Source organism: Lissotriton vulgaris, unplaced genomic scaffold, assembly GCF_964263255.1.
Source record: "Lissotriton vulgaris unplaced genomic scaffold, aLisVul1.2 SCAFFOLD_992, whole genome shotgun sequence".
Lineage (NCBI taxonomy): Eukaryota > Metazoa > Chordata > Amphibia > Caudata > Salamandridae > Lissotriton > Lissotriton vulgaris.
This window is the reverse complement of record NW_028244637.1, coordinates 124,564-196,652: the sequence shown is the minus strand read 5'-3', so window position 1 is coordinate 196,652 and position 72,089 is coordinate 124,564. Positions and strand designations below refer to the sequence as shown.

At 45.0% G+C, this 72,089-nt stretch overlaps 1 pseudogene; it reads left to right on the top strand.

Moving 5' to 3' along the window:
* The first annotated feature begins 61,610 nt into the window (after positions 1-61,610).
* On the top strand, positions 61,611-64,774 carry LOC147667176 (forkhead box protein K2 pseudogene; annotated as a pseudogene).
* The last annotated feature ends 7,315 nt before the right edge of the window (positions 64,775-72,089 follow it).

Here is a 72,089-nt window from a genome sequence, read left to right as displayed (position 1 = left end):
TTTCACATCCAAAAACATTACCCTTCCCATTCAACTCTGGATCGATGATATGAAAGCTCTTAATTGCTCCCTCTCTACCTCTAATTCTGTTAAAACCCTAGGCATCAGCATCGACCAGAATCTTTATCTCATCCCCCACATTAAAACTGCAGCCAAAAGTTCCCTTTTCACCCTTCTACACCTCAAGAAACTCAAACCTTTCATTCCAGCTGATGATTTCAAAAAGGTTGTACAATCGTTTGTCCTCTCCAGGATTGACTATAGCAACGCTACACTTGCTGGCACCCCTAAAACCCATCTTGCACCGATTAAATCTGTTCTCAATCTAGCTGCTCGACTTATTGATTGTTGTAAAAGATTTTACTACATACCCCCCATCCTCAAAAATCTTTATTGGCACCCAATTAAAAGGAAGATCCACTTACAAGATTGCCTGTATCACCCACTAAGCTCTTCACCTAAACACCCCCTCTTACCTTGCAATGAAACTAAAAAAAACAGGTTGCTCCCGGTCCCTGAGAAGCAACAACTCCCTTCTCCTTATCCCACCCAGACTACAATATCAAAAGACCCAATCCAGTGCATTCTCTGGTAATGCTCCTACTATTTTGAACTCTCTCCCCAAAGACCTTCGCTCCAATCCCTCTTACTCTCTTTTCAAAAAAGAACTCAAAGTACTTCTTCTCAACAAGTATTGGGGTATCTAATTTTTTACTAACTCTAAACATGCCCACTCCTTTCTCTTCTTTGGTCCCACCCTGGCCCTTCTGAATTGCTACACTACATCCCCTGAGAATTTTTCGCCTATTGTTAATTTTATCTAATTTTGTTCCCTCCTTGTAAAGTATTCTGAAGGCAATATTTTATCCCCCTGTGAATTTTATACATGTTGTTTATTCTATCGTATTATGTGTATCTTCTTTGTAACGTGCTCTGATACTCTTGGGTCCAGCAGCGCTATATAAAACCTTTGAAATAAATAAATAAATAAATAAATGTTCCTTACACATCTACATTGAGTGAAGCCAATTAAACAACCCTACATATTGAGTTTTGGTTAAAGAAGAGAAAGAGGGAGAAATGCAGTAAACAATGAAAGACTCCCTATGTGGTGACCAGATCTGTTCCTGTGTTTAAAAGCAAAGAAGCCAAATGTGATGACACATCAGCAGAACCAATGGAAATATTGTCAGTTTGAGGTCCTTTACCCGAAGGAGATAAACAAAGATGGCGATTAAAAGGATTGTGTATTTACTGTGATGAGAAGCGTCATTTAATTAAGGAATGTCCAGTCTGCCCCTCCAGTTTGTCGGGAAACGCCAGTGTCCAACTCTAGAGATGAAGGAGAGATTGGATAAGAATATACTTCCTAAATTGCAGTGTCAAGATTTCTCCCTGAAAAGGGTAGTCCGTTGTTTTTCCTTCCTGTTACTCCTCTGGGTCTGGAAAAGAAAGTGTTGATGATGGCTTTGTTAGACTCTGAATCCATTGGAAAATATCTGGACTCTAAATGGGCTCAGGAACATCAAGAGAAGGCTGTGGATGGTACTCATTAGTATCTGGTCTAGTGGTAGAGTGCTCTTCCAATGTATTAATGAATGTCTTTAATTATAAGGAAAGATTGACTTTTGATTTGATTATGTGGCCTAATCATCCTGTCATCCTTGGTCTTCCTTGGTTGTGCCTTAATAACTTATATCCCAACTGGTCTACCCAAACAATATTGCCAAGTTAATTTTTTTTTGTAATCATAACTACTTAGGTACTTTGGAGGAACCAGTGAAACATATGCCTGGTGAAAAGAAAGGGAATTGATCATGTGTGGCAGTGATGACTCCAGTTCTGGAGCCCTGTCATGTTTGTTTGTATATTTTGTGTTCCTCCACATCTAAACAGTTGCCTCCACATTGTCCATGTAATTGTGATATCACATTAAAACCAGAGGCTAAGATTTCATAGAGTCAGATTTATTCACTATCAGAATCTGAAAAGAGTTTTAAATCATTATTTGGATAAAAACCTGGAGAATGGCTCATAGTTCCTTCTACCTGGCCTTTTGGGGCACCTCTATTCTTCATGCCGTAGAAGGATAATGAGCTTAGGCTCTGTATCAATTTTAGACAAGTTTGTGAGATTACAATTAAAGGATCGTTATCACCTTCCTGTAATTAGGGATATTCTGTTTGAGGAACTCAAACCTTTACTAAATTGGATCTCAAAGGGGCATGACACTCCAGATAAAGGAAAGGGATGAATTGAAGATGACCTTTTATACTCCCTTTAGACATTTCGAATAAGGGGTCATGCCATTTAGGCTCAGTAATAATCATTCCATTTTCTGAGATTTATGGACAGTTTTTTTTTCTGACATCCTTAATATTTTTGTTATAGCTTATTTGGATAATGTCGATTTTTTCAGAAAACCCTGTCTGATAATTGAGGCCAAGTGATGTCGGTCTTACAAAGACTATGGAAGACCTGTAAACCTGAAAAGTGTATTTTTGAGACCTAGGAAGTGGAATATTTCAGCTTTATATTAAACTCTGAAGGTATCACTATTGATCCTAAGAAAATCTCGGCGGTATTGGATTGGCCTATTACAGTTAGGGATACTCAATGTTTTCTGGGGTTTGCTAATGTTCACCCCCATATTTGTCAACAACTTTTCATTTTCTTTGAGTGAAGTCTTATTGAAAAAAAAAAAAACTGCTTGGGGATTTCACTGGGGCGGATTTGCTGGAAATACCATCCAAAGCTTAAAGAAAGCCTTTACTCATGTCCTTGTGGTACGTTACCCAGAGCAAAGTAAGCAATTTATTGTAGAGACAGATGTATTTGAAAGTACCTTTGGTGAGGTTCTTCTGCAAATACAGAAAGTTGGCTCTCTAGAAAATCTAGTGCTGCTTTATTCCTGTTCTTTGTCTTCAGCTGAATGCAATTATTTTGTTTTGGTGCAAGAACTATTTGCAATGAAAGAAGCATGCAGAGTGGAGGCATTTTCTAACAGGAACTAGATATACTCATGATCAGGACTGATCACCAGAATCTTTAGACTCTCAAGACTATTCATTGGAGAAATAATTGGGAGGCCCGATTTTTAGGTAACCTATATTCCCGGGTCATCTTACAATGTGGTGGATGCTTTTTCCTATCAATGTTTAGATGAGGTTGAATCCCTACCTCAAACTATTCTTCCTTCTGATAAATTGAGTTATGACTTCTTTTCTAAATGAAGTACACTCAGCCGAAAGAATTCTCATTCAAGAAGATATCAAGCATTATTCTTTGATAGAAAAAGAAGGGTTATTTTTACATGGAACAACTCTTTTTGACTGATAAGAGCCTACATGACATGGTTCTGTATCTCTGTCATGATTCTAGGTCTGCTGGCCACAGGCAATTAAGAAAACCCTGGAATTGTTATCTTTACATTTTTGGTGGGCAACTATGAGTGAAGATTTGAAAGGCTATGCACAGAGTTTCCCCAGATGCACCCACGCTAAGGTCTCCCATCAAAGACCTGCGGGGCTTTTGCAAGCCTGGATTTCTTGGACTGAGTCTTTGATGAGGTTATTATGTCCAACCCTACATCAAACTCGGCACCTTCAAGGTATAAAAATGCCCACATTTGCCCAGACAAACACACGGTGGTTTGGAGCAGTTCGACTATCCACCTGCCCGACGCGCCCTGCAGCAGCAAGTGCCGAAGGAAGCCGACCCTCCAGCTGACGCACTGAGAGACGCTGTCTTTTCTCCTGCCGAGAAATCCAGCTCCAGTGTTTCCAGGCTACCCTTGCGGGTTGCTGGAAAATCGAGTCCTGAGAGAGAGATACAAGACCTCCTTCATTCTAAACCAAGGTACGGAGCTGATAAGACCCTTAGAGAATTCTTGGAATAGATTCTTGGCAAAAAGAATACTAAACTTAAGCTACACCTCACTTACTTCTCTCGTACTAGACCTAGGTTAGGTACACCAGGGTAGGCGTATTTTAAAAGCATCAGTTGAGTACTTTTAGTAATTATTTATTAATGTATGTATTATATATTATTTTATATGGCTTATAAACCATATCATGCTTTTACAGTAATATTTCATAATACTCTTCGTACTATATGGATTGTACTTAATAACCCGTATTACGATTGTAGCAGTACATTTCTTATGCTTGAGAAAGAAGACTGTTCAATAAATACTTTTTATTGAAAACAACTGTATATTTTCTTAGCACCTCTGATGAAACGAAGCATGCACGATTGACTGAGTAAAATAGCTATCTATTGTTTCCGCGACTCTAGAGATTGATTTCTTATTCTTGGGAAGCAAAGTTGTCATGTTAATGCGGTTGTCAGAAACGAATCCCTTCTTGTGAATTCGAGAAAGTTTCTAGTGACCTCTGAGCTAGCTGGCTCTAAACTATAGTATATGTTATTTCAATGCACAGAGCCTATTGGGAATATAGGAACTACACTACACAATGATGACACCACAAATGTACTCCACACAAGTTTTATAAAAACAAGTATAAACTGTATATAGAAAGATATACGATAAGACCACACAATATAAATCCAATATATGAGTATGTGTACTATCTCTCCTAGCCGGTTGTTAGGCCAGCCAGCCCTTGTAAGTTCTGGCGGTAATAACAAGCACTTCTAAACATTTTCCTGTAATCCTAATATCATGTTATACAGTTCGTAATACTAGAATCAGACATGTTTGCAATGTAAACATAATGTAAGGCATAATGCAGCAATCAGACACTCTGCAATGTAAAAAGAATGCAATGCGTAACACAAAAATCAGGCACTTTGCAAGGTAAAAATAATGCAATGCGTAATACAACCACCAGGTACATCATTATGCAGAAATAAGGCAATGCGTAACACACTAATCAGGTAATTTGTTATGCCGGAATAATGCAATGTGTAATAGGCTAATCAGGTAGTTCGTTATGCAGAAACAATGTAATGCGTCATAAAACAATCAGATATTTCCTTTTGCAGAAATAATGCCATGCGTCATACTCAAATCAGGTACTCCATTACGCAGAAATGATACAAAGTGTAATACGACAGACAGGTACTCCGTTATGCAGAAATGGAATAATGCGTAATACACTCAGCCATGATTACTGAGCCGTAGGCGGTCTCTCCATCACTCCTTCTGACTTGCAGTCACCCTCTCAACAATTGCCAACACGGGTACGGTTTAACCAAAAAGTGCAGCTCCGCACTCTGGCCCCTGTACTGCCACTCCCTTGGCAATACGGACCGCAATACGAGCCGAAGCAGAGGCTTGCGCTGCTAGAATGAGAGAGAGGCTAAGAGCGTTTTCCTCCAAGCCCGCACCCCACCCCAGGAGTCAACACACGTTACCAGGGGGGCACAAACTCACTCTCCTCTCCTCGTCCAGCGGCTAGCCCTCTGATGCAATCCTTGTGAATTGGCAATTGCGGGCTCGGGATGGCGGCTCAGCTCCTCCGGAGCTGCCGATCCGGGTCGCTATGATTACAAAGATCTCAGGCTGCCACAGGGCACATGCACACAGCATTGCTGAGACTTCCTTGAGCTTCGGATCACCGGGCACTCCACACGAAGGTCTCAGGCTGCACTAAGATCACGCGCACAGCATCCCTGAGACTCACTTAAACTCAGGGTGCACGTTAACAAGGCAAATCCTCACGAAGGTCTCACGGTGCACCAAGAACACGCACACAGCGTTGATGAGACTCCCTTGGATTCCGTTGCACACGATAACAAGGCAGATCCTCACGAAGGTCTCACAGTGCACAAAGCATACGCACACAGTGTTGATGAGACTCACTTGGATTCGAGTGCAAACGATAACAAGGCAAATCCTCACAAAGGTCTCACTGTGCACAAAGCACATGCACTCAGCGTTGATGAGACTCACTTGGATTCCTGTGCACATGATAACTGGACAATCCTCACAAAGAGGTTCAGGCTTCAAAAAGCACACGCACACCATGTTGCTGATCCTAGCTTGGACTCCAGGTGCCCACGAACACAGGGCACACCTTATGAGGGTCCCAGGCTGCCACAAGCACGCACACACAGCACCTCCTGGAAACTTTTGTGTACCTGGTTTTCTGCAACAGGGAGCCAGCTCACCTCAGGCCTTTGGTGGATAAGTTACTTCAGGACACAGCACAGCAAAGTCCTTTCAAGCAAAGGGACGCAGCACACAGCAAAGTCCCTTTAGCCTTTCGTTAGTTAAAACAGCAAACTGCAGGCCAGCCCCGGAACACACAGCAAGGGTTGGTCCTTTCCTTAAGTCTATTCAGTTGTTTCTTCCTTGGCGAAGGTTCCTCATGACCACGAAGTAGCTCCAGTCTTGTTCACACTTGATCTAGCCATTCTCCAAAGTTCAAGGGCTTCAATTCTCATAGTTATACCCCTCAATGGCCTTGAAGTCGTTGTGTTTCAGGGGACACTGACCCTTGTTAAATCCAGTTCTGGGTGCCTCCCTGCCATTGACACATTCTTCCTTTGATTAGTGGGGGTCTGGATTCTTAATCACTCAGCAGGAGATGGGAACATTGTTTTATAGCAGCAACCCAGGCCCCTTCACCTCTAGGGGCTACTCCTCCCCCTACACTCCAGATGCAGGTCTGCATCTTGCTGTCTCACCTTTTCCACTGGGTCAAGACATTCCCCAGATCCTATTGCTTTCAAATCCAGACAGTCAATCCACAACCAGGCAGAGACACATAGAAATGTTAGAGCACAAATCCCATCCACTTCTAGAAGAGTGGCTTATAAACACACACTTCAGAAACCACCTTCATAGAAAGATGTGCATTGTGAGTTCAGGCAAAATAAACTTCACCTTTACATCTTAAGCCTTTGGGAAGATAGGCTGGAAAACATATTACACAGCCTTACCATTCTATCCTATGGGCAAGATGGCCTTTTAACAGTGAAAAACGAAATGGAGATTATTTCAGGACATGGTACACACCTTAGTACATACCCTACCTTTCACATGCACTGCACCCTGCCCGGGGGGTACCCTGGACCTACCACAAGGGTGTCTGATGTGCATAGAAAGGAAAGGGTAAGGTCTGGCAAGTGGGCAGACTTGTCAGAACAACATGGCAGCTTAAAAAACTTTGTGCATGCACCGCAATGGCAGGCCTCAGTTGCCTTTTTAAGGATACTTGTGTGGGTGGCACAATTAGTGCTGCAGGCCCACCTGTGGCATTCGCATTACCAGCCCTGGCACACAGAGTGCACATTACTAGGGACTTTATTAGTAAGGCAAACATACCAATCATGGACAGCCAATTGCCATTATACTTTATCCAGGGAGCACTTGCACTTTTCATACTGCTTAGCAGTGACAAAATGTCCAAAGTCTCTAAGTTGGCAACACCATGTCAGAAAAAAGGTCTAGGGGGAAAGCAAAAAGTTTAGGGACTTTAGCCAAAAAGGGCCAAGTCCTACAGGCACCCTTTGGGGTCAGGTTGCAAGGCTCTCCTGAGATGGTTGTGGGCTGGTGGCAACAGTGAAAGAGAGGTAAAGCACATGTCTTGCCTTCTCCTATAGGTATCCTTGCCATTCTGAGGTAGCAGGTGAAATCTTGGGAACCTCAAATATTTCCATATCCCAGACGTGGTCTGCCAATGTTGTCTCACCTTGTATTCCCAATCCATCAAGGCATCCTGGGTCACTTTCTTTCCTTCCAGTTCTTGTATGGGTATTTAAGGGTGATAAATTGGAGGTATGGTGGTCCCAATTGTTTCTTGGATTCAGGAATGCTGCTAGTTATGTTTCAGTTTGCGAACTAATCCCTTTTCCTGGTTTGGCTTTTGGAGTGTTTTTGATACTTTCTGCTAAGTTCTGCGCATTCTTTGGAGGTTTGTGGTGCCAATTTGCCTTTCCTCTAGTGTCAGTGGTTTCTTTCCTTTGGTATCTACTGACAGGAGGGCTTTCCATCGGCATGGTGGCTTCAGGAACAGATCGCTTATACTTCGGAGTCAAGGTCTAGTGCATCCAGGCCCACATTTCATGACCAGTGATTGACACATTAGGACCTGGAGACCCCATCTCCCAGAGCCTTATATATTTTAAAGGGGAGTAGGATCATGTGCCCCCCTCCCTCAGCCACATTAGGCCCTTTATTCCTCAGTTTTATAGGCCATACATTTATGTTTAATGGGGAGGGTGTTGAAACACAAATATTGGAGAGCACTGCCACGTCTGTCATCCCCTCCACGATGAAAAACTAATACTGAGTGAAAAGCATTGAGGTGTACGCTGCATTGCATGAATGGTGGTTGGCAGGATCCGAAAACGGAAGTGACTTCGCAGTGTCTAATGTAAACCACAATTCCCAGGCAACCAAGCGAGTAGCCATCTCAGCATTTGGTGATGTTGTATCTTTGACCCAGAATCTATTTCAGTTGGGGAAATCTGCGGGAATGCTGCAGATTATTCCGTACGTTTGGCACCCCTTGGAGGAACGCTTGCAAGCTACAGGCTGCAATTATCAAGTGCGGTAAGGGTGTCAGTAACACCACATTGATCTCCGCTCCTTTGATTGTGTGTTTAGAAGTTTCTGGACAATACCTTGTTCATATTTCTTTTTTTGCTCAAGGGATTGTATGGAGAAATACAACCCGAGAATAATCTATACAGATCGAGTTTTGCATGAAGTCAAAATCAGAATGGGTTATCTTTGTCCTTCTTCTTTGTGGTATTAAAAAAGTGTCAGGATGTTTAAAGACCATAAAAGAATTGGTGTACAGATTTGTCATCCTGGTGTTGCTTTCGCAATGTATATCACTGTACTAACCATCCAAGTATTTAAGTACAAGAAAGAAAAAAGAACATAATGAACTTACTATGAAAGAATTAGAAACTAATATCAGGTGCTACGAAAAGAAAGAACATAAGAATCACAGAAGACTTGCTTATCATTTGTTTTGTTTTCGCACTCATATTTTAACAGGGGTACCTAGAGAGGTTGCGTCCATTCACCCCCTGTGAAGATAAGCCTTATTGCATAATAATAAACAGGTTTAAACGATGACTCAATGAATGCCAATCGATATTCTTAAAACCCGTCAGGACAAGTTGTTGTTTTATTTACTGGTAGAAGAGAAAGTAGTTTTCTGTATTTTGCCTTGATAGAAAGGTGTCTAACTTCGAACGTAGATTGTTGTGTGACATCTCTTTTCTACTTACCAGGTCTCTTTCCCTGCTGTTCCCTTCCTTCTCTTCCCTCACTTGATCACCTTAATCTTCCGTGCTGTAGTAGCTTTCGGAATTGAGGGTGTCGAGAGGTGGACCCGCTCTGATCAACGAACCGACACTGAGAGGCGGCTGAAAACTAGAAAGCTCAAAGGTACAGGAAGGGGAATCTTTGGGTAGCATGAACATCCCTTCCATCAATAAAAATGCAAATTATTCAACAGAACATTTCATTCTGTCTGGACATGGGGTGGCAAAAAGTAAACATCATGATAGATTCAGGGGCCACAGGGTTGTTTTTGGATAATACATTGGCAAATAGTTTGCAGATTACCCTGAGAGAAAAAGAAAGCCCAGAAGAGGTATTAACAGTAGATGGAACTGAACTTACTACAGGTCCAATATTCTTTCATACAGACAATCTGGAGATGATTTATGCTGGGAATCATATGGAGCTTCTGAGATTTAACATAATCCAAGCTCCCCAATATGGCATAATTCTGGGTATTCCTTGGTAACTCTGCATAACAACAACAACAAACCGGCTAGACGGAGGGTCCCAGGGAATATTTAATGACCACACGGTTACAGCCCCCTGACCAAAAGTACAAATAACAAACAAAATAACTGTGGGTCAAAGAAAAGTGTCTTTAATGAAGTGTGTCTGGATGACTAAGTGCGTGCTAGTAGGGTTGTTAGAACAGCACACAAAAAGATATCGCACTATGTGGGAATTCAATTTTATTTAAATATGATTCGGAACTCCTTAGAAATCCACATATAACAAAGCATCAGACAAGTAATATAAGAATAGCATCACGTGTGAATCTGGCTTATTCTGACAAAGTATACAGATTATCATACAACACATTTAATACAGTTCTAAAAAGCATTTAAAAAAGTAAAAAATTCTATTACAGAAAATTTCATTTGGGGGGCAAAAGATAGCGTCAATAAGAGATCTTGCCGATAGAATGCCAAATTGTATACATACAGGTTTCACCCACAAACGGCGGTGGACCATTAGAGCTGGACAAACTAACAGAACATGTATGGAGTCTTGGACTGAATTATTACAAAAATTGCATATATTGGATGTACCGTACCATTTGGCCAACAGCTTATTCAATGGAAGAAGATCCTGCCTAAGAAGCAGCCAAAAGCGGCGCAGACCATGAGGTATATTCCAGGAGGCGTAAGGCTGCATTTGTCTAAGCAAAAGAGAATTAATAGCTTGAGTAACCCCCTTCTTCTGTACAATAAAGTTGCGATCCCTTTCGTAGCTTATCTTCCATGTAGCTTGTTTTAGTGTAAATTTCAGCTGCTGCATAGAGAGGTCTAAAAGAGTAGCTTCCTCCAAATCCAAGAGAGTGATGGTTTTCCTATAGTTCTTTATGAGTAACGAGTGCTCTTTTAGGGGGCCCATCAACTCTTTTGTAATGAGGGATCTTAATGTGGCTGGCTTACCTTTGATCAAGCAGGTAACCCAGCGAATGACTCCTGCCAAACCCTGTGCCCAGCTACTTCTAAGGCCGAATTCTAATCGAAGGGCTGCTGCACTGCAACTGTTGTTAACCGAAGTTAGGTTTCTCAAGAGGGAACCCTCAATAGTGTCCAAAAAACCCCATTCATCTAAATCGATGAGTTCTATGCCGTAAAGCAAAGTTGGAGGGATTTTTGCCCGGAATACCTCCAGCAGATACCCGAAGTGTCTTTTACCGGTTGATTTATATAAAGCTCTCAACCCATTTCCCTGCGACTTTGCCTTACGAGAACTATTATCTATATGGGATTTGTTGCTCAAGTTACTATTAACAACCTTACCCAGAAATACATATGATTTTACTTTTTCTAATTTTTGACCTCCCAACTCCCAACTGATGTGTTCCAACTTTAGTTTTTTCCGCCCCTCCATGCACATTACCTTGCTTTTAGAGATATTTATTTTCAGGAAATGATCTTCGGAAAATACATATAATGATTGCAGACGGTTATTAAGACCTTTCGGGGTAAGGTCTAAGATTAGTATGTCGTCTGCATACATTAAACAAGAAATATATGTACCTCCCAAGCGTGGGGCAATTCCTTCACATGTGGATATAATGTGGGGGAGATCACTAACATAGAGGGAAAACAAGAGGGGAGCTAATAGACAGCCCTGTTTGAGGCCATTCGCAGATGGAATAAGCTGAGATAAGCCCCTTTCTCCCCCCAATAGCACTCTACACCACGTGTTGTCATGCAAGTCTTGTACCAAAAGTAAAAGTCTTATGTGGCATTCCAAGGTCAGATAGTTTTTTCCACAGTAATTGTCGATCGACCTTATCAAAGGCCGTGGAAAAATCTATGAATGCCACATAGACTCTCCCCTTTATGGCTCCAATGTATTTATCTGTTATTACCTGGAGGGCTGTTAAATTATCCATGAAACCGGTCTGCTCGAGAGGAATAATGTTCGAGTAATCTACCCAGTCTTTATTCGTTTCAGCAAACATTTTGTAAAAACCTTGCCGATTGCATCCAATAATGCAATCTGGCGATAGTTCTGAGGGGATAAGCGATCTCCTTTTTTAAACAATGGCACCAGGATACTTCCCTTCCAGGAGGGTAAAACCTTACCTCTCAATAGACAGATATTAAATACAGGACAAAGTAATGTACTCCATTTAGCCCTGTTTTGTTTTAGTACGGTGATGGGCAGTTCATCTGGGCCCATTGCCCCGGAGTGCCGCATTTCACCAATAGCTAAGTCTATGTCTTTTTCTGAAAATGGCTCTAGGGGCAAACTCATCTCCGTTGGCCATACTTGTGGGGCCACAGGATTGTTACTAGCATAAAGGTTAGAAACAAAGTCCCTCCATATTTGTTCCTCAATAGGGATGGGTAAAGGTCTTGTTCTCAGTCCACACCCCTCACCTATAAGGGACCAAAACTGCCTCATTTCACCGTTAATAGAGGCTTCTCTTATTTTTATCCAGATGGCATCCTCTTTTTCTTTACGTATTGTGGAAGATAGCCTTCTCCTGTTCCTTTTTAGCAATGTTATTTTTCGTGCTATAACCACGGATCTGTTTAAGTATTGGGCCCTTACTAATTTATTAATTTCTATGTTAAGCAGTCTCAAAGGGCTTGGGAATATTCTAATGGTCTTTTTCTTGTTGGACTTTTTTGCCCCCACTATTACTGCCTTCATGAACTGAGAGAAATTTTCAATTTCCGAGCCTTGCCAGAAAGGGAGCTCTGATATTGCTACATCGTGCATTCCTTCCAGATTTCATTGCGCTCTTGCATTCCAGTAACACCTTCCTGATTTAGTGCTGAAATTCGTTTGATCACTATTCAGAGACCACTGATCACATTTAGGGGGCTTTACATTCACCAAAATAGAAAGTATTCTGTGATCACTTAGCGGTGTATCGATAATAATAAGGTCCTTCAACAACTCGAATGAGTGAGTCCCCACTATAACATAGTCTAGTATTGATTCCCCCTGGTAGGATTTATGCGTATAATTAGCTGGGGAGTCCGAGGGGAGTCTCCCATTTGAAATAATCCCATCCATTTCTACCAACTCATTTAAGAGTAGTTTTCCACGTTTGTTTGTTTTGGTATTTGCGGGAAACACTGCCCGAGGAATGTGAAGAGTTTCTTTTCTAAATTTATCGCAAAATAAATTTATGCTCAAATTGGAAATCTTGCAATTTATGTCCCCAACTAAAATTATAGTCGTCATTGGATATTTCTCCCTGATACTCTGGATATGCAAAAAAACATTTTTCAAGATTACATTAAAGCCAGCTTCCGGTGGTATATAAGCATGAATCAAAACCAAGTGTTTACCAGCTTTAGTGTTGCTAGACCTAAATAAAGTTACTACTTGAAAAAAATTACTGGGGTCCATATAATGTGCATAATTCCAGCTTATTCGATTCGATAAGAGACAAGCTATCCCCCCACTGGCATGTCCTTTCTTATTAAGAGTAGCCCTACTTTCCAATACAAAATAATCATTCCCTACTTGAACTTTATCAGGGCACCATGTCTCCAGGAGGCATATTATATTTGCTTCCAGGGACAAAAGAAATGCCATTTTTTCCGGACTGTTTTTTAGACCAGCTGCGTTCCAGGATATTATAGATAACTTTTTGCTAAAGATGCAAATTGGTCGGTTGTTTATTTAGAGGTTTTTCTGCAAGAACTCTAGGAAGCCAATTCCATTGATCATTATCATCTCCAGTATCTAGTTGGCGAGATAACAGAGGCGGATTAGCATAGGACACTAAACGAAAGTCCTTAGACTTGCATATTTTTAACTCCGTAAGTTCACCTACCTTATTTATACTACCTGTTGCTGCTTGCAACAGGGAAAAAGGAGACTTCTGACAAGTTTGAGTTTTAAGGCCATTATTTTGTCTAGTGTGCCCTAACACCGGGATTACATCAATCCCTCTGCTCTGTAAATCTTCTGAGCGTTGCAGGATTAAATTAGCTACTAACTTAGAGTGGAACTTCACCCTAGTTATCATCCCCACATCTGAATTTAATATTTGTACCCTGTCTAAATCAGCTGATTGTATTAATTTCATTAAAGCGGGTCCGGCAAGCAGTAGCGTCTTTCAGTGCACAGGCGAGATCACATTCCCAAAGACGCCTCCAGGAGCCTCCAGCATCAAGGTTCAGGCAGCAAACAACAGGTAATCAGCTAGAATCAGTATCCGGATTCTTTTAAGGAATGCAGGGGGGGGTGGCCACCAGGGAGAGCGTCACCAGGTGATTCCGGTGAATGGAGCAGCAGGGACTCTTGGGAGTTCGAGTCCTGCTCTGAACACGCTCGCAGCCCTGTGGTGGAAATGCCCTCAGAACGATGTGACCAGTCAGCAGCACAGTAGCGCGAAGCGGGACCCGCGGAGCGGGTCCGGCAAGCAGTAGCGTCTTTCAGTGCACAGGCAAGATCACGTTCCAAAAGACGCCTCCAGGAGCCTCCAGCGTCAAGGTTCAGGCAGCAAACAACAGGTAACCAGCTAGAATCAGTATCCGGATTCTTTTAAGGAATGCAGGGGGGGCGTGGCCACCAGGGAGAGCGTCACCAGGTGATTCCGGTGAATGGAGCAGCAGGGACTCTTGGGAGTTCGAGTCCTGCTCTGAACACGCTCGCAGCCCTGTGGTGGAAATGCCCTCAGAACGATGTGACCAGTCAGCAGCACAGTAGCGCGAAGCGGGACCCGCGGAGTGGGTCCGGCAAGCAGTAGCGTCTTTCAGTGCACAGGCGAGATCACGTTCCAAAAGACGCCTCCAGGAGCCTCCAGCATCAAGGTTCAGGCAGCAAACAACAGGTAATCAGCTAGAATCAGTATCCGGATTCTTTTAAGGAGTGCAGGGGGGCGTGGCCACCAGGGAGAGCGTCACCAGGTGATTCCGGTGAATGGAGCAGCAGGGACACTTGGGAGTGCACAGGCAAACAACAGGTAACCACTATGTGGGAAGATATCCATCAGTTACTCGCCCTTTGCCGCCCTGTCATCATTTGAAGCATTTCCCAAAGTGGAGAGTCTTAGTGGTTGCAACTTCAACAAGGGAAGGATGTTGTGCGGTAGGGGAGATGCTGTTTAGTAACTGAGGAGCAGTGCAAGAGTAAGTTTGTGAAAATCAATAGGAGGAAAGAAAGTGCTCTATTATAAAATTAGATAATGAACGCTGAGAGACTTTATTCTGGTACCGTTCATTTCCAAGGTTAAAAAACAAATCAGTGCAAAATAACCAGTGAGTAACCCTAATAGTCACTGGCTTATTGTGATGGTCGACATGTTTCTGCAGTAGTTTAAAGAACACAAAGTATCTCCCGCTTCTTCAGGACCTATGATATTTGCTACTGCTCAAAGGTGCGATAAAAAGATTTTTTGATACAGATATCACCTGTTCAAACCTGGTGATCCTCCTAAGTGTGTACGGGAAGTCCAGGGAAGATGTCATCAAGACACAGACAACATAGATAAAAAGACACATACAAAGATAAAAACGACATTACCATAATAAGTCATCTCATCTTATCGACTCATGATATGGCATTCCTATATAACCTATTACCAATCACCGAACAATTTTTTAATCCTCTCGCTCACCTATAGGGTAAGAGGAACGTGCCACTCCTCGCCTGGCTACAGCTCAGGAAGATAGTGCACCGCTCTATGATGTAGAAAAAGTGAGATGTAAAGACAATAAATCAACGCGAGCGCCAGGCATGAAAGCGCTACAATTGGTCTAAGTGAGATATGTTTGTCCATGTTTGTACCATGTGCATAAAACATCCCCAAAAATACTCTTAAGTTTGCTCTTGTTGTTCTTATATAGTTATCTTCCAGCGCGAGTAACTGATGGATATCTTCCCACATAGTGCAATATCTTTTTGTGTGCTGTTCTAACAACCCTACTAGCACGCACTTAGTCATCCAGACACACTTCATTAAAGACACTTTTCTTTGACCCACAGTTATTTTGTTTGGTATTTGTAACTCTGCATAACCCCTCTATTGACTAGAAGGTCAAAACAGTGGTTTTCTCGAGTCATTGATGCACTTCTGTGAGATGCTTAATTACAGTACACCACAAATCCACTGCTGCAGAAAAAGACATTATATTACCCCAATGTTATCAGGACTATCAGGGTGTTTTCTGCAAAAGACAAGCAGGTACCCTGCCACCACACAGACATTACAATTGTCATATAGATATAGTACCAGGAGCGGTGATACCTTGTGGGATATTGTAAGCTCTCACAGAACTACAAAATACATATCTAAAGAAATATCTAGATAAATACCTTGCCAACGGCTTCATCCGTCCTTCTAAGTCACCTGCAGCCTACCCATTTTTTTTATACCAAAAGCAAATGGTGAGCCAAGAATGTGTATCGATTATAGAGCTATGAACAATGTGACTATCATAGGCTGGTATCCTTCACCATTGATCCCTGTCCTTCTTGAACAAGTCATGAAAGCTAAGATTTACATTCGATTGGATTTAAAAAGGGCATATCTCTTGGTTAGCATGAGAGAGGGTGATGAATGGAAAACTGCCTTTCATACTCAGTATGGATTGTATGAGTATATGGTAATACCTTTCAGATTATGCAATGCTCCCGCATCGTTTCAGTACTTTGTGAACGAGGTGTTGCAGGAGTATCTGGATGACTTTGTGGTGACATACATAGATAACATCCTAATTTATATATCTACCATTGATTGCCACCATGTTTCTAAGGTGTTACAGGCACTCCAGTTTAATGGACTTTACTGCAAGCTCAGTAAGTGTGAATTTACATGTTAACAAGGTGGAATTCCTGGGAGTGGTGTTATCACCCACAGGGCAAGATATGTCTGAACATAAGATCTTAGCAGTTAAGGAATGGCCAAGACGTACTAATGCCATTGATATACAATTCTTTTTGGGGTTTGCAAAGTTTTACAGAAGGTTCATATGCCATTTCTCTGATACGTTGCCCATTTTACTAAGTTGTTGAGGAAGAATACGCCTATCTTATGGACAATTGCAGCAGAATTGTCATTAACAAAACTGAAAGATGCATTTGTTGTGTAAAATCTCTTTTCTACTTCCCAGGTCTCTTTGCCCACTGTTCCCTTCCTTCTCTTCCCTCACTTGATCACCTCAATCTTCCTTGCTGTAGTAGCATTCAGAGTTGAGGTTGTCGAGAGGTGGGCAGACTCTGAGCAACAAACTGATCCTGAGAGGCGGCCAATGTGTATTTGACAGAGGGGGGCACGTGACATCCTTCCCGAGCCTCATCAGGCCCTGAGGGCCACATCCCACAGGGCAGTTTCTGAATTAAAGCAGAGAGGACTGCGTGACCCTCTCCCAAACCTATTTTGCTTTGGGGTCCCCATCCTCCTGGGCCTCTGTTTTAAATAGGTGTGTGCAGCAGGAGCCGGCTTTCCTTTGCCCGGATAGAGCAGCTATTTATGCTGCTCCTTCATGGTGGGAGCAATCTGTTGCTCTGGTTCCTAGATCACAAGTCTGCTCCCAGCCAGCGTGAGCATTTACAAATTTCCTGCCGGCTGAAATCAGGCTTAGTATTTGCTCCTCTTTGGCGGGAGATTTAAAAATGCTCCCACCAGATGGGAGTAAACATATGTTACCCTGCCGCACTAGAGGGGGCAGGGAAATTACTGTGTCCCGGGTGGGCTCCAAAAGGCACTTCTCAACAAGAATCAAAATGAAGAAAATCTCTCCTGGAGGGTCAACTCTGGCTAAACCAACCGACATGTGTGGCAAACTTTTGCCTACACTCCCTTTCCAGCCCCTCTCCTAATTCAATTACAGGAGTCACATCTGGCTGGGAGTGCAGGAAGTAGGGGTGGGCCTGGTTCCTATACTCACTGTCATTCTCCCTTTAAACAACAGTTTGGCTACCGAGCCCCCTTCCTGTCCTGGAATCTACAGAAACAGATCTCCTCCCACCAGATGGTCTCATTGTCTCTGACCAGGTGACATGACAAAGGAGCTTGGCTCAGCCTGTGAAAGGCTGGCTAGTCAAAGAGGCTACTATCGGGTTGCTTTTAGGAAACGTTAGATAAGAAGTTACGAAACTAGTTTCCTGCAAGTTGTTGGATATATTGTAACTATTATTTTAATAATTTGAATGATTGTTCAAGCTTAATACTGTCAAAAGTTAGACTTTATTAAAGTTTATTAAAGCCTTCTTTTGTTAGCCTATGGAGCTAGCACACTACAATGGGGAACAACAAAATTAGCCGTTTTACCCTCACTTGGCCATATAAATCGTCTTTTAGAATGTCCCTGCTTATAACAATGCACCCTACCCTTGGGGCACCTAGGGCTGACCTTAGGGGTGACTTATAAGTCAAAATATAGTATTTAAGACTTTGAAAGTACTTTTAATTCCAAAATCGAATTTGGACATATTGCATTTGATTGTATAGCAAGGTTGCCTGCCTTTAAAACGATAGCAGACACCACAACAGTACATACTTAAGTGCATTACCTCCACTGCGTTCTCTAGACCTACATGCCCTACCATATACCAGGAACTTACAAGTAGGAGGTCATAATCAATTCTCATCACACGAAATTACCATATACCTTTTAAACAGAGCACTGGCCCTGGACCTAGTTAGCAGATCCCAGGGCACAATCAGACTCAATAATCATCAAAATCAGTCAGAAAATAGGGGTGATCAGGGCAAAAAGGGTGGCTTTCTCACAGTAAGAATATTTGTAATTCAGGAAATTCATTCAAACTGATATAATCCCTCAATCACCAGAAATGTCAGTGATATGGAGTTCCACAAAAGTTACAAATTAAAAAATAATGCTTCAGAACTGCATATATTTCTCCTGCCTGCTCTGCTTTGTGAAGTGAAAGGGGCGTGCACTCCATGAAAACCTGTATATATTGATTTATGGTGAACAACACTGCTGAAAATAAAGTGCAATGGAGATGACTTCATTCTCTGGGCTTGTATTGCCAAATTCCCATTTTATTTTGCAAGGCACTTTCTTAAATGTCAGGCAAGGAAGAAAACTGTCATTTAATATTTATCTAAGTACACAAACCATTTATCAGCCTGGCACGTTTTACAATGTTTTTGTAGCCAAATGTTGAAGCATATGTATTTTCTACAAAATGGAACATCAAGCTTAGAGCACCCCAGGACACTGCAGTAAATCGTTAAAGGGAAAGAAAGTGCAGAAATGTCAGAAAATTGTTTTTGGTCATTTGTCTTTTGAATTTATGTTCATCAAAATCATATTCAGGATGTAAGCCACTAGTGAGACATGCTCTACAAGAAAGCACAAATGTCTAATCATTTTACACTTCACAGTTGTAAAGAAATTCGTATTCTAAGATGTAAAATGTAAATCTGTAGCAGTGTCTATGCCTACCTCCTATATCTACATATATCTTGCTAAATATGGATAGCTATAACTATCTCTATTGGAGGTAAGGAGCCTGGAGAGGGAGTCTGGCACGTGCTGCCAATTCTTTCCTATTGATCCAAATTATCATGGGGGAAAACAATGTCTCACCAATGGTTTGGCAATAGCCTACGGAACTGGGCTATAACATATAGGATTCTGTAAGCCCTGTATAAAGGTCAGTCTTTAATTTCTTTATAATCAGTGACTTGTGACACATCCAGTCGATAATTATAGGGAAAAGGCGTCAGAACTCGACTATTAGACGTTTTTACAGTCGATTTCTGACGTCACAATGCTTGCTGCAACAGCCATCAGGTGCTGTGAATGGCAAGTCAGATCTCAGAGCATAATTGAAGCAGCTGTCTAAAAGCAATAAAAAGGCATGCCGCTTTTTGGGGAGCAGGCAGACATGCAATGGCACAGAAATCTCTAGATGCCACAACACATCAGTTCATCTTTCTCTCTCTCCTTCCCAACTCCGTTTCTCCTAGAAGGTTAACTGCCAACACACACCCTACTCTACTTGTGTTGAAGGGTGACCGACAAGGGGATTGGGTGGATAATCTTAACTCCCACAGACCCTGGATATTTCGGTAAGTGGACCTTGACATCAGGCACCCTACCTCATAAGCTACAAGATGAAAGAAAGTGTGGCTTATTAATATTTAAAATCAGGTTTTGTTGTCTGTCAAAAAGGGTTATTTTGATTAGGGCTAAGCAGTACATTTTGCTCCACCAGTGGAGTTTGCAGAGTTTTGCCATGCCACTTGGAGTTCAGACTTTGGCAAAAACTTTTCCAGAGCCCATGTAGCGGACTTTGCTGGTGGAGTCCGACTAATGAGATGCTGAGCCTTTAGTGGGTCAAAGGGTCAGCTTGCCCCGCCCAGAATATTCAGTCACCCGTGGCCACTGGATTGGGGCTGTGTGTGTGGAGTGTTGTCCTCCCCGCAAATCAGGATCATTGTAGCCAGAAATGTGGACCTCCCCGGTTTCAGTTCTGTAATAAGTCATTGGGAGCCTCCTGGTCTGTACTTGCATAGCAAGTGATAGAGCGCAGGATCACCTGCCCGAGATTTTACCATATTCACCTGGGCCCATAAATCAACATACAAACTGTGAACAGGTAAACCTACGCCTAATCAATTTTCGTTTAACCATTCAGGACCTCTACCATTTGACTTACCAATCCTAGTCACCGGTACCAAAAGTCCTAAGGGATCAAGGGTGTTAGCATAATAGGCAGTAAATAAACATTTGCACACATATAATACCACAAACTCTGGGAAGGTTTAAATTCTTTATCTAATGTGAATTATTAAATGTCAGAGTTCATACTACATTAACTAAAACTTGATCAATCAACAAAAATATGATTACGGTAAGATAGAATGAGAAACTTTCATTAAGCATTGAAACATAGGGAGGGTGGAAAAAAAGGAAGAACAGTACAATGACGAACCCACATTTATTATAATTACCTAGAATGGTGTGAAGACCAACCCTGGCCACGGGCTGGGTCAAAGGACAAAACCCCAAAGTGCAGGTGCCAGCAGGAAAGAATAGATGCAAACCGGAATAAGTACAGGTATGGACCAAAGTGGATCAGGACAGGACCACCTCAGGCTAAGACCGGCACCCACAGCTAATGTGCTACGCCTGCTTTGCACCTTCTCTGCAGCCAACAGCCAAACCCAGATTGGGTCTTCGAATCTCCCTTCCCAGTAACCCCAATTGGGTTATCAATTCTTCTGACAGAGTGCTCCGTCAGCACCTCTGCTCTTGATCACCTACTGAGTGTGTTGGGTCAGTGACAGGTCAGCTATTTGGACAAGTTAGACAAACTAACTAACTAAGCCTACTCTAGTTATACTTTTTTCCAGGGCAGCGTACCACCCACCAATGTTGCAAGTGTAAGATCCCCAATTTTGATTGGACAAAAGGATGTGGAGAGGTCATCACACCATACCAATTTGAAACAATTTTTCCTGAATATTTAATTTAACATTCCCGCCCAGCAATTTATTTTCCCATGCGTTTTTATTCCACCCAACAATTGAATGTTCTTATAGAAATACAATGTTAACAGTTTGTCTTCCGCTTGGGGTCCTCAAGTCAGGTTCCCAGGCGCATCTTCTAGTGTGATGTAAGCTTGGCTTTGATTCAATGTCAAATGACTTAAGCTCCTTCTGGAGTTTTGACAACATCAAAGGACAGATAACATCAAAGGACATTGCACTTATTAAGGGAGCAATGGGAGAAATGCTAAGTTTGGAGAGAGAGCAAATGGATTTAAAAAAACCTACTGTGAGGGCTAACATTATTATAAGTACCCAAGAAGGACCTGAACTGTATTTAACCATTGTGAATCGACCGTATCCCCGGTTCCTCTTAACTCGATTCCGGTTTAACTTGATCCACTTGAACCTTGGCCATTTTCCAATTTGGAGTACCCCTGAAAACGCAATGCCGTGTTCTTGTGATAATTTCTCCTCTCAGAACACAATGCACTTTTTGATGTTCTGTGGTCATTACACGGCATTAAGGGCGAAATTTTTGATCCCCATTTTAAAGGAGGCTAGGTTTATTCAAGTTAAGCCAGCTCTTTTGTTTCTACAATTATTGCAGACCCCTAGGATCATGTTCCATGTCGCCAGTTTTTTAGTGGGTGCTGTTAGGATTAAGAATAGGAAGATGATTAATAACTCCTAAATGTTGAATTATATTGGGATGAAATCGAGTATCATGTTTACACAATGGAAATGTTTACAGAATGAAAATGAAATATCGGTATCTATAATGTATGATGTTTTGTATCCTTTTTAGCATGACCTGATTTTAATGAATTTTTAAAGAGAATGTTAAAAACTTTTTGACATATTTTTTACTGTGTATAATTAATTGTGATTTTACCTTGTATAATTTATGTATTATAGTATATGTAAATTTTGTATAGTACTATTGACTTTTTATGATATTGATTTATCGAAATAAAGTATTTTGACTGACTGACTGACATGCGCAGTGTCGGTTTTCAAGATGGAGTAATAGCACCTCCCAGGCCAAAAATTACGATACATGAAAAATAGAAAAGAAAAACAGTTTTAGAATACAGAATAAATTAATGCACTGTATACCACTTATCTCTACTCTATTCCCATTCATTTATTTTAACTATTGCATTTAGTTTTTAGGCAAAACAAACAGCGTAGCAAAAGCAGCAGTGCAAGCTTCATGCATGCGGTAACACAAAGCAGCCATCTTAATTCTAGTGCGCAGAAGCAAACGTTTTCCCTCCATGAAAGGTAGTACGTCATGTCACGTGAGTATGACAGACGCATGCACAGTAGGAAATCCTGCGTAGCAGCAGCCATTTTGATGCAAGCGGATTATAGTTAGTAAAAGCACATAGACAAGCTTCCCCGAGATGCTAGATATGTTGTGTAATGCAATATTAATTAGACAAAACATGTTAATTAGTACGTTATGAGGTATTTGAGAGGGTTGAGTACAAGCAAGTCGCTTTACGTGTGAATTCTTGCTCCATCACAAGCACGTCACCTCCACTCCACCCTCCCTCCTGCTTCTCAGGGATACTTCTGCTTCTCTGGAATTCCATGCAGTGATGCACTTCACGGTGTGTACGTAGGGCTCTGGCACTCTAAAGCCCAGTTCGCAAGCTCAGCAGCTGGGAGCACAGAGTCCCAGACCCCTCTTGACACCCTCTTCCCTCACTCACACTTTGCAGTAGTGGGAGTTTCTAGCCTGCGGTGGGGGACCTTCCCAACTTCGGTGGTGGGAGATGGCAAGCTCTTACCCCTGCCAGCACCAGGCGGGACTTAGCTTTTCCAAACCCCCTTCTGCAGATCATCCTCCCCTCCTATGGCAGCTCACATCTTCCCATGCCCACCCAGGCCTCACCCCCTACCTTCTCCAGCCTGTGGCAGAGGGATCCAGCCGGGAAGAGGAGTCAGAGAATGGACTGCCAGTCACACCAAAGCCCTAGAGCTGAACAGCAGCCACAAGGGGAGAGAGGCCTCGGACCCGGGAGAAGAGGAACAGGTATAGGACTGGAGAAAGAGCGGGAGCTTGCCTGGATTGTGAGATGAAAAAGATCCATTCAATGTTTATGGACAGGAGCCAGGGCTGTGAGAAGGCATTTTTATTCGGCTACTCTGCTTTTGCAGCTGATTGCATTCCTAAAGTAAGTGTCTTCATTGTTTACAACATCTGCCCCTTTGTCAATGAGATGCGAGCTCTAGCACCACACACACACTTGTATTGGGGTGGCCAAGAAATGCTCCTCCCACATTTGGAACTCCGCAGAATTCCATAGCGTGAAACGCCATAAGCTCCTCCCACCCCTAATTTTGACAGGTATGTACTGCAGATTTTATCATATTCTTTCTCTACTGATGAGGGAAGTCATCCCGAAACCCGAGACATGTCTCGGGCGATATCCTAAAACCCGGGACATGTATCGGGTCTAGACATTCATCAGTCCTACAAGTACCGACTTGCACCCACCTGGGTGATCCACTGAAGAACTGCAAGTACCAGGTTCCCGAGGGGCGATCCGGAGGAGGGGCTAGCGGTGTGCGCTCCATTTATGACGAAACACAATACGGCTCCCTTGAGCTTTGGGCCGACGGGCTCTTGGAAGACGCACCTGCGTGCCGGTTCTGGCATCGAGGCCTTTGACTGTTGTGTGGCGGTCTTCTCTTCCACCCCTAACAATCTTTCTCTACTGATGAGGGAAGTCAACCCGAAACCCGAGACATGTCTCGGGCGATATCCTAAAACCCGGGACATGTATCGGGTCTAGAGATTCATCAGTCCTACAAGTACCGACTTGCACCCACCTGGGTGATCCACTGAAGAACTGCAAGTACCAGGTTCCCAAGGGGCGATCCGGAGGAGGGGCTAGCGGTTTGCGCTCCATTTATGACGAAACACAATACGGCTCCCTTGAGCTTTGGGCCGACGGGCTCTTGGAAGACGCACCGGCGTGGCGGTTCTGGCATCGAGGCCTTTGACTGTTGTGTGACGGCCTTCTCTTCCACCCCTAACAATCTTTCTCTACTTGATGAGGGAAGTCATCCCGAAACCCTAGACATGTCTCGGGCGATATCCTAAAACCCGGGACATGTATCGGGTCTAAAGATTTATCAGTCCTACAAGTACCGACTTGCACCCACCTGGGTGATCCACTGAAGAACTGCAAGTACCAGGTTCCCGAGGGGCGATCCGGAGGAGGGGCTAGCGGTGTGCGCTCCATTTATGACGATGTACTGCAGATTTTAGGCTTCTGGAATCATGTTACACAGGGTAAGGCTGAAGCCATGACTTCTTTCTGAATGTAGTGGAAGATGCAATCGGAGTAAAATGAACAGAGTTTTAATTTCAGCAAAATAAATAGGGAAACAATTGGGGGTGACCACATAAAACATTGAACTTTTCCACAGCACCCAGAACATCTCTAAACCCCCAAAACCAAATTATGAAAAATAATGAAGAATTGTACATCCCAAAATACATAAACCCCAACATGTATAAACTCTCACGTACTAAAATGACATGTTTTTTACAGGATGTTCATCATTATAAAATGCAACACTACTCACCCAAACCCCAAATATTGCCCACGACCTGTAACAAGCTTTCAGATTGCGAAATTAATACTATTTTAAATACGTCAGTAAATAATATTTCTAGCAGCTATATTATAGCCAAACTAAAAAAAACGATATATTTACCTTTTTTATTTTTACCTCGATTTTTGTGGTACAACGATATTTCAAACTAGTTATTCAAGCCCCATGCCAGTATGGGAACCAGAGTCACAGAGTTCACATTTTCGCGTCCGCTGATCATGCTTTATACAAACGCCCAATTCCACATCCAAATATTTCATCAGGACTGTTGAACACGGAATTGAAACTGATAATGATGTATTTATCTGATTGCATAGTGGGCAGTAGTCAAAACTACTGTTCAGTTTATACAGCAGGCAAAATAATTGCACAGCAGGCCTAATGGCTGTCTAGGTCTTTGTGAGGGCCTCTTCTTTGGGAATGTCTCTCCTTTTCATTTTGTTTAACATAATGGTGAAAGCTCCGGACCTAATTACTAGCAAAAAAAAAAAAATAAGTAAAATTATTCTTCTGTCTGTTCAAATAATGTAGGCAATTTCGGTCGTTCTTGTTTGTATTTCTGCACAATAGCGAAATGGTTCTCTCCAGTGCATGCTAATTTAGCTGTTTAAAATGCTTGGGTGTGCATTTATACTGATGGTTTTCTTGTACGCCAGCAGCAGCCGAAGCTATTGAAGAAATAAAAATAAATTATACTTAGCATATCAAATGAACAAATATAGCGTCAGCTAGCACTGGCGGTTTTATGAAAAGGCTTCAAAGACTCTTCCTGCAGGATTCTGCTGGCTTCCTTTCTTGAGCTCCATCTTTCCCACAGACAGAACATGCTCTTAGAGGAGGCGGTGTCAGTCTCATGCACCTTACTTCTCATAAAATGTCAGGAGTGATATCACTTGTAGGCAAATTGCTGCAGAATGTACAAGTGCGCAGCAGGAACGCTGATGATCTGTGAGCAAATGGCATCGAACATCAACCTGTTTTGACACCATTGCTTAAAAGTGACGTTGGGCTGAATCATGAGAATATGCATGTACATGGCCCACGAAGGAATCTGGCAGGTACTGCCAATTCTTTCCTATCGTTCTTTCTTATCACGGGAAAAAAATGTCTCACCAATTTTCTGGTTCTACCCTACGGAATTGGGAGATAATACGTGGGATTCTGTAAGCCCTGTGTAAAGGTCAGTCTCTGATTTCTTTATAATTAGTGTCATGTGACGCACCCAGTTGAGAGAGCGCAAACTGAACAAAACGCATAAGTGCACCATAAGTGCAAGTCTGTCGCACAAACCATAATAGAAGTGCTTGCAAGTGTTGAAAATACATTCACCTATACTTAGACTTGTGTAGTTAACATAGAAATTACATAGAAGTGGGACTGACGCAGAAATGTGTGGAAAATATATATTCTTATTAAACGTGACTAATCAGGATCCATGTTATGTAGCTGCTAATGTAGGACTGTCATGCTGCAAAGCATAGAAGGGAACAGGCCTCATGGCCAGGGCTGAGAGGATTGGAAATGTACACTTATACATTACATGGATTGCACTAATGTTATAGTAATTCTGTTTATTCGTTAGATTTATATTCCATAGAAGTGTTTCTCATAATCAAAGAATAAAGTGTTAACATGTTATTTTAATTCACGAAAGGATTTGAAGAGAATAAAACCTCTGCGAGAATGGTTGTAGGCCTGAAGAGATAAAAAGGTTTCTGATTTGCACGTGCTGGTACAGGCCGAGTTGTGTCGAGAAATGTTGCAAACTTCTGTTACAAGTCTATGAGAATTGGGATCCAAGTTGCGGATGTCTGTCTGCAGGTGCGAGGGGGTTTCCAATTAAAGTTAGATGAATAGTGCTCTGTTCGAAGAGACTGGTACAGACATGGAGGAGGGTTCAGGAATGTTTCGGGGGTATCAGCGTGCTGGAGAAGAAGCCTGAGAAGCAAGGTCAACTCTAAACACGAGGCCCAAAGGAAGATCATCATGGAAAAAGCCAGAACCGACACCACGTGAGGGGCGTCTCTTGAGGGGCGTATCAACTGTAATTGTGATTTTGTATTAGGGACAGCACCCCTGGGTGGAGTTAGAGCAGATGCCTGAGGACCTTTCAGAGAGCGGATGGGTAGGCAGAGAGGGGTCATGACTGGAAATCATAGGTTTTCACCTAAGACTAAGAGTGGGTGAACTTCTTAGGAAGTCATTCACAGCTGACACCTTTGATAGGTTGAGATTTTGTTAAGTAGGGATACCATCCAGTACAGAGTAGGGACAGCCTAACCTGATTCCTTCCTTCCTTTGTAAATGACGGATAGATTACAATTCGTGTCTATTCTTGCAACCCTGGTGATTCTGGAATTAATTTTGGTGTTCTTCTTTGGTCGCCTAAGAGCTTTTAGAGCACACATGTATGTAATAGTGCCTCTATATCTTTTAAATCTCGTTTTGAGATGCCTGTATTTGCAGTTATCATTGACTCTATAATAAACCTTTGAAACTTAGAAGTAGTATGTGGTTTTTCAGAGTCGAGCCCATTATTAGTCAAACTAACCTGATATTGGATGCACTTTCTTTCCTCAATGACAGGCAATAAAGATTCAGTCGACCTGAACGGGGTTTAGATCTGTAGTGGTAAACAAGAGATCAAAAATCCCGCCCTCCCAGTTGGTAGCTATAGAGAATGGTTGCCTTCTTGAGGAAGGTGATCTAGGCCAGGTTAGATTACCCCAAGGCCCCTAGAGATCGATGATCAGAAGAACCGCCCGCCGAAGAGGGTGCTGACAGCGCGAAAAAGAAAAGCAGCAGTATCGGTCGAGAGTGAGTATAAAGGGTCATGCGTGTTAGATTGCGGTGTTTTTGTGTTGTATCTATGTTGTAATGTTTTGCGGAGTTGAATGCCTGTAGAGTGACTGTGGAACAGGTTGTGAGCGCGCGCAACCGGTGCAAATCTTAAGTTCAGAAGAGAGCTTAAGTGGTTCGGGTGTATCGGACATCCAGAGTAATTGTCAACCAGTGTGAAGGGGGTCATGAGGTACCATTGATCGCCTGCAGGACCGTGATAGGGGGAACGTAAGAGTGAGTGTGTGAGTAACGGACGCTGGTCGAAAGTTACGGTGTGTAAGCAACCTATCAGAGAGACGATTGCCTGGAAAGGCATTTCGTCAGTTGTGGTGACAATTACAGATAAACTGTGGACGCACAGGCAAGAGAAGTGATCGCTTGGTCGGAAGTAATCACCTTTCAGTGTATGAATGAGACGCATGTGTGACCGGGAGACGAGCTGAGAAAGGAGGGGAACTGCTGCAAAGGGGAGACGAGTGACGTCAGAAAGTGCTGCGCTGGGATTGGCCGGTCGGGGTGAGACCGCGCTGTGATAGGTCAGCTAGCAAAGCCGCGCTAGGATTGGCGGATTGTCACCAGGAAGTAAACAGAATAGCGTAGCAGGAAATTGTACGTTTGATCATGAAGTGTTTTAAATGGTTAAGAGCGGCGTTTAAGAGAGAGAGGCGGAGATCTTATGATGGGGAAGAGGCCCCGCCGGAGGGTACGCCGGCTAATTATATGGCGACAAATGTTGGGTTGCATACTATATTGTGGATTTCAAATTGGTGTAAGATTACGGAAGGGAATGAGGAACTGACGTTTCCAAAGTATGGGACGTTTAGATTAGAGGTATTACATTGGTTAAAAGCAGTTATGACCTCAATGAGACCTCTGCCTAGACCGACCCAGTTTGAAGCCCTTAATGCATGGATTAGGGCGGCGCACGATAGGAACCAGAACAGGCGTCAAGAAAGGGTGAAACGATCGGTAAGAGCAGTGCAGGATGCCAAATGGGATGCGGATGCTAAAAGATGGAGAGTGCATAACCTTGCAGTAAACAAACTGTACCCAGTGATAGAGGTGGCGGAAAACAGGAGCCCATTAGAGGAAGATGATGAGAGCGAGACAGAGGACAGCCTGATAAATAGGTTGCTAACAGATAGGCCACCCCCGTACAATAGAGAGACAGAAAATGCCGAGCCCAGCAGAGAAGGGGGGGCTGGCATAGGGGAGTATAGACCGCTTCCTAGCACAGATTGGGATCCCACTGCAAGTAAAGAATTATTTCAACCTAGTCCGGCGCAGAAGGTAGTCGGAAGGTTTGTGGTACAAAAGGTGCCTGAAACGGAGCGTGCCACATCCTATGCACTACCAGACGCCCTGCAAGTACCTGTTACTATAGGCCCTATAGTATCGATTTATGACCCAGAGAGAGCCAGAGGGGAGGAACAGGTACGATTGGACAGGGAGAGAGCAGAAATGGCGAGGAGGAACGATACAATCAATTCCCCAAGACAGCTGCCAGGACCAAGAGATTGGAGTACCCCAGTACATACAGCAGAAGATCCCACAAGAGATCAGGGGGGCCCGAGATGGCCGACGGATCTGAGGGGATCAGAGCCAAAATCCTTCCAGGAGTTAAGAGAGTACATGAAGGAATGGGATGCAGCAGTAGAGGCTCACAAGAGCCTGATAGCAGCGGAAGCTGAAAGGGAAAGCCAAGATAGCCGGATCCGGACTCACTGCGGGGCTGATGAAAGCAGTCCAGAGTGGGACGGGAAGAGTCAGGAAAGTAGAGGAGATACTTGTCGTACCAGGAGTGGAGGTAGACCAGTACTGGAAAACAGGAGCCCAGAGTGTGGGGGGGTGTCCCGTCCCATTCACAGCGAAGGGGATAGGAGAACGCAGGAGTACAGGGACAGCTTTAAGTGCACTCACTATGCGTCTGGCAATAGTGGACAAAATGAGAGTTGCGAGAGGTCTCGCCATGACCCCTGTGATCGCGGACATGGACGGAATCCTGGGGACATGGGGAGCCGAGAAGGAGCTTACCAGATACTGAGTGACACTAGGCAATGAGGGAATAGCGACAGGGTGGAGAACAGCAGAGAGTCCTATCATGGGGCTAAGGAAAACAGGCAGAATGGACAAAATGAAATTGGGGGAAACAGGGCAGTGTTTCACCACCCTCCAAGGGAAGATGGCCGAGCATGGGATTTAGAAAGATGGGAACAAGGGAGGATTCTCCCTAACACCCCTGAGCCTAGGCGTAGGACTCGGAGCTGGGATGGGAGAGATACCAATGAACACCCTAAGAAAGACATACTGCAAGCCGAGATAAAAGCAAAGAGACTTGATGTCACCAGTTTAAGATCAGATCTGGATGACATGGTGTGGAAAAAGGGTAGGGCTATGACCTTTTTCAAGATTTGCCCGGCGCTAACCGCCTTTGTACCATTCAAATTACCAAGCAATGAGGCAGGCGCCGGAGACCAGAAGGCAGGAAACAGAAGTTTTATTCTGACGGAGCAGAACACATCAGATCAGACAACAAGGTATCGTCTCGAGGTGCTCTAACAGCCTCTCTGAGGCCTGGCCTCTTATACACTGGTTTATGGCATGTGACCTTTCTTTATTACAATCAAGATATTGTGAAGTAAGGAAAAAACATCCCCGTAATCCTCGTGCCAATCCCACCCCACATGCCTCCACAATAGAGGTCCTCAACCTGCTGATAAGAGGAGGGGGTCATCACGCAGCTGAGTGTTCTGCCGATTCTTAGGAAGTGTGCGCCTGATCATATCCCCTGGGGTGGGGAGGCCATGATCAATAGTGGGTCCTTTGAAGAGGAGTGACTTCATACAATAAGGGCAGTAAATGGTATCTCCCGGCTTAGGCGATGGCCTCGGATCTGTGTGGACAGTCCGACTCGGGGGAAGGGGTCATCAAAGGAGTGGTATTCATGCCGTGTGGACAATTGAACATCGGAGGGATGGCTCATCAACAGAGGGGTATTCATGGAAGGAGAGGAGGTGTTGGTCAGGCGCGGGCGTGATTTGCCAAGGACAGGGTCATGCAGGAGGAGAAGGGTTATGCTCATGTGAGGGAGGGAGGGGGGAGCCAGGGTGCGCGGAGGATGCCTGCAGGGTCAGAGGAGCGCGCTGGCGATCGATCGTGGACAGGGACACCATGATACCTAAAATGGCTGTCGTGTACATTGTGCGTGGGTGACAAGCTGGCGCAGATGATGTTCAGCTCGTAAACTAAAATTCCACAGTCCTCCCTTTTAACATGTCTCGCCAACTTGTCAGTTCGGATTTATCCCCATAAGGCCACGTATTTCCACTTCATAGAGGGGACTCATGTGCTCATTTCGGAGGTCCAAAGTCTTTGGGCACATACAGTTAGAAACGAAGCTGCACAAAGATGGCAGACATTGAATACCTAAACAACACCCACATAATATCACAACAGGTATCAGTACGAAGGAAAACAACTTCCAACCCCAGTCCTTCAAAGTGTCCCAAAACCAGCTCCCAAGCGACCATCCTTCTTGTTCTTGGTGAACCTCCGAGGAAAGTCTGTGGAGGTGCTCAATTGCTCTGTAGACTGAAGGCGAGTTGTCTGGCACGTAGGTGCAGCAGCTAGATCCGATGATGCGGCATGCTCCTCCTCGATCGGCTAGAACAACATCTAGAACAAGGCGGTTTTGAAGGGCCACAAGGCGGACCGCCTGAAGCTCAGCCGTGTTGTTAGCGAGGATGCCAGCCGTGATGTTAATCGTTGTTTCTACAGCCTGGGTCAGGTGTCGGATAGCGCGGCTGTTTGCCATTGGGCCCCACAGAGGAACAAGTCCCTTTGCGGCATCCAGGAACTGTGCTCCCGTGGAGTCGGCTTGTTCAATGTCATTTGCACGCCTCTGCCGGTGATGGGTAGCAGGGGCTACATACGTTGGGGGAAGAACGAAGGCAATGTAGCAGATACCCTTCCAACCTTTCGGGAGCCAGGTGTAAGCTTTGGTGCCACACACAAAGTACATGTTTGGAGAAGCAACAAAGGAAGGGGGGTCGACTGAGTCCAATGTTCTGATGACCCGGCAGGAACTGCGACCCACCAGCTGTGTTCCCTGGCCTTCGAGACACACAAGACCTGTGACATTGATAACAGACAGAGCCACAGTCAGAGTGGCGGTAGTTTGTTTTTGCAGATGAGAGAAGGTGGATCTAGGTGGATTGTGGAGCACCTGTACTTCGACACGTTCTTTGGCTGGAATGTCTTTAAGGAAGGTGGCGCCGGTGAGCGCAGGACACAGAGGAGCAGAGGTCTTTCCGGTTTTATTCAGCCAGAACCCAGAGTAGAAGTGCGACACCGTCTGGCTGGAAGTGGCGTTGTTCTTGTGGCTCTCTTGCATGAGGATCAACCAGGCGAGGCAGGAGCCGTGAACTGAGAAAGGAGAAGGGATGAAGGGGATGGAGTGTCCAGTGGCATGCGGGAGCAACCCGCAGATCCAGCAGTTCGTAGCATGTGCAGCAAGGTTGTGTTGGTGCAACAGTTGCACGAAGGAATTGTTCCAAAATTCCCTGCGTCTTTCTCGGAGCTGAGGCGACAGGGAGATTAGGTGATGCTCTTTCATAGGGGTTGGTCGTGCAGTGGGCAGCAATGCCTCATGAGCCGGTGCGCTTTCCTCCAGAAGCCAGAAGGAGGTCATGAGGAGGAGGCAGAAGAGGAAGACAATAAAGATGGCTATTGTCTTTGATTTGTGCAAATTGTCAGTTTTTGGATTTCTATAGTGGGTATTTCCTGTTGCTTCCATCATCTTCTTATCTGGCGCTTCCATCATCTTCTTATCTGGCGCTTCCATCATCTTCAAGGGGCTCGGTAGCGGGCAGAACCACAGACTTCGTTTAGCTTCTCTCCCGGTAACCCTTGGTTGCGTTTAGGTCACCGTTCTGAGATTCCACTTAGTCCGTGGCCTACTTAGCCGAAGCTCCCTCCTTTCAATGCAGGAAATACCCTTTTCTGGTTGGCACAGTGGGGTCAGAGAATTTTGCAAGTTCAAGTGCCTCAGTATCGGGATAACAGTTCAATGTTGGTCGATCTTTGTTCAGGAGCTCTTCTTGGGTGTTGACGTTGTCTGTCGTGGCCAGGGTCGAGGAGATCTTCCTGCAGTGGTGTGCGTGCAGCCAGTGCCGCTTCCCCTCCACTCGAAGTGCTGTCCGGGTGGTGATAAGCACTTGCCAGGGGCCCGTCCACCGGGGTTCCAGACTCTTGGTCCGCTGGAAGTTTCGTATTAGAACGAAATCTCCTGGTTGGATGTCGTGGCCGGGGCCCCTGGAAGCATCGGGGATGGCCTGCTGCACCTGTTGATGAATGACAGACAATGTTTTAGTTAACTTGCACAAGTAATCAGATAGTAGGACGTCCGGGACATCATGAATGGAGGTTGGTTTGGGAGCAGTCCAGAGGTTCATCGGTCGCCCGAATACAACCTCGTAGGGGGTCAAATGGTGTTTGGTGGGAGTGGAGAGCATCGATAACAAGGCCAGTGGGAGGGCATCTGGCCATTTAAGTCCAGTGGTGGCCACTATTTTCGACAATTTCAACTTCAGTGTGGCATTATGGCCGGCGGATTGGGGGTGGAAGACTGCGCGAAATCTCTGTTTCACCCCCAATCCCTTTAGGATCAGTTGGATAACCTCGGCTATGAAGTGGGGGCCATTGTCGCTCCATAAAATTCGACAAAGGCCGTAGCGAGGAAAGAATTCTTTCAGTAGTACTTTGGCAGTAGTCATGGCAGTGTTGTCACGGGTTGGATAGGCCTCTACCCATTTGCTGAAGGCGCATACAATGACTAGCACATACTTCAAGCCTTGGCATCTCTCTAGCTGGATGTAGTCCATCTGAAGGACCTCAAAGGGGTGATTGGGGGTCCCGAACCCTCCCCGGGGTACCACAGTTCCTTTCCCGGGGTTGTGCTGTAGACAGATAAGGCACTGCTGGACTAGGCGTCTGGCTGAGTCGGGGATTTTATCATTGTGCCAGACTTTGGAAATGAGTTCGATCATGGGTGCAGATCCTATGTGTGCGGGGGAATGAGCCATTGTCAGTATGGGGATCAGGTATGAGTCAGGCAGCAACCATTTGTTTGCATCTTTTGTTCGCCAGCAGCCCTCATCGTCCTTCAAACCCACCCCTGCCCACTTAGTCAGTTCGTGAGGGGTGCTGGCCGACTGGATGTCTCTGATCATTTCCCTTGCGTCGGTCCATTTCTCTGCTTGTGACCTGGTCACATACATGCGTGTCATCGTCCTATTCTCAGCTGTGGTTCGTGCAGTGATGTCGGCCAGTGCATTCCCTTGTCCGACTAAGTCTGTCACCTTCTTGTGTGCCTGGCATTTGATCACTGCTAGTCGTTTGGGGAGGAGAACCGCTTCAATCAGGGCAGAAACCAGATCTCCGTGAAGGATAGGGGTGCCGTGGGACGTCAGGAATCCCCCCTCCCTCCACAGGAGCCCAAAATGGTGAACCACCCCGAAGGCATACTGGCTGTCTGTATATACGTTCGCGGTGGTCCCCGCGGCTATGATGCATGCTCGTGTGAGGGCTATCAGCTCTGCTGCCTGGGCAGATCGTTGTGTGATGCAGGCTGTCTCAACTACTGTTCGGGCTGTCGTGACTGCATAGGCAGCTGAAGTGGTGCCATCTGGGAGTTTGATGCATGAGCCGTCTACCCATAGCTCTCCATCGGGGTCAGTGAAAGTAGTATCTCGGAGGTCAACTCTACTCCTAGTTTGTTCGTCCGTGAGGGTCACACAGTCGTGTATGGGAGGAACGTCGGGGTCATTTTCAGGTAGGGGCAACAATGTGGCCGGATTCAAAGTCGTGCATCTCTTTAGTGTGATGTGGGGTGCAAGTAGCGTCAATTCGTACCCTGTCAGTCGTGCGCTAGTCAGATGTTGAGTCTTGGTTTGGTTCAGAAGGGTGTCGACTGCATGGGGTACTAACACAGTGAGGGAGTTGGAAAGTACGATTCCCTCGCTCTGACGGATAGAGAGAGCAGCGGCAGCTACTGCTCGAAGGCAGGCGGGCAAAGCTCTGGCTACAGGATCAAGAGTGGCGGAGAAGTAGGCACAAGGGCGCTGCTTTGGACCTATAGACTGAGTCAGGACAGACAATGCACACCCCTCCCTTTCGTGGGTGAAGAGGGAGAAGGGTTTGGAGTAATCCGGAGTTCCCAGGACGGGCGCTGAACAGAGGGCGTCTCGTAATTCCTTAAAGGATGCTTGACACTCAGGGGTCCAAGGGAGCGGGAAGGGGGCATCTTTGGCCAACAGGGCAAGTAGGGGTTTTACAATGAGGCTGAAATTGGGTAACCATTGTCTGCAAAAAGAGGTTAGGCCAACCAAGGAGCGGACTTGTTTTTGTGTCTTTGGGATGGGGGTGTCTAGGATGGTTTGGATCCGGTCGGGTGTGAGTTTCCTCCCTTCTTTGGACAGGAGATGGCCTAGGTATGTTACTTGTGGCTGGCAGAACTGCAATTTCTTTTTGGAAACTTTATGGCCATTTTCTGCAAGAAAGTGTAGGAGTTGAACAGTGGCTGTGATTGCAAGTGGGGTGGTGTCGGCCGCCAAAAGGATATCATCAACATATTGGATCAACACCACTCCATCCGGTAGCTGGACAGCGTCCAGCTGTCTTTTGAGGGCCTGGCTGTAAATACTAGGACTTTCAGTGTACCCCTGGGGAGCTCTACAAAATCGGTACGAGCGGGATTTCAGGGTGAAGCCGAAGAGATAACGGCTGTCCGGATGGATGGGGATAGAGAAAAACGCATTCTTGAGGTCGATAACAGTGAAGGTGGTGGCAGTGGACGGGATGAGGGTCAGGATGGTGGTGATATCTGAGACTACGGGGTACTGGGGTACAACCACTTTGTTAATCTCTCGCAGGTCGATGATGAAGCGGTACGCTTTCTCATCTCCTTCGCCTTGCTTCTTAACAATAGGTAGGATTGGGCTGTTGCAGACATTGCTAACTACTTCTTCGACCACTCCTGCATCCACCAGAGACCGAATGATCGCTACCAGTGCCTTCTCGCCCTCGGGCGATAACTGATATTGTGGGAGTTTCGGGAGCATAGCGTCCTGTCTTACAGTTATATGAATAGGGTCAATCATCATTCGTCCCACATCGGAGTCATTTTTGGCCCATAGGTACGGAGGCAGGGTATCAAGCAAGGACAGGTCAGCATCAGTTATGGAGCACATGTGTCGTGAGGGGCAGGATTTGGGTATGTCTGGGTTGTCGTACAGGATGACTCAGATTCCATCTGGGGAGCACCTAATGGTAGCTCGAAAATGCTTCAGTAAGTCAATGCCCATAATGGCGTCGGGGGAGTTGGAGGAGAGCAGAAATGTTGTGTCAGTGGTGTTGCTTTCTAGGTCAAAGGTGATAGGCACGGACAGGGGGTTAGTGGAGGGCGTCCCATCGAAACCTATCGATGTAATGTGTGAGCCAGACAAGGGTGCCCTTGGAATCAGTCGTTTCGATAACACACTACGTGTCGCCCCAGTGTCTACCAAAAATGGAGACTCTGTACCCAGGACCTTAGCAGTGACATAAGGACCTTGCTGGTCAACACAGAGCTCGACTGGATCCCTCCCTTGCCCCTGGCAGTCCTATGCAAAATCGGGGGCATTCTCACCGTCGGATAGTTGATACTGGTTCTGTCGGGGGCGGTCAAATGTGTTCGATCTCCCTGATCTGTCATTGTTGGTGTCGTTTGTGTGCCTTTGCCCTTGTCCTCTATTCCTCGGACCACCCGCCACATCCCTGGGGTCCCTATTTCTGTTCATCTCTAGCAGAACCGGACACTGGGATTTCCAATGGCCGAATCCTTTGCAGAAGGCGCATTGGTCATTGTTAATGTCTCTACGTCCAGTGTGGGGTGTTGGGGTGACATCTTTAGGAGGGGGATTTCTGGGGGCGGTCGATTGGTAGTTCCCCCTTTGGGGTTCCCGTCCTATCGCTATACCTTGTATCTGGGCTATCATCACCCTTTCTTTCAAATCTTTCTTCTTTTTCTCGGACGCCCTATCATTCTCATTCTTCTGGTGCTCGTAATACTGAGCCATCTGAAGGATAGCTGCGGGTTTGGAGGCCCCCCAACTACTCTCGCTCGTCTGCAGTTTTTGGGAGACCTCCTGTGACAGACCCTTCACATAGTTTTGTACAAACAGGTGTTGTCCGGTTGCGGTGGTCATGTCTTGGCCACTGTAGTCGGAGAACACTGTCTCGAATCGGGAGAAGTACTCTGATACGTCTTCCTGGGGTTTCTGACGACAGGCCGTGACTATCGACCAATCTACCTTTTTCTCTGGGATCAGTGTCTTTAACTTCTGAACTAATTTGTCTGGGAGTTCTAGTATGTCTTTTACTGGTTTCCTTCCAGGCTCTCGAAGTCTATCTAGTTCACCGAGTTGCTCCCAGGTGTGCCCGAACAGATCTGTGTGGTCAGCCTTCCGGATTTGCTTCCACACGTCAGCAGGCAGGCATAACCCGAAAAACAAGTCAATGTCCGCTAAAGTCATTATCGTTGAACCCAGAGCTGTGTTCATCTCGGTATAGAACGCTGTCGGGTTCTTTCTTAAATCGGGCAGAGTTTGTCTAAAGGTTAGGATATCTTGTCGGTCCCATGGTTGGTAAACCCAATTGTACACAACCCTCCCTTTTGCATCTGCGTGATTAATATCATCGTTTGTCCCCAGACCACGTGGCGGAATCCAATATGGAGCCGCTTCTCTGATGGGCATCATAGTGTTGGCTACTTCTACTGAGGTCGTTTCAGGGACTGTAACCTTGGTTTCTGGTTTTTGTTCCGTGAGGTGGCGGAAGACCTCAAGCGTCTGCATGAAGAGATCCGTCGCCTCACATTCAGTCCCATCTCCGACATCAATCTTCCCATACAGTGTGGTCAGTTTAGCGGGGCCCTTACTTTGATACCTATCTTCATATGTGTTCAGGGTGTGGTAGCCGAATCGCAAAATGAAATGCCGTCTGTGGCTATCGGCATGCGAGTTATACATGCTCATAGTGTACTCTTCGCTCTCCCTTCGTTCCACTAGTGTCTTTGCTATTTTGTCAATCCCATCCCGTTCATCTTTGCTCAATCTGTTTGATCTGGCTGGTGGGTGCTCGCTAGCCTCGGGGGCATCTGTTGGTGCTGCTAATGTGGCTGGTGCGGAGGCCGTGAGGGCTGGTGCACTAGCGCTAAGGCCGTTCTCGCTCGTACTCAGGGCCTGCAGGCGTTGTTGGCAGGGAGCATATGGAGGGGGCATGTAAATGATTGGGGGACCTAGCAGTAACTCATCGTTCGCCCGCTGTTTGGAGGGCAATTCAGGGTAGAGCGTAGAGGGGGTCCTAACAGGACATTGACCTGTCGACCCTGATTCTTGGTTTTGTGCAGCTTCTTTTCTTTCTTTTATTTCTTCTTCTAGTTGCTTGGCGGCTAGGTGGGCTGCCTTTCGTAATTCTTTCCCTATTTTTGCTTCTTCTCTTTTCTGTCGTTGTTCCATTTCTTTGCGCCACATGCCAATACTATCGAGCATAGTGGGCGTGGTCTTATTTTTCTGGAGCGCTATTTCTAATGTTTTTATTTTATTTTCATCAAAGGAACCTATCAGTGGCCACTGACTTTCGGGGTTCTTCTTTGTATATTTATGCCATAGCTTAGTATAAGCTATAGCGACTAGTCCATGCTTAGTGAACATGTCCTTATTAGGGGTGCCCTCCAGTGGAGCTGGATGGTTCATCTCTAATAAGCGGTCCGGGCTGTACAGGCTACCAATCAGTGGGGAGAAGATAGGCATGCATGACGGGTTACAACGGGGACAAAGGTCTGCACTACCTATCTTATCACGGCGGACAACGACTAGACAGAATATTTCTTTTCTACGTTGTTTGTAGGCCGTAAATACCTCAAAAGAACCAATACCGAACAGTCAATGTTCGGTCAATGAAACAATCACTGGGGAGAATAAGTGGGTACGACGTGTTAAAGTTTTGCGTTACCCACTCTTTCTCTACCTGCAAAGAGAGACCTTGTTCTTCCCTGTTTGCAGACAGAGAATCTCCAGACAACAATCCACGAACGACAGTTCGGGAAAACAGTGGGGGAGGAAGATAGGCACGACGGATTACAATGGGGACAAAAGTCTGCGTTACCTATCCTTCACTGTTTGCAAAGAGAGAGCCTGTTGTTTCTCCGTTTGCAGACGGTGAATCTCCAGAGGGATCAACAAAGCGTAATACTAGTATTATCCAAAACAAACAATCATTTCTCAGTTTGTCGTGTTTACACGACCTTACCCGGACCGCATGGACGGTTTCCTGTCTTCCGAATCCAGCGCCCGATCGTCCTCTCTTCTTCGCGATGTTCGTGGCACTCCTGATGGTTCCCAGTCAGGACCGTAGATCACTCGAGAGAGGTCTGTTCGGATCTAGTGAAGGTCGGATGATCGGCTGTCAGACGAGGGTCTATCGGACACGAGCTCTCCCGATCGTTGCAGTCGTTCACTCTGTCGTCGGGACCTCTCCCACTGGATCCACGAGTCGCTGATGGGCCCCACGCTTTGGGACGCCAATTGTGGAAAAAGGGTAGGGCTATGACCTTTTTCAAGATTTGCCCGGCGCTAACCGCCTTTGTACCATTCAAATTACCAAGCAATGAGGCAGGCGCCGGAGACCAGAAGGCAGGAAACCGAAGTTTTATTCCGACGGAGCAGAACACATCAGATCAGACAACAAGGTATCGTCTCGAGGTGCTCTAACAGCCTCTCTGAGGCCTGGCCTCTTATACACTGGTTTATGGCATGTGACCTTTCTTTATTACAATCAAGATATTGTGAAGTAAGGAAAAAACATCCCCGTAATCCTCGTGCCAATCCCACCCCACATGCCTCCACAATAGAGGTCCTCAACCTGCTGATAAGAGGAGGGGTTCATCACGCAGCTGAGTGTTCTGCCGATTGTTAGGATGTGTGCACCTGATCATATCCCCTGGGGTGGGGAGGCCATGATCAATAGTGGGTCCTTTGAAGAGGAGTGACTTCATACAATAAGGGCAGTAAATGGTATCTCCCGGCTTAGGCGATGGCCTCGGATCTGTGTGGACAGTCGGACTCGGGGGAAGGGGTCATCAAAGGAGTGGTATTCATGCCGTGTGGACAATTGAACATCGGAGAGATGGCTCATCAACAGAGGGGTATTCATGGAAGGAGAGGAGGTGTTGGTCAGGCACGGGCGTGATTTGCCAAGGACAGGGTCATGCAGGAGGAGAAGGGTTATGCTCATGTGAGGGAGGGAGGGGGGAGCCAGGGTGCGCGGAGGATGCCTGCAGGGTCAGAGGAGCGCGCTGGCGATCGATCGTGGACAGGGACACCATGATACCTAAAATGGCTGTCGTGTACATTGTGCGTGGGTGACAAGCTGGCGCAGATGATGTTCAGCTCGTAAACTAAAATTCCACAATGGTAGATGGTACTTTGCCTTTGGAGAGGATGGACATGTACGAGCAGGATGAAGTACTGTTCATGGCAAAGGACATCACTCTGAAAGCGAGAGCAGCACATGAGAAATTAGTCGAACTGGCAGGAAAATACATGGTAGACCTGTCAAGGACCAAAGCATTGCAGGGTAACCACAGGCTACATTATTCAGATCAGGACCTAGATGAGAGAAGAACAATAGGATTAAAAACACACATAAGGGAACTGATCACTGGAATAAGGACATGGAGAGCGCTGGATAAATGGGAAGAACGATGGTCCAAGAAAGGGACCGTCAGGAGAAGCACACTTGGGATGTCCCCAGAGGGAGGGCTGCAGAAGATAGAGGCATACCCTTTGCGTGAGGTTGCAAACGGGAGCTATGTGCATGTGCCCTGGAGTAGGGGGGACTTAGCTGCCTTTACCAACTCCTTCCCTAAATTGAGGGAAAATCCAGTGGAATGGTACAAGCAGGTAGAGAGGTTCATAAAAATCTCCAAAGTACTATGGGTTGACCTGAACACCCTGTTTGACATTGTGGTGCCAGGAGAATTGTGGTCAGCATGTAAGGTTAGTGCTGAATGGCCCACAGCAGAACCAGAGAGAGATGCACGGACTAATGGACCGTCGGAGACAGTAATGACAAAATATGAGAGAGTGATGACTTGGCTGAAGGAAAAGGTGCCAATGCAGGACATAGATTGGGTCAAAATAGATCGAACTAGGCAGGAACCCAAGGAGACAGTTCATGAATATTATGAGAGATTGCTGAAGGCGTTTAAACAATATAGCGGGTTGGACGTAAAGGATCCTAAAGACATAGGGCAGTTTGTGTCTAAATTTGTTTTGGGTTTAAGATCGGATATTTGTTTAATGATTCAGCAACACTTGATTTGTTGGCAAAATAAACCTTTAGACGAAATTCTGAGATATGCTAGGTACTGCAGTGATGAGATAAATTCAAAAGCCAAAAAGCTAAAAGAAAAACTCATGGTGGTACAGATGCAGTCAGCTGGTAAGGGTGGACAACAGCAACAGGGAACAGGGACCGTGGGCAGGAGACAGAATAACCAGAACAAAGGTAATGAGGAGAACTCCAACTCAAGACCTAGGGTAGACATTGCGACATTGAAAAAGACGACCCAGTGCCATCAATGTAACGAGGTGGGACATTGGAAACGCGAGTGTCCCTACAACGTTGAAATTGGAGTACTAGGATAGAGGAGGAAGAGGTTCAAAACACTCCAGGAAAAGGGGCAACAGCATACCAAGGAAAGGTGGTCAAAGGGGGGACCCCAGCTCCACGAGCCCAGTTCCCTCAACCACCCAGAATAGTGACAGCGGGAAAGACCTATAGACAGATGCCTCTTTTCGTAGGAGGAGAAGAGTGTTACTACGTTGATCCCCTAACGGGACAAAGAGTGGAGAGAGAAGACTGTACCCTCGGGGCAGTCTTAGAGGTGGACCAAAGGGGACCATACGTTGAGGCCGAAGTGGCAGGGTGTCCCACGACCTTCTTAGTCGACACAGGGGCCACTCGATCCACGATAAGATCAGCCGTAGTTCCAGGTCTGCCAATGTCAGGAGAAACGATTCAAGTGGTGGGGGTCGCAAACAGGAGAATAACAAGCCCATTGACCGAACCAGTGCTAGTGAAAATAGGGAAATACAGCGATGAGCATCAGTTTGTGGTTTGTGATTCTAGCCCTGTATGCTTATTGGGAAGGGATTTATTGTGCAAGTTAAATTGTACAATCTACTGCACACCACAGGGAGTGGAAGTACTGACCAATGATGATGACGCTGACTTTAAGGTTGCAAACTCAAGAACGTGTGTGGAGCTGTATCCCACTTTGACAGTGGATGAGCTCCCGTGGGACCTAAGGGAGACCGTGACACCAGAAGTGTGGGATTTCACTGGGGAAGAGATTGGACTAGTCAAAGGAGTGGATCCAGTGAAAATCATAGTAAAACCGAATGCTGAGTTTCCGAGAACACCCCAATATAAATTGACCCCAGAAACGATTGCAGGTATAAAACCCGTGATTGAGTCCATGATTAAGCAGGGAATACTGAAAGAAATCGTGGGTAGTCCGTGTAACTCCCCGATTATGGGTTTGCAGAAACCAAGTGGGAAATTCAGAATAGTGCAGGACCTTCGAAAAATCAATAACATAGTTGTCTCATGTTGTCCAGTGGTACCGAATCCATCAGTGATATTGTTTCAGATACCGTTCCAAGCTGAATGGTTCACAGTGATAGACCTTTGCCAGGCTTTCTTTTCGATCCCTTTGGATGAGGATAGCCACTTTCTTTTCGCTTTTAAGCTGGAAGGTCGCGTATTAACATGGTGTCGTATCCCACAGGGGTATACAGAGAGCCCATCGATTTTCAACCAGCTTTTGAAGAAAAATCTTGAAAGTCTAGTGCTGCCCCAGAATTTGGTTCTGGTCCAGTACATAGACGACCTACTTGTTGCGTCAGAAACTGAAGAAGCTTTCAAGGAGGACTCCATTGCTTTGCTAAATCACCTAGCTGTAAACGGGCACAAGGTGTCTCCGAGCAAATTGCAGTACTGCCTGACGGAAGTGCAGTATTTGGGGCACAGAATTGAAAAAGGAAAACGGAAGGTGTCACCAGACAGAATAGAGGCGATCATGAAAATGAACGCACCTAAAACGCAGAGAGAGGTCAGGATGTTCCTAGGGATGGTGGGTTATTGCAGACAGTGGATAGCGAACTTTTCACTGAAAGCAAAACCCTTGCAAAAACTGACGCACAAAGAGGTGAGTGATCCGGTACCATGGGACAAAGATTGTTTGATGGCGTTCCTGCAGCTGAGAGAGGACCTGTGTCGTGCTCCTGCTCTGGGAATGCCAGATTACGACAAAACATTCTTGCTTTACTGTTGCGAAAGAGAGGGTTGTGCTTTGTCAGTCCTGGTCCAAATCCATGGGAATGCCCGTAGACCAGTCGCCTATTTTTCGGCTACCTTAGACCCAGTAGCCGCAGCGTTGCCCGGATGTCTCAAATCCGTTGCTGCAACGGGTGTCAGCATTGAGAGGTGCAAAAACATAGTCATGGGACACCAGTTAGAGGTGTATGTGCCACATTCTGTTGAACTGTTGATGACCAGGACCAAAACACAGCATCTGACCAATAGTAGGCTCACGCGCTATGAGCAAGTCAATCTTGCTGCAGAGAACGTGACCCTCAAGAGATGCTCTGTTTTGAACCCTGCTACTTTGATGCCACTCCCAGGTGACATTGATGATGATGTATGTACAGATCATGACTGCCTTGATGTGACTGAACTATGCACCAAACCGAGACCCGACATCGTGGATGAGCCACTGACTGACCCTGATGAAGTTTTCTTTGTTGATGGCTCATGTGTAAGAGACGATGTTGGTCAGTTGAGAGCAGCTTATGCTGTTTGTACAATTACTGGAGTTGTGGAAGCCGCTTGCCTGGAAGGAGTACACTCCGCTCAGGTAGCTGAAATTGTTGCATTGACGCGTGCCTGCCTGGCAAGCAACCAAATTCGAGTCACCATATACACCGATAGCCAATACGGTTTCGGGGTAGTTCACGATTACGGGCAGTTATGGTCTCAAAGGGGTTTCATGACCTCTTCAGGTTCACCCATTCGCAATGGAGAGTTTGTTCGTTTATTGTTGGAAGCCTTGCAATGTCCGGCAGCTATTGCCGTTGTGAAATGTACCGCACATACCAGAAATACAGACTTTGTGTCACAGGTAACCATGGGCGGAAAATCCGTTTCGCTCGCGGATTTTGCGGATTTTCGGTAAATTCGCAATCCGCGAGATTTGCGAACAGCGGATTTTGCTCGCACTGTTCGCACTGTTCGCGTGAGTTCGCGCCCCGCGAATAAGTGCAAAATTGCAGAAATACGATTTTAGCAAAACTGAAAGTAACTACTTACCAGGTTCAAAAGTTCAGGCTCATCATTAGTAGCCATTTCCTGTAGTGCTTCCTGAGGGGCCCCTCCAGAGTTCAGTTGCCAGTTGAAACTATTATGTGACCCTGCTCTGAACCTCAGAATAGTTACACATATGCCACAAAGGTCCTGAATTACAGCTAAGGGAGACAAGCAGAAGCCAGGCTGGAAGTTCAAATCCATTAATCAGCCCCTAATGCATTATTGTCAGTTGGGGCAGGGCAGGTGTTGTAACTACTTTTGCAACAATGAAAGCACTTAGCAAGTGCAAAAGTTCACTAATCAGGAAGCACTAAGGAAGCAGGTGCCAGCTAAAAAAATATTCTGTGACACATTAATCAGCCCCAAATTAATTCAGGTCACTTGAGGCAGGGAAGGTGTGCTTGCGTTGCCACAATAATGTACACTGACTGGACAACCAGAGGGTGCTGTGATGAAACAGTGGGTGGCATGGGTGGGCCAGAGGGTGGCATGAGTAGTCAGAGAGTGGCAGTGGTGACAGAGAGTGGCAGTGATGAAGAAGAGTGTCCCAAACAGGCTGGACAGGTAGAAACAACAAGTTCGCGAAACTTGCGACCCGACAGGTAAGTTCGCAATTTGCGACATTGTAAAAAACCCTCGCGAACTGGCAGAAACCCGCGCAAACACAAAAAAAAAAATCCGCAAATTCGCGAGAATTCGCAGATTTTGCGGATTGCGAGTTCGCAAATCCGCAAAATTCGCGAACGCGAGATTCGCAAAATTCGCCCATGCTTAGTCACAGGGCAATAGATATGCCGACGAAGTGGCACGATATTGTGCCGAGCAAGGGTACTCTTTCACGGAGGTGGAAGTGGGGGGAATAAATGCAAGGACTGAATTAGCTATGATATTGGAAACTGTAGACACTTGGGATGAGTTAAAATGTATACAAGAAAATGCACCAGATTTTGAGAAAAGAACGTGGGAAACTGCAGGATGTGTGATGGGCGAAACAAACTTTTGGGTCTCACCAGATGGAAGGGCAGTGTTGCCAAATGAGTTGGTGAGCCCAATGGCAAGACAAATACATGGTCCAGTACACCTAGGGAGAGACGCTATGCTGAGGGTATTCAGACAAACGTGGTACAACCCCAAGTTTAGAGTAGCAGCAGAAGCAGTGTGCCAGCGTTGTGTGACCTGTCAGCAGCTGAACATAGGGAAAAGAACACCAGTTGCATTGAGTCACATAGGGAGGTCTGGAGGTCCATTCAATCGAATGCCACTGGATTTCATTGAAATGCCAAGATGCAACCGCCTTCGATATGTCCTGGTGGTTGTTTGCATATTTTCCAGATGGGTCGAGGCATACCCTACACGCAGGTGTGACACCCTCACAGTAGCCAAGTTATTGCTTAGGGAACTCATTCCGCGCTTTGGGGTACCGGCCTCTTTGGAATCAGATAGGGGGACACATTTCAACAGCAAACTTGTGAAGATGATTTGTGCAGCCCTGAACATAGACCAGAAATTGCATTGTAGCTATCGACCAGAAGCTTCGGGAATTGTGGAGCAGATAAACGGCACCATAAAGTCCTGAATTGCCAAAATGTGTTCATCAACGTCTCTGAGTTGGCCTGATGCGCTGCCACTAGTTCTTATGAGCATCCGTAGTACCCCAGACAGAAGAACGGGACTATCACCACACGAAGTGTTAATGGGGAGGGCAATGAGATTGCCATCAGTACCAACTGCAGCATTGTTAAATATCACAGATGATATGATCCTGGACTATTGTAAGGGTCTGTCTGATGCCATTCATTCTGTGTCCCTTCAGGTGCAGGCTGCCGAGGTCCCGTCGTGCCAGGACTTGTGTCATGACCTGTGCCCTGGAGACTGGGTGCTGGTCAAAAAGCACGTCAGAAGAAGCTGCCTAGATGTCCGGTGGCGTCGGCCCTACCAGATCATCCTAACCTCGAACACTGTTGTGAAGGTGGGAGGACTGCCCAATTGGATCCACGCGTCCCACACGCGGAGGGTTCCAGCACCTCTGGAAGAAACAGCTCCTCTCTCGGATGTACGTCCAGCTGTGGACAGAGAAGCCATAGAGGGGACCAGCCAAGCTGTAGAGGTGCCAGAAGAAGCTGGGAGCGTGTCTGACCAGGCCGAGGACGGTCAGTACAACAGTGAAACCGACGACGCTACTGAAGGAGAAAGTAGCTGGGAGTACGAGTCAGACGCTGGCCAAGCTGAAAGCGAGCACGAGCAAAGCAGAAGGTCAAGGAGCAGGAGGGCAAGGCGTGGAGAGGCCAGCTGGCCGCAAAGGAGAAGGTCAAGTCTGAGGTCAACTCCAGAGAGATCCCTTGCTCCAATATCCGAAGACTCAGACCCGGACGAAGGCGCTCTAGGCTCTAAAGCAGCAGGTCCAAGACGGTCAAGCAGAGTACGTGTGCCTAACAGAAGATACGCCACTCCTGAGTGGACATATCTGGCGACAGATGTCTTGGGAACGAGTCACAGGGAGAATAAGGGCGGTGATAGTGACCAGCACTGAACCCATCATCACAGTAGAAGTACAGCTGTTGGTGCCTGGAGTCGAAACAGAAGGGTCACTAACGTTCAAAATCCCCAACCCTCCCTACCTAAGCAAGTTAAAGCACATGTTCTTCACCGAATTACAATTCCCCGACTTCGGAACAACGATAACCAGTCATGAAGAGCACATTCTTCGTTTGGAAATATTGAACTACGCTATCCAAGCTGCAGGTTCGAGCCTCATTGTAGATGCTTAAAGACTTTGTAAATAAACGAGAGTGAGAAGATAACCTAGCGCCTAGTGGAAGGAGAGAACACTTAGGGACTTTCCTTTAAGTTGACGGAGAAGGGCTAGGGTTGTCTGTGTTGAAGTTCAAAAAGACTTTGCAAAAAGAGATTGCCAGCTTCCGATCGTGTGGTTCTAAAGACTGAAGGATCAAGAGAGACTGTAAAGGAACTCAAAGAGAAAGAACTTTGTGTCGAAAAAGAGAAAGGAATCATACTGTCTGAAGAACATGGAAGCCGGTAATCCGAACCGCAGAGCCAAATGTATAATAGGCACACTAATAGTGGGAGTGATACTTCTTATAGCTTTAGTAGTTCCTGTATCATATGTAATGGGACACGAGAGTGAGGCAGGGGTACCAGACGCAAAATCTGTAGTGACACCAAAACCCGCTGCTGCTGGTAAGGAAGGGGAAACCGCACAGGAGAGAGCGTTATTAGCAGCAGAAACCCGTAGGTTACATATGGATGAGTCCCAGGGCGACTATAGGTCAAATGCTTATGCCAAACTGTTATATGAATATGTCGATGCCATGGAGGTCAAGGACTGTTATGTGTGTATGCAACTGCCTGCGTCTGTGGATGAAGGCATTAGATATCATCACCTCCCCCTGACCTATGGCATTACATGTAGCTTATTGCTTAGCATATTTTACTGAAAAGATAGTTTTGAATATTATTTTTCTAATTACGATTCAGTGTTACCAGAAGTCCCAAATTACAAGCAAATGAACAAGTGGGACTACTATAAGAGTGAAGACAGATTGGCAAAGTTCTTCATTCCTTGGGATACTTTAGATACTTCACATGCCCGCAGAAATAACCTGACCTGCAAAGTGTCAGAAGTCGAGAAGAAGTTTATAGGGCAAGTGGATGATCGTTATAGAAGGCAAAAGATTCTGAAAAAATCAGGACAGTGGAAGACAGATTGGACTGAAGAGGTGAAAGCACACAAAAGGAAGGGTAGTAGTGGTCCAATAGCTTTGGATCGAACACAGAAAGGGAAGTTATGTCTTCACAGAAGTCAAACGTACTACGAGAATGTATTCGTAGGGGAGGTCAGTTGTGAACATGCTTTTAGATTAGAATATTACACAAAGGACTTCTTGAAAGGAATGCAAGTGATTCTAAATGTATATTTTGTATGTGGAAGAAATGCCTACGTGAGACTACCTGACAACTGGTATGGATCATGTTATTTGGCAATTGTCTTCCCCAAAATATACCATGCCCAAGACTTAGAGATCATAGAGGGCAAGGTCTCAACAAGAGGGAGAAGAGACGGGGCCCGCTACGGTGGAGCTCCACGCCTCCACGTAGCACCTGAGCACTCCTGCCTCCTTGCTCCTCCCCCAACTGTGAACGCGAGATGGAGATGGTAATGGCGATGGCGGTGGCGTCTTTCTGAGGGAGATGCCGGCCGGCGTTTTTCCTGGAATCGAGTGCTGCCCGGTCTTCATGTTGCTCCGCAGACAACTTTACCGAGGACGATTTGAAAGGGCACATTGAAGCGGAACAGGCGCGGATTTGCACCGACACCAACACGGGTGAGCAGGATCCGAGTGCCTGGTTTGGCGGCTGCCGCTGCAGGGGGCTAAAATATCGGCTCTAACATCATTCCCTGTGTCATTACACCGGCGCATGGATTTTGAGAGCAGGTCGGCCGGTATGCGCTGATGGATTCTGGTAGGCATTGGCTCTATTGATTAAGGCATTCGACAGCGTTTCCTACCCAGTAGTCACAATGTGCAGTGTCTGAATACTACATGCTGCATACAGGTCTACAGGTCTACATCTCCCATATTGCCATATTGCCATTTTGCCCTGCTTCCCTGGGGGGGAAAAAAAAAACCTGCTCTACTGCTTTGTTCCTATGCAGAGTGTTCATACTGTGTGACTTCCCCCATTTCGATAAACTTCTGAATTAACTGCAGCTGTTGATGGGCAAACTAACAAAAGTGCGTGCTAAGGCGAGAGCCCGACGGCTTAAAGCTACAGAAGAGACTGCATCTGAAAAGTCAACGGACCTGATGGAAAGCAGGGCAGAAATTTCTTTGGTGAGTTCCGAGGGGGAGAATGAGGCAATTATAGAGTCCCCTGATATTCCTGATACTTTGAAGAATGTTCGCCCATTTGAGACTCTGGAAACTGACTCTGATTCTGTGCCTGTAGTAGACACTAGTACACAGCTGAAGGCATTGTCTACTAACAAACCTTTAAGACAATTTCCATTGTTCGAGCCTAGAAATAACTCGCCCGCGCCCACGCCGAGCAGTTCTGTTATCACCCAGCCTAATCCTGGTTCAGTCTGTGCTCAAGATTTAAGTACAGCTCATGTTGCAACAGTAGTCACTAACTTGAATAATGGAGCTGATAGCCAGGTGGCTCAAGACGCAAGTCATGGAATGCAAGTCGGGGAGGAACAAACGGGTTTGACAAGCCCTACTCTGTCTTTGAATACCGAGACTAACCAGACAACTGGCTCAAATACAATGCAATTGTCAGTCAAGGACATGCTTAACCTAATTTTGGCTGAGATTCGTGAAGTGAAACAGTCTCAACAGTCTCAAAAAGCAGAACTTGCTGGAATTCAAAATCGTTTGGACAAAATTGAGGATATTGTCACTTCTTTCCCACCTCGTCTTCAGGAGGCTGAGGCCAGAATTTCAAGCCTAGAGGATGAAATTCCCAAACTTCAAAAGGACGTCAAGGATGTTTATAAATCGTCTAGGACTTTGGAATCCAAGCTTGGTGAGTTGGAAAATTACAATCGTAGATCTAATCTGCGAATAGTAGGGGTCCCGGAGAAAATTGAGGGCTCGGATATGGTTCAGTGGGTAACCTCTTTTATATCACACGAAGTCATTCCAGAATTTAAAGGTGATTTGACAATCACCCGAGCTCATTGTGTGCCTGCTCAGCCATTTCCGAACTCTCCTTTTCCCCGTACTATATTGGTTAATTTTGCTGACTTTCGAGTTAAAGAGACAATTCTGACAAGAGCCATTAAACAGGGTCAGTTTGCACCTAATGCAACTTCCAAATGCCGGATTTTTTCCGATATGTCCACCGCTGCTGCGAAACGCAGAAAAGAGTTTGTGAAACTTTTGCACCTGTTTAAAGCTAGAGGGGCACAAGCCTCTATAGCACAACAGTCAAAATTAAAAGTGTTGATTAAAGGCAAATTCCATTTGCTAACAGATATCGATGAAGCCAACGATTTGCTTAGCCAAATGTCACCCGGATAAATGATTAAGGCTAACTCTATGTTTCCTAGCATACTTTGTGCCTATATTTTTCTCAGGTTTTTTCTCATTTCGTTTATTTTTATAGATATGGTGGATTTGGTGGATCTGGTGGAGGGGTGAGGGAGCGGGAGGGCTGGGCAGGGAACGGGGTATTATTCCAAGACACCTCTATGGTTGGGGGGGAGACCCGGTGGCGAGCGTGGGGGAGAGTGCTAGGAGGAGAGCCATGGGTGAGGGGGGGGAGGCGAAAAAATGGAAAAATTGAAGTTGTTTTCAATGGATTTAAATGTGTTAAGATCTTGCATTTTTGGTATTCTGGTAGGCAATTGTGCATATATATGCGTAAATTAAGTTGTTTTGAGATTAAAATTTTTGTACTTCTTTGTGCAATTAATTCTGCTTCATGTCGTTTAGGATGGGGTTGAAACTGATATCCTTTAATGTGAATGGTCTGAATAACGCTAGAAAAATGCGTGCAATAGAGTCCTGGATTAGAACTGAAAATCCTACAGTGATCATGTTACAGGAGACTCACATAGCTGTCGCCAAAAAAGAGGATTTTAAAATGTTTAAATCCTGGGCTTCTTTTCGGGGGTTTTCGTGCGCCACGGATTCACAACGAGGCGTTGCTTTACTTATAAATAAAAATTTAGAGATTGAGATAGTCCAGACTGAAAATGATTCTTCAGGTCGTTGGTGTTGGGTTTCATGTAAAGTTAAAAATCATAACTCCTTGATTACCTTTGTTTGCTTTTATGCCCCTATAGAGGATAATCCCCAGATTTACGATGCTCTGTTTCAATCTCTTCTATTGGTTGGTGGAGATATCATTATAGGTGGCGATTTTAATATACTCATGAACCCTAATTTAGACTCCACATCATCTCTTAAGAGGCAGTCTAAGCCTAGCTCTCTTAAGACTATTCTAAATTATATATCTTTATTTGGTCTATGTGACCCGTGGCGTGTGAGAAACCCTCTGAAAATGGAGTATACCTGCTGGTCAGGAAGGTATAAATCCTCATCTCGTATAGACTTTTTTTTAACATCTAGACAGCTTAAATTCAGTTCACAGAGATTTTACCACAATGGCTTTTCAGACCATGCTATGATAGTGATTAATTTTGACTATGCGGAGACTACTAAGGTTTCGAAAAGATGGATGTTTAATAAAATGTATCTACAGACTTTGAACTGGATATCAGCAGTAAAGGTGGAGATAGCAGAGTACATTAACCGAAATATAGGCACAGCCCCTCTTCATATTATTTGGGACTCGTTAAAGGCTTTTTTACGGGGGGTTTTCATTAGCAAAGATGCGGCTGAGTGGTGTGTTGTGAAAAAGAAAAGGAACTCCTTGCTTCAAAAAATTCAGGATTTAACATTAAGCTATCAACATCAACCAAATTATGCAGTTTTATTTCAATTGAGGGAAGCTAAACAAGCACTTAGCGCTCATTATTATGAGCAAAGTGAATTGGTGTTTCAGAAACAATCACAAAAAGTGTACGAAGAGAGTAACTTTACAGGGAAATTTCTAGCCTGGCAAGTAAAAGAACAGGCGGCTTCAAATTTGATTCATTCCTTAAAAGACCCTCTCACTCATTCCGATATATTTGATCAGGCTGAAATAAATAATATCATGCTTAAACATTACGAGAGTATTTACTCTGTAAAACATATTTTCGATCCTCAAAAATTATCAGAGTTTTTAGACCGACATGAAATTCCAAGTCTACCCTTCGAAGATCAGAGGCATATGCAAAGACCTTTTTCTAAAACAGAATTGGAAGAAGTTGTTAAAAACCTTCCACTAGGCAAGGCTTGTGGTCCCGACGGCTTCCTCTCAGAATTCTTTAAAGCTTTTTTTAACTCCTTCAGCGATTTATTTTTGTTATTGTTGAACTCAATGCTGGAAGGAGGGCAAGTCCCGGAATCCTTCCATGAAGGTACAGTCATTAGTTTCTTAAAAAAAGGGAAAGAATCCAAAGACCCGAACTCATATAGGCCAATTACTTTATTAAATTTCGATTATAAAATAACTACTAAGATGCTTTCACTCTGCCTTAATGATCATGCGGCGGACTTCATTCATCCAGATCAAAACGGTTTTATAATAGATAGACAATTATTTACTAACACACACTTTTTAGTTGAAGCATTAGATTATTTTGAAGCATGTGGGATGCAGGCCTTGGTATTACTTTTAGATGCAGAAAAAGCTTTTGATTTGGTGGTATGGGACACTCTTTTCTTTATTTTATCAAAGTTTGCCATCTCTCAACCCATCATCAATTTGATAAAGAATTTATATGTTGGTGCTAGAGCAAACATAATTATTAATAAATCATTAGCAGGCCTAATTTCAGTACAACGTGGCACTAGGCAAGGCTGCCCTTTATCACCTATTCTTTTCGCTTTCTTTATCGAACCATTAACTATTGCTATCAGGAATTGTTTTCAGATTAAATCTCCAGTTACCTCCATGGCCAAAATCAAACTCTACGCAGATGATATCATGTTACTTATTAAACCGGATTTGGAATCACAGACCCATATTTTTCAAATTTTTGAAGAGTTCGAATCCTTAGGAGGTTACCGGATTAATAAAAAAAAGACAGAAATATTGGTTTGTGGGGGTGCAGACCCAGTTCTTCACAAAGACTTACAAGGTTGTATTATTCAAAACCGAAAAGATATCTGGGAATTTGGTTCTCTTCCAATATCTTGGATTTATATACACTCAATTTCATACCATTAATAAAAAAAGTTCAATCTATGTTTGCTCGATGGGACCCTTTGCCTTTGATTATTCTTGGCCGCATCAATTTAATTAAAATGTCAATCCTTCCTCTTTTTAATTTTTTGTTCGCTTCAATTCCAGTCTATTTGCCAGGTACTTTTTTCTCCAAAATAGAATCTAGGTTTTCCAAATTTATTTGGGCAAAATAAACACCCAGACTAGATATACGGACATTAACTGCAGAAACTGATTATGGAGGTCTTTCCTTTCCAAATTTGAAAGATTATTACTTTGCTTATTTTGCACAGTATCTAGAGAGATTTAAAAACAGGAATGCAGCTACTAGTTGTTTTATAAATTTTTTCTTTGATCTGATATGTTCAGAAATTCAAATTCCATCCCCCTTGTTCGTTCTGAAATCTCCCAAATTTGTGCGGTATAAAATCCTAAATTGGTTTTTTAAACGACGTAATGCAATGATTAAGAGATATTCACTTCCACCCTTTCATTTACTAACTCCTTTAATTGGAGTGTTTTCCTTTTTAAAGATCAAAATCGATCCCATTGTTATAGAAAATTGGGACCGGGCCGGGTTCAGAACATTAGCAGACTTTTTGGTCAGCGGGACTTGGCTATCTGTTAACGAGATGTCAGGTCAAATTGTTGGCAATTTTTTGCTAATGGGCTCCTATTCTAATTTAATTTATCCTATGTTGGCACAATTAGATCCCGGTATCATTTCGAATTATACTTCTACTCTTGTTTTAGATCTGTTTGTTAATAATTCGGAGAAGAAACCCGGAGCATGGAAACAGTGTCTAATTCAAAGTCGGGAGGTAGAGTTGACTGCTAAAGCAATCCGTAAATGGTACACTCAGGAAAATTTAATTTTGTCACCGGAAATATGGAAAACTATTAATCAGTTTAATTTCTGTGTACTACGTGGTGCCAATTGGCGCCGGATGTTGTATTTTAGCAAGTGGCTATTATATCGTACACCAGTAATAATTGCTAAAATGTATAATAATGCATCTGCTTTCTGTTTCAGACAATGTAATTGCGAACAAGCCAATTGGTCACACATTATGGTATTTTGTCCCAAAATTAAGCATTTCTGGGAAGAAATTATTGGTTTTTTAAAAACTTGTTGTATGTTATCAGTCCCATGCAATGCAACAATGTTATTATTTGGTTATGATCCTGATTGTACATTTTCAAGTCACCTGGGAAAATTGATATATATTATAATGGCTGTGGCTAGATCTTTATTATTGCAGAATTGGCTTTCAACCTATATCCCGACGCTACAGGAATGGCTGGAAAAAATGAAAAGGGTTAGGAAAAGCGAACTGTTATATGCTCAAAGAGTTGGGGGCATTAGAAAATTCGATCAAATCTGGGGATGTTATTTTGAGTAAATTGGTGTGACGTTTTGTTAAGTTGAAATCAAATGTAAATATTTATTTTGCTGCGATTTTCAGTATTCCTCGATCTATGCTGCATAAAACCTGAACACAACTTCAATAAAAAGAATTTAAAAAAAAAAAAAGAGGGAGAAGAGACCTAGGGGATGCGGAAATAGTTGGAGATGTATTTGGCGCTGCATTTCCTCTTTTAGGACTGATCCTCAATGATGTCAAAATTAGGAGACTGGCAACAGTCGTAGACAGATTGTCTGCCAGTACTGCTAGATCCTTAATGCTGGTGGAAGGAGAGATGCAGTCGATAAGGGCCATGGTGCTTCAGAACCGTCTTGCGTTAGACGTTCTGCTAGCCAAAGAGGGCGGAGTCTGTAAGGCTTTGAAGGTCCAGGAATGTTGCACTTACATTCCAGACAATTCAAAACCCCTTCAGAAAGTCATTATGAACATAACTAACATTCACAAAGAGATCGAAGACCTAACTAAGGTGAATGTTTGGGAAAAAGTGGGTCATGGAATGGGTGAAGTTGGAGGTTGGTTCGCCAGCATAGGGAAGAGCTTTGTATGGTACATACTGAAGCCTATCATCATAATAGTGATCTGTGTGATCATGTTGTGGGAATTGGTGAGGTTGTACCAATGGTACAGATCAAATAGGTTGGAGAGATCCAGGAGAGAACAGGAACGGAGATTAGCTGCAATGCAAGACAATCAGTACAAGAGTCTGAGGGCTCTAGAAATGCTGAAACGAGGGGGGATTGCAACTAGTTCAGTTTAAATTTTGATGATGACCCCGAGAGGTCATCAAAGGGGGAACTGAGAGAGCGCAAACTGAACAAAACGCATAAGTGCACCATAAGTGCAAGTCTGTCGCACAAACCATAATAGAAGTGCTTGCAAGTGTTGAAAATACATTCACCTATGCTTAGACTTGTGTAGTTAACATAGAAATTATATAGAAGTGGGACTGACGCAGAAATGTGTGGAAAATATATATTCTTATTAAACGTGACTAATCAGGATCCATGTTATGTAGCTGCTAATGTAGGACTGTCATGCTGCAAAGCATAGAAGGGAACAGGCCTCATGGCCAGGGCAGAGAGGATTGGGAATGTACACTTATACATTACATGGATTGCACTAATGTTATAGTAATTCTGTTTATTCGTTAGATTTATATTCCATAGAAGTGTTTCTCATAATCAAAGAATAAAGTGTTAACATGTTATTTTAATTCACGAAAGGATTTGAAGAGAATAAAACCTCTGCGAGAATGGTTGTAGGCCTGAAGAGATAAAAAGGTTTCTGATTTGCACGTGCTGGTACAGGCCGAGTTGTGTCGTGAAATGTTGCAAACTTCTGTTACAAGTCTATGAGAATTGGGATCCAAGTTGCGGATGTCTGTCTGCAGGTGCGAGGGGGGTTCCAATTAAAGTTAGATGAATAGTGCTCTGTTCGAAGAGACTGGTACAGACATGGAGGAGGGTTCAGGAATGTTTCGGGGGTATCAGCGTGCTGGAGAAGAAGCCTGAGAAGCAAGGTCAACTCTAAACACGAGGCCCAAAGGAAGATCATCATGGAAAAAGCCAGAACCGACACCACGTGAGGGACGTCTCTTGAGGGGCGTATCAGCTGTAATTGTGATTTTGTATTAGGGACAGCACCCCTGGGTGGAGTTAGAGCAGATGCCTGAGGACCTTTCAGAGAGCGGATGGGTAGGCAGAGAGGGGTCATGACTGGAGATCATAGGTTTTCACCTAAGACTAAGAGTAGGTGAACTTCTTAGGAAGTCACTCACAGCTGACACCTTTGATAGGTTGAGATTTTGTTAAGTAGGGATACTATCCAGTACAGAGTAGGGACAGCCTAACCTGATTCCTTCCTTCCTTTGTAAATGACGGATAGATTACAATTCGTGTCTATTCTTGCAACCCTGGTGATTCTGGAATTAATTTTGGTGTTCTTCTTTGGTCGCCTAAGAGCTTTTAGAGCACACATGTATGTAATAGTGCCTCCATATCTTTTGAATCTCGTTTTGAGATGCCTGTATTTGCAGTTATCATTGACTCTATAATAAATCTTTGAAACTTAGAAGTAGTATGTGGTTTTTCAGAGTCAAACCCATTATTAGTCAAACTAACCTGATATTGGATGCACTTTCTTTCCTCAATGACAGGCAATAAAGATTCAGTCGACCTGAACGGGGTTTAGATCTGTAGTGGTAAACAAGAGATCAAAAATCCCGCCCTCCCACAGTCGATGAAAAGACATCAGAACTCGACTATTATAAATTTTTACAGTCAAGTTCGAACGTCACAATGCCTGCAGCAAGAGCCACCCTTGAACCCACCAGGTAGTTCGCTCCCCCACCACACAGCCGGGGTGAAGACGGCTGGAATGCCAGAAACCGGTCCTCAGAAGCTTGTTTCCGGTCCAGGGAAGGCATGGCTTGGCAGTTCAGGCTGGACTGTTGCCATGAGGCACAGGGTCAGACTGATTTGCATATAGCCATGTCTGAACTGGGGAGGCAGAGTGGGCTAAAGAACGGTGATGGATTAAACCCAGATCTTTTGACTGGGTGTGAGTGTTTGATTGGTTCAGATGCTCCGCCCTTTACCACCCCCTTTTGTACCGCTTTTGGCCACCATAAGTGTGGCAGGGTAGGCTCAGACGTGAGTCTCTTGCTCACTTTGCCACTGGATTCAAGCAAGCCGGGCTGAAGACGGCTGGAATGCCAGAAACCGGTCCTCTGAAGCTTGTTTCTGGTCCAGGGAAGGTATGGCTTGGCAGTTCGGGCTGGACTGTTCCCATGAGGCACAGGGTCAGACTGATTTGCATATAGCCATGTCTGAACTGGGGTGGCCGAGTGGGCTAAAGAACGGTGATGGATTAAACCCAGATCTTTTGACTGGGTGTGAGTGTTTGATTGGTTCAGATGCTCCGTCCTTTACCACCCCCTTTTGTACCGCCACAATGCGAGCACACTGCACCCCGTCAACCCTGGGAGGACCCACATCAGCATCAAGGCCTCACGGAAATGAACACATGGTCCCTTCACCTGCCGGAACTGCAGCTACACAAGCCTCAGAGCCGCGAAACCGACCACCAAGAAAAACCTCAACCGCCTCGGATGCATCCTACTGAACACCCGCTCTGCACGCAAGTACGCCGCTGAGTTTTGGGACCAGCTCGACACATCATCCCCTGACATCGCCTTCCTGACAGAGACCTGGATGAACAACTCCTCTGCGCCCGACATCGCCATAGCCATCCCAGATGGCTGCAAGAACAACCGCAGAGACTGCACCAATGGAGTCAGAGGAGGAATCGCCATCATCCACAGGAACAGGGTCTCGACCAACACCAACAACACTCTCAGCACCGCCGAACACATGCACTTCCAGATCCACACAGACCCCAACACTACCCTCAGAGGTACCCTCATCTACAGACCCCATGGACCCCGACCCCAATTCAGCGACTCCATCGCCGACTTCATCAGCATGCAAGCCCTGACCTCCACCGACTACATCCTCCTCAGAGACCTGAACTTTCACCTTGAGAACAACAACGACAGCAAATCCACCACCCTGATTGACAACCTCGCCATCCTCGGACTGAGGCAGCTTGTCACAACCCCTACCCATTCCGCCGGCCACGCGCTCGACCCAGTCTTCTCCTCAAGCTCCCACGTTTCCTTCAGCCACACCACGAACTCCTCTGGACCGACCGTCGCTGCATCCACTTCCCCTTCCAGAAACCCACCACACACCACTGCACCCAACAGATCCCCCGCCGCTGCTGGAATAAAATCACAGAAGACCAACTACATGCAAACGTCAGTCTCCGCCCACCCACCGACACCTCCAACATCAACGACGCCGCCTGCGACTTCAGAAGCTGGATCAACGACTGCGCCAACACCCTCGCCCTGCTGAAGAAACCCACCCACAGAGACACCAGCAAGAGAGCTAGCTGGTTCACCCCAGAACTCCCAGCCTCCAAGCAAACCTGCCAGAAACTAGAGAAGAAACGGCACAATGAAAAGACACTTGACAGCCTCGCAGCCTGCAAAGACGCCATCCGCAAACATCATCACCTCATCAGGTCTGCCAAAAAGACCTCCTTTAAAGACCACCTCAACAACAACACACACAACAGCAAGAATCTCTATAACATCGTAAAGGAACTCTCCAACCCCAGCTCCAACACCTACAACATCCCCCGTTGCAAGCCCTGTGCGACTCCCTAGCCACCTTCCACCATCGTAAGATCGCTGACATCCATGACAACTTCAACGCCCAGACATGCCCCAACAGACATCGACACTCCAAACACCCTGCACACCATCGACCACGACCCCCTGCCAGCCTGGGCCAACGTGAACATAGATGACACCATCAAGACCATGAGCACAATCGACTCCGGCTCCTGATCAGACCCACTCCCGCACCACATATTCAACAAAGCCAGCATCTCCATCGCACCCCACCCACGCAACGTCATTAATCTCTCCTTCGAGACTGCGACCATCCCAGAGAACTTGAAACACGCTGAGATCAACGCCCTACTCAAGAAACCCAAGGCGGACTCGAGAGACCTCAAGAACTTCCAGCCCATCTCCCTGCTTCTGTTCCCAGCCAAGGTCATCGAGAAGATCGTCAACAGGCAGCTAACACAATACCTCAAAGAAAACAGCATCCTGGACACATCCCAGCCAGGGCTCCGCAGCAACCACAGCACCATGACTGCCCTCATCGTCACCACCAACGACATCAGGACCCTGCTGGACAAAGGTGAGACCGGGGCCCTCATCCTCCTGGACCTCTCCGCCGCCTTCGACACCGTCTGCCACTGCACACTACACACACGCCTCCACGACGCAGGGACCTGAGACAAGACCCTAGAATGGACCACTTCCTTCCTCTCCGGCAGAACCCAGAGCGTCCGCCTCCCCCATTCTGATCCGAAGCCTCCAAGGTCATCTGCAGCGTACCCCAGGGATCATCCCTTAACCCGATACTGTTCAACATCTACATGGCTCCACTTGCACAAGTCGCCCAACAGTACGACTTCAACATAATCTCCTACGCCGATGACACGCAACTGATCCTCTCCCTCACTAAGGACCCCCTTAACACCAAATCAACCTCCACGAAGGAATGAAGGGCGTTGCCGATTGGATAAAGATCAGCCGACCGAAGCTGAACACGGACAAGACGGAGGTCCTCATCCTATGCTCCAACCCTTCAGCCTGGGATGACTCCTAATGGCCTACCCACCGACCACGCCCATAACCTGGGAGTCATCCTCAACTCAACACTCTCCATGACCAAGCAAGTCAACGCAGTCTCCTCCTCCTGCTTCAACACCCTCTGCATGCTCCACAAGATCTACAGATGGATCCTGACAGATACAAGAAGAACAGTCACCCAGGCTGTCGTCAGTAGCAGACTCGATTATGGAAATGCCCTGTACGCGAGAGCCCGGCCAAACTCATCAAACGACTGCAACACATTCAAAACGCCTCTGCACGCCTGATCCTCGATGTACCACGCCTCATCCACATCACCCCCCACCTGAGAATCCTGCATTGGCTCCCCGGCAACAAGAGGAATCCCTTCAAGCTCCTCATCCACGCACAAAAGGCACTCCACAAGAACGGCCTAGCCTACCTCAACAGACGACTCTTCTTCTACATCTTCAACCGCCAGCTCCGTTCCGCCGACCCCGCCCTCGCATTCCAATACCAACCACCGGCGGCAGACCCTTCCCCCACCTCACCGCCAAGACCTGGAACACCCTCCCACTGAGCCTATGACAGCCCCAAGACCTGCTGACCTTCAGGAGGCTACTCAAGACCTGGCTGTCCTACCAGTAGCACCCCCCCTTTTTTCCCCCAGCGCCTTGAGACCCTCACGGGTAAGTAGAGGGTTCTACAAATTCTTGATTGATTAATTGTTTGAGCCACCAGGCATGGTGGAAGGCAGGTCAGATCACCGAGCATAATTGAAGCAGCTGTCTGAAAGCAATAAAAAGTTATGCCACTTTTCGTGGTTCTGCTTTTTTTTAGCTTACAATGACAAACAGGGAGAACATGTTGTCAAAGATCTCTTTACCTGCTCCGTGCCACAGGCACATGATAAGTTATGTTATGTTATTGATTGCAGATTTGCAGATTTGTAGAGAAAACTATCACTGGGAGGGTATCCTGACGTTCAGCAGGTGTGAGTTTATCCAGGACCTAGAACCTGACTACTTGAAAAGCCAGGTCTTCAGCTTCTTGCAGAACTCAAGAAGCAAGGAGGAGCGGCAGGTCGTTACATACTTGAGGAGCAATGTAGGAGATGGCTCGGTGACGGGATTTGGTTTTCCATATATGTGAAATGTGTGCTCGTAGGAATTTGGATGAGTGAAGGTATCTGGAAGGTTTGTGAAAACTGATGCAATTGTTGAGGTATGCTGGGACAGTGTTATGTAGTGCCTTTAAAGTGTAGGTGAGGTGTTTAAATTGTGCTTGTTTGTGTATGGTGAGTCAGTGGATCTCCTTCAGTTGTGGTGTGATGTGAGTGGGCCATGGGAGGTTGAGAGTGATTCTTGGTGCTACATTCTGAATGGTCTGAAGACTTCTTGTGAGTTATTGTTGATCCTGGAATAGAGGGTATTCTAATAGCTTGTGACAAGTGTGTGTGTTATTGTGTTCTGGGTGCTAATTGGGAGCCATTTGAGAATCTTTCTCAGCATCTTCATGGTATGGAAGGCAGTGATGGCACTGACTTGGGTAGTCATGTTGAGTTTGCTGTCAATGATGATACAGAGTTCATGGCGTGGGTGGTTGGGGAGGGAGCGGGTGCCGGTCCTGGCTCTGTTGGCTACCAAGTAAAGTGCTGAAGTGAAGTGCTCTTCCTGAAGATCAAGATCTCAGTCTTGTTAGTGTTCAGCTTCAGATAGTTGATATTCATCAAGTAGGCAAATTCAGTCATGCAGGTATTGAACTTGATCCGGGTACTGGGCTTCTTGTCCAAGAAGGAGAGAATGACCTGTAGGCATAGGAGGGGGTGTTGATATTGTGAGAATGGATCATGCTGGCTAGAGGAATGACGTGTGCACTGAAGAGAGTCAGTCAAACGGATGATCATTGCGGAAGAGATGGGATCACGGGCATCTGAGGTGCATGGTGCCTGGCTGATTGAGTGGGTCCTTCCAATCAGGAAGCAGCAGATCCATCAGAGTCTTGGAATCCGTGTTGCGTAGGTATTGGATGAAGATGGATACTGTGTTAAACATTGCAGAGAGGTCCAGGAGGGCGAGAGCCACTGTGTCTTCTCTGTTCAGTCATGCGGTTGTCATCCATGTCAGTAATGAAGGCAGTTTCCATGCTGTGGTTGTGTCTGAAACCAGATTGAGTGGTGTTAAGGAGCTGGCATTTGTTAACAATTTTTTTAAGACCTTGACTGGAAATAGTAGAGGGGAGATTGGTTTGTATTTGGTGAGCGTTGAAGGGTCTGAAAATGGGTTCTTCAGCAGTGTGAGGACAGTTGCGTGTTTCCAAGCTTCTGAGAAGGGCGCGAAAGAGGTGGAGGTGTTCAGGTAATCAGGTGGGTGTGAACACATTGCTGATGGCTTACAGTCCTCTGGAATAGACATGCTGGAGACAGGGTTCCAATGAGACCTCTGAGTGGATTGACCTCATGGTGGTGATGGTTATTTCTAGAATGATGATGGACCTTACAGTTATTGCAGAGATCCTGGAGGTGGATGCTAGTGAGGTGAAATCCATCACAAAGGTGAAACTCTGATTCTGTTTGTGCGGGCATCAATGCAGTCTGCCAGAGTTGTGCGTTTTGTTGTTCGGATCTTTTGATGCTAGTGTCTAAGGGCATTTGAAATCACAATTGATACATAGCATGCCAATTCACAATTGGAAAGGATCACCCCTTCCTAATTCAAATTTGGTATGCATTTCTGACTCACAAAATGGATTAGTACTGTGTAAAAAAACAAAATTACATTCGCAAATGTTGTGACTGGAAAATAGTTTCAGTTAGTTCTGATTATGCTGCGTAATTGTGTAATTCTGGGAAAGCCACAGTGAGCTTGTGACACAAAATTCCTGAAATTACACCTAATAAATGCCTACAAATCATGCAATGCATTTCACCAAGCAGTAAAAACATGACATACACAATTTGACTTCAACTATTGACTTTGACTTTAACTATTTCAAAAGAAATGTTAACATGTTAAAAATACAGAAACTTGTTTTTTTAAATAAAAACATACATCTTAAAACTGTATTATCATAGCCTAGTTTATTTTAGAAATGTTAAACAACTATTCTGAGGGTGGATCCACAGGTTCTGAAGTATCAATGGCTGTAATTCCTACCACAGTCTCTGGTACCACAATATTTTCAATAGCCTCATCCAAAGTTGTGGGTGGTGGCTGTGTGGATGGTCCCCCTTTACTTACAGCAGCTTCCTTCTTTCATATTCCATCGTATGTCTTTGTTCTGGAGTGAAAGTCATAGAGATTTTTAGAATTTAAGCTGTACGTCTTGTAACACCTACTGCATTAAAAAACTCCTGAATTATTCTGGTTCAGATCATTTTTTGTGGTTACCGGAACTGTTATTAAGACTTTACCAAACAGCTGATCATTGTTGACCACACATTCTTATACTAGAAATTACATCTCTTGGCCAGTGAATTTATACTTACTTTGGCATCCAGCCTTCTCTTGCTGACCTTCCTGGCTGATTGAGGTGGATAGTAGGTTCAGGACGTATCTCCTAGCAGCTCCTGCGCTTTTCATTGTTCTGAAAATATTATATTTCATGTTTTTGATGTCCTCACTCTGTCAGTGTGACATTCACAAAACTGTCATTAAGTCACATTCGCAAATTACGGTTCAGAAAATTTCACAGTCATACATCTGACCACATATTTGCATTTATGTTTTGGAGCAGTTTCATTGACATCTGACAGCCCAGAGAATTTAATATAATTCACTTCTCATTGCTCACAGGGCCGTTCATTATTGTGCTCCTGTAGATTTACCAAATAAATTTACCGTCCATTCCTGGTTTTGCAATTTGCATTTTTGGGGTGAGATTATGCTACATGTTCCCAAAGTTTGCTCTGCTTCATATTGCAAAAATCATTTTAGTATGCAGCAGTCAAAGAATAGAATTCACTTTCAGCTGAGCACCAGTCTCAGACTTCATTAGTTTAAAAAAAATAATGTCAAGTGCTTTCATGGTACAGTAATGCCCGGTTACTCACCGGTAATATTCATTACTCTGATCCCTGGTCTTCTTGTTCCATTCCTTAACAGTGAGCAGCATGCTGGATCCACTGAAACCCCATACTTAGCTGAGATGAAACACTTCCCCCAATATGGCGCCACCAAGTTGGTGTGCATAAAGGGGGAAGTGCAACACAAAGACACCCTTAGAGTACCAAAGAAACGCAGAGAAGAAAACCAAACACAAAACAATCAAATGAAAAGAAAAACAGGTAGGAAGGGAAGGGCTCAGGAATGGAAGGGGAAGCTTGCTCCCCGGCTGTGGGGGTTGGGTTGGAGCCGCCAAAGCTGGAGAGCGCACCTTGACCCTATTTTGTGCACCCTCTCTGGCACCATTAACCCCCCTGTAAAGCCCCCTGTAGACCGCATGGGTTGGAGGCGGATGGGCCCGCACCCCCTGGCGGTGGCCCAATTGGAGGGTCGCGATTTCGAGTACCTGATGAAAAAGTGCTCAGTTAGCATCTGACGGAACTCGTCTCAGGGCTCATGGACGTCAGCATGGACCCTCGCCAGCATGAACCCATCGCCAGCTGGAGATCTTTACGGAGGCGCCTGAGGTGACTGGGGTTGACAGTGGGGGCTTCTACTTGCGCTGCCTTGGCAAGAACGGCATCTTTGTTGACGGGGTCTTCCAGAGGAAGGTCGCCCCGCCACTGCAGCTTCCCTGATTGTGATCTTTCAGGTTTACCAGCACAAATATCAAGATAAAATTCACAGCTTAGTCCAGTGAAAAGAAAGAAAAACAAGAAGCCCCAGAGTCTCCAGTCAAACCCGTCCAGCCTCAGCTCCCCTAACGATCAACATTCCAGACAACATGGTACACCTCGTCAGCCCTCTTCCTTCTCCAACAGGAACCATCAGTTCTGCAAATTCCTGCCCGTCTAGCCCTTGTGGTGGAAGGTCTTCAGGTTACTAAATAGGTTGTGTAAACTCCCTCACCTAAATGTATTAGCTGACAATGTACAGTCAAAAAATGACAAGGAAGCTTCAGGTGGTGATAGTCTGAAGGATGATTCAAAGCCTCCATATTCCTATGCACAATGATATGTACAAGCCATTACAAGGGCACCCGAAAAACAGCTTACCTTAACCCCTTCGCTGCTAGGCATTTTCCCCCTATGCTAAGCCTTTTGTTGGCTATTTGGGGGAGTTCTCGCTTAGGCCCCTGTAACTTTTTGACAACATAAGGTATCCACGCCAAATTTGCGTACATTTCTTCCAACATCATAGAAAGTCTAAATTTACCCAGGGTTTGTGGATTCCGCTGGAGGGGACCTAGAAATTAAACAAAATACAGCTAAATTGAGTTTTTTTTCAAAAATGGGAAAAAACTGCTGCAAATGAAAGTGTCTGTTTTTTTCCCTAAAATGGTATCAAAAAACGGTTTGTGGGGCTATAATTACCATTTACCCAGCTTTCAGGGAAATACAAACTTTTGTCAGAAAACCAACATTTTTTACACAGTTTTGCCATTTTTCTGGGACATAGCCTATTTTCGCTACTTTGTGTGCTTTCATCCTCCTTCTGGTTAATGGTAGGAATGGGTATGAAAGCAATAATGGATCCTGGAAAAATATACATTTTTTTTAAAGTAAACACTATTTTAAATTCAGCAAGGTGTCATTTGTGTAGATCCTTTAAGGTTTCTTTATAGAAACTAACAGTTAAATATAGGAAAAATAGAAAACTAGTTGAACAAACAGCCTTTTGTGTCAACGTTTTCACCTGTAACTTCTTCTAATTATGACAGCTTTTTAAAAGCAATATATCATTACATTTGCTGGACCCCACTGGTTGTGGGGATATATAGAACTTGTAGGTTAACCAAGAACCCAATGAACCCAGAGCCAAAAACTGAGCAGCGACTTGCAATGGTTTTTTATTATGTATTGGGTATATAGCAATTATTCTGGGAAAATGTATACATGAAAAAATCGGTATGATAGACACCTATCTTTTTCTGAAATGGGAACAAAATTTAGAGTTTAGAAACAGTTGATATATGCACATTTCCGAAATTGGGAATACTCATATTGGCATGAGAATTATCAGTCATTTTTCAAAATGACTTATTTTTAACACATTGTCTTTCATTTGGAAGGCAGAAATACATTGAAAGTCAATAAGTAATAACATTTGCTTTACAAATAAAGTTTACCCTAAGTCTCCCGATGAAAATGATACTTCACTTGTGTGGTTAGGCATAGTGCCCACGACAGGAAATGTCTAAAAACACAATGTAAACACACCACAATTTCACAAGGAAAAATTACCCTATTTTTGCAAAGTGCTTAGCTGTTGTTTTTGAACGCTAACTCTGCCGGCACCTAGTTATACCTAGCAAACCTACACATTTTTTAAAACTAGAGACGCAGGAGAATCCAGGATGGGGTGAATGACTGGCTTTCACCAGGTTCTATTACCCAGAATCCCTTGCAAACCTAAACAATTATAAAAAAAAACATTTTTCTCACATTTCTGTGATGGAAGGTTCTGGAATCGGTGTGGATCTAAAATTTCTACCCACCTAGCGTTCCCCAAAGTCTTCCGAGAAAAATGGTACCTCACTTGTGTGGGTACACCTACGGCTCGCGACAGTAAACGGTGCAAAGCGCAATGTGGACACACCACAATTTTACCGTGAAAAATGACGTTTTTTTGGGCAAAGTGCCTAGCTGTAGTTTTTGAACCCTAGCTTTGGCGGCACCTAAGGTAACCTAGCACACCAATACATTTTTGAAAAGTAGACACCCAGGGAAATCAAGGATGGGGTGACTTGACTGGCTCTTATCAGGTTCTGTTACCCAGAATCATTTGCAAACCTAAACAAAACACATTTTCCTCTAATTTTTGCGGTGGAAAGTTCTGGAATCTGCGTGGATCCACAAATTCCCACCCACCCCAGGTTCCCCAAAGTTTTCAGAGAAAAATGGTACCTCACTTGTGCGGGTAGGCCTACTGCCCGCGACAGGAAACTGTACCAAGTGCCTAGCTGTATTTGTTGAGCCCTAGCTCTGCCGGCACCTAAGGAAACCTCGCAAACCTATACATTTTTTAAAACTATATATCCAACGGAATCAGGGATAGGGTGAGTTGACTGACTATCACCTGGTTCTGTTACCCAGAATCCCTTGCAAACCTAAATAATTGTCCCCAAAAATTAATTTTCCTCACATTTCTGTGGTGGAAATTTCTGGAATCGGTGTGGATCCACAAATTTCCACCCACCCCGCGTTCCCCAAAGTCTTCCAAGAAAAATGGTACCTCACTTGTGTGGGTAGGCCTAGTGCCTGTGACAGTAAATGGAGCAAAACGCAATGTGGACACACCACAATTTCACAGTGAAAAATTACCCTTTTTTGGCAAAGTGCCTAGCTGTAGTTTTTGAACCCTAGCTGCTGTGGCACCTAGGGAAACCTAGCAAACCTATACATTTTTTAAAACTAGAAGACACCCAAGGGAATCCAGGATGGGGTGACTTGACTGACTCTTACCAGGATCTGTTACCCAGAATCCCTTGCAAACCTAAAAAAATGTCTAAAAAACAAATTTTCCTCATATTTCTGTTTTGGAAAGTTCTGGAATCAGCGTGGATCCACACATTTTCACCCACCTGAGTTTCCCAAAGTCTTTTGAGAAAAATTGAACCTTACTTGCATGGGTGGGTCAAGTACCCACGAAAAGCAAGGGGCCAAAACCTATTGAGAGGACATCAAAATTACCTATCAAAACCAACCTGGTTTTGTAAGGGGGGTCCCATGACTTTTTGGCCCGGAGCTCGGCGGCGACTGAGGGAAACCTCCCAAACCCACACATTTCTAAAAACTAGACACACCGGGAATTCCAGGGATGTATGGCTAGCGTGAATCCCCAATGTTTTCTTACCCAGAATCCCCAGCAAACCTGAAATTTTTCTGAACAAATCATTTTTTTCCCTCATTTGTGTGTGGGAAAGTTGTGGCATCACCGGGCTGACACTCATTTCCTACCACTTAGCAGTCCCCAAGGTCTTGCCATAAAAATGGAGCTTCACTTGTGTGGGATGCCTAAGTAGCTTGGACAGGCAAGGGCCCAAAATATATTGAGGCAACATCAAAATTGCCAATCCCAAAACTACCTGGTTTTGCAAGGGGGTCCCATGACTTTTTGGCCAGGGCTCGGCGGCCACCTAGGGAAACCTACCAAACCCACACCGCTCTGAAAACTAGACTCTCCGTGGAATCCAGGGAAGTATGGCTTGCATGGATCCCTCAACATTTTCTTACCCAGAATCCCCAGCAAACCTTGAATTTAGCTGAAATATTAACTTTTTTCACACATTTTTGTGTGGGAAAGTTGTGGCATCACCCGGCTGCCACAAATTTCCAACCACGCAGCATTCCCCCAGGTCTCCCAATATAAATGGTGTCTCACTCGTGTGGGAGGCCCAAGTACCCGCAACAGGCAAAGGCCCAAAACATTTTGAGATAGGCAATTTTGATGTTGTCTCAATACGTTTTTAGGCCCTTGTCTGTCGTGGGTAATTGGGCCTCCATTCCGTTTGCAAGGGATTCTGGGTAACTGAACCTGGTGAGAGCCAGTCAAGTCACCCCATCCTAGATCCCCTAGGTGTCTAGTTTTGAAAAATGTAGAGGTTTGCTAGGTTTCCCTATGTACCGGCTCAACATCCACAGGTAGGCATATTGCTAAAAACAAAACTGTGCTTAGTCGGCTTTCTGCCATCCTGGGGGATTATCAGGGGGTGGGGCTGCCCCGGTATGCCCCCAAGGGGGGCAGAAACATGGTGGCTATTTTGATCGGGGTGGGGGCATTGGTATACCAATTCTGGGCAGCCCCCACCCCATGCATAAAAAAACCAGCGTAATCGTTGCTGTCTAGTGGGCTTTTCCCCCCCCGGGGGCAGATTGGGGGCTACTGCCCCCACCCTAATTAAAATTTGCCCAAATAAATGCCTGGCATCTAGTGCACTTTTTCTGCCACTGCTGGGGCAGATTGGGAACAAATGCCCCTATCTTCCCCACAGGGGGGGGCAGAAAAACCACTGGATGCCAGGGATGTTTGGGGCAAATGTTGACAGAAAATGCTAAATGAATGAACATAATATATACATTTGATGAAATGGTTCACATTTATATGAGAAAAGTTCAAAGCCATTTCATGTCATGGTACATAAATGAAATTGTTATGTTATGTTATGTTATTTTTATACTTCTATAGCGCACGGCCACTCCACGGAGTATCCCGGTGCTTTATCGAAGGAAACCCAACCAAAGAAGGGAGAACATAACACTGAGAGGACGTGAGGACACAGGAAGCAGCATCAAATTAAGGAAAAAGCCATGTCTTAAGGGCCTTTCGGAAGGACAGAAGGCTAGAGGTCTGTCTCAAAGAGATTGGGAGGTCGTTCCAAGCATGAGGAGCTAAGTAGCGAAAAGACCGTCCTCCTGCTCTAGCACGCTTGATAATGGGAACACTCATTTTAGATAGGGACCAAGATCTAAGAGATCTGGGGGGGTTATACCAGGACAATCATTTAGAAATATATTTGGGGCCTATGCCATGTAGGGCCTTGAAAGTCGTGGTCAAAGTTTTAAACAGAATCCTTTTAGCAATAGGAAGCCAGTGTAGTGTTGAGAGAAGATCAGTGGCTCTGGTTTTTCTTGGAAGACCAAAGATGGCTCGGGCTGCAGAATTCTGGGCGATTTGCAGACGCCTGACCAAATATTTGGGAAGTCCCAGGAACAAAACATTAGCATAATCAAGCCTAGAGCCAATCAGTGCCTGGACAATGATTTTTCTGTGCTGGATGGAGACTAGAGGGAGGAATTTACGAAGCATCCGAAGGATGCCAAAACATTTCCCAGTAAGAGATGAGATATGCGGTCCGAAAGATAGCTCATTGTCAATCAAAACTCCCAAGTTTTTGGCTTTCGAGGACGAACTAGTGGGAGGAAACATATCTTGCGGCCACCAGGGTTTCCAATCAGGCTCAGAGGTACAACCAAAGAAGAGCAACTCCGACTTCAGCCCATGACGTCCAAACCACTCAAAAACAGCGCTCAAACAGCCCCTGACCTGGGCATCGTCAAACAGGCCATCCTTGTTGCTTACAAAGAGGAGCTGGGTGTCGTCAGCGTAAGTGACAATCCGGGCGCCGAAAGACTCCGCCGTCCCCGCCAAGGGGGCCATAAAGATGTTAAAGAGGAGGGGGCTCAGAATGGAACCTTGGGGAACCCCCACTTCTAGCGGTGACATTTCGGCGGAGTAGGGAGGCGCCCAGATTGTCTGCCGGCGGTCGGCTAAGAAGGATTTAAGCCGATTCCACACTGTTCCCCGCAGACCAAATTCCCAGAGTCTGGAAAGAAGAAGTGCGTGGGGAACGGTGTCGAAAGCCGCCGACAGGTCTAGCATAATCAGTAACACTTTTTTTCCAACATCCAACTCCTCCCTGATGGCATCTGTGACTTCAAGGAGCGCAGTCTCCGTGCTGAAATTTGCACACAAGCCAGATTGAGTGCTATGCAACAGACCCTTTTCCTCGATGAAATTAGAGAATTGTGTTGAATAAAGGTGACAATGTGTCCCTGGAAGTGTTCAAAGAGTCTGTTCTCTATTAATAGTTCTACTGTAAGCAGAACTGTGCCATAAAAAGAGAAATTCAAATTTGGAGAGAAGAAAATCAATTTTAGGAAAAGTTCCAAGGTTTGTGTTTGTTTTGAAAAAATGAAGACCAAATTCATAGCTGTCCCGGTACAATGAGAGCCGAATCAGTGTAAGGGTCTGGTGAAAACATGAAATCCTCTATTCCTGTAGACAAAAGGTTGTCTACCGATGAAAGTGACAGTTGTAATACCTTGTTTCAAAGATTAACAGCACATAGATGTGAATCATCACCAGTAGCAATGTTCGTATTCGATGTTACATGTGCGCCTGTTGATCCACCTCGTACCTCAGCAGTAGCATGTTGCGTCTGTGAGATCTCATCGAATGCCGTCATCAGGATTGGTAGCCTCTGGGGACAACACAGAGCATGGGCCGTTATCGGGTCCAGCAGAGTATCAATATCCGTTGGCATGACTGATGGGAGTGTTAGACAGATTTCCAGCATGCATTCTTCACCGCAAAGTAGGCAGCATAGAACAGGTAAGATTCAATCTTGCCAGATTGGTCTGAATGACAGAAACCATGTTGTATTTAATTCTCGTAGACGAGGTAAGCCCAAAAGTTGTACTATGCGCTCATGACACTTCCGTTCTAGGAGAGCTTTCTCCAGGGTGCTGGTAGTGACGCCCGTGGATTGGCTTGTCATAGCATAGTAGTAGGAATAAAAATAGGATTTCTGCAACATGTGCTTGAATTAGTGGCAGACCACCAAACACTGAGTGCACGAAGTTTGGAATGATTCAGAGGCCTGCCTGAAAAGGTGTTAACAGTCCTGAACATATTGTCTTACATACATATACAATTCCGCTCATATCAGACATCTTTAAGATGCATCCCATCATTTCTGAGAAATGTATAGGGCAGTTTGTACTTATTAAAGCCTATATGTCAGCCAAATTCCTTGCAATTTGTAGATCATAGGTTTCTTTGGCCAAGGTCAAAGGCACGGTTTGTCATTCTGCTTAAAGTATCAAATCATATAGAAGAGACGTTCAGTGAAGGCCATAAAGGTGACTCCCTGACTGTGTCTATTTGGGGGAACAAAACTTGCAAACAGCAAGTGACCCTGGAATTAACCTTTACCAGATATGGGATTCCTGGCAACATACCACAGCAATCCTGATCATTCAACATGAGGTAACTTGCATTTGAAAGTTGGCCAAACGGTGGGTTAATCACAGCAGCTAGTAAACCTTGAAGGTGGCAGAATAGGTTTGCTACAGAACCGCTACAAGCCCTGTGTAAACTAATATCCCGACATATGAGTGAACCTCTCAGTGCATTTTCACAGTGTGTCCCGCTAAGAAACACTTCACGACCCCCACTCCAACAACTGTATGTGTAAGGTAAATCCCAGGATATCTTAATGTATTCTTTACCCAACCTATCATATTTCCTGCCTGCATTTGTTTGAGGCAATACTGAAAATGGAAAATTGTGACAGGCAGAGTTATTTTGCCATGAATGATCCATTCTGTAGCAGTTTTTTCTGCTACAGTAAATGTCAATTTTCCAGTTTTTAAATGCTCAACACTGTACACTGTGCTCCCCTTTGTGCCAGTTTGATCTGTTTATCAGTGAAATTGTATTCTGTAAACAAAGACAAGGTGTTGATGAACCGCCAGGGCACATAGCCTGCATGCAGGTTTTGTAGCGTCCAGCCTAATAACATAATAGAACGTATTTGAGACTGGCCTTGTTGTAACATGGCTAAATCTTGTTCCAGTATGTCGATAGCAGAGGATACAATGTTGCCCAGTGAATATATCCTGGATGA